This window comes from Lithobates pipiens, unplaced genomic scaffold, assembly GCF_037356315.1.
Source record: "Lithobates pipiens isolate NorthernLeopardFrog02 unplaced genomic scaffold, aLitPip1_a1.2 Scaffold_16, whole genome shotgun sequence".
In the NCBI taxonomy this organism is placed as follows: domain Eukaryota; kingdom Metazoa; phylum Chordata; class Amphibia; order Anura; family Ranidae; genus Lithobates; species Lithobates pipiens.
The window spans coordinates 283,150,735-283,211,682 of NW_027507748.1; the positions used below are offsets into that span (position 1 = coordinate 283,150,735).

At 44.6% G+C, this 60,948-nt stretch overlaps 1 long non-coding RNA gene across 1 annotated transcript; it reads right to left on the reverse strand.

The window, feature by feature from the left end:
- Positions 1–3,322: 3,322 nt before the first annotated feature.
- Positions 3,323–54,520, reverse strand: LOC143984343 (uncharacterized). Its single transcript, XR_013274799.1, has 3 exons — positions 54,293–54,520; positions 50,923–51,031; positions 3,323–3,562 (listed from the first exon to the last, which is right to left on the reverse strand). It is a non-coding gene; the product is annotated as an uncharacterized LOC143984343 (long non-coding RNA).
- Between the last annotated feature and the right edge of the window lie 6,428 nt (positions 54,521–60,948).

A 60,948-nucleotide genomic window follows, 5' to 3' on the forward strand; every position in this document is an offset into this window, starting at 1 on the left:
TTTGCTCAGCCACATGCATCTGGCTGTTATTTTTTCATTTTGTAGCAAAGTTCAGCATCAGCTGCAGTCGAATTTAAGCGATTGTAAAGGAAAGAAAAAAATATATAAAACGAACAAACATCTCTATACTTACTTGCTCTGTGCAATGGAATTGCACAGAGCACCCCCAAACCTCCTCTTTTTGGATTCCCCATGTGAGCTGCTGGCTCCTCCCTGTCTAGTGCCCCCACTGGAAGCTGCTTCCCATGGTTGCACTCATGCATGCTGACTCCTGACCCCCTCTGCTGCTTCCATTGACACAGACAACAGGACTCGCCCCCGCTCCCTTGTCACTGGCTTTGATTGACAGCACTGTGAGCCAATTGCTCCTGGTGCCTTAGCAAAACCAGCGAGACTCGGAAGTGAGGGGAGGGAAGAGCTGCAGACATGCACTGCACTGGATCGAATGAGGTCTCGGGTAAATATAAGGAAGGGTGAGGGGCAACATTTGATGCCTAAGCATTTTTTACCTGAATGCAAGGAATGCATTCAGGTAAAAAAAAGTTTAGGCTTTAGAACCACTTTAATCTTTTTTCTTCACTTTTGCCTTTGGGTCCTTTAGCACCAAAAGCACCAAAAGCAGAAAGGCTAACGAGTGCCTCCCCCTTTAACTACTTCAGCAGCATAGGTTGCAGGTTTTCTTTTGCACCTAAACAGCAACTAAGAGCAAAAATTGAATGTAACTTTAATGAAACTTAGTTTGACTTTTTTTCAGGATTTTATTCCATTATTTGAACCTGGTGATTTTGTCCTAGGGTGACAACACTCACTCACAGTACTGTATATATGGACAAAAGGCTTTGTTAACTTAGGTCAGGAAGTATATTAGGATTACAAAACATAGTTCACACGTAGTTCACAGAGATCCATAGCTTTGTTTAAAATTCCAGTGCAATATTGCCAGTTCACTAAAGGAATTTGGAAGCTCATTGGATTTTTAGAAGGATCAACAAAGGGCAGCACAGTGGTGTAGTGGTTAGCACTCTTGCCTAGCAGTAAAAAGGGTTACTGGTTCAAATCCCAACCACGACACTACCTGCCTGGAGTTTGTATGTTCTCCCTGTGCCCTGTGTGGGTTTCCTCCAGGTACTCCAGTTTCCTCCCACACTCAAAAGATATGCAGGTAGGTTAATTGGCTTCTGTCCAATAAAGTGTTTCTGGGTCTGACCTAAAAAACAAAACAAATAGAGAACATTTAAGCAAATACATTTATGAAAGTTTGCAATAATCACACGTCTTCACAAGTCTTTGAGATGCTGAATATGATACTGACGATTATTCAGCTAGTCCATCTCTGTAAGAAAGAAAAGATTGGAGATGCAGGTGGTGGGACAACTCAGTATGAAACTTAAAAAAAAGAATTTGCCTTAAAGCGTAAATTCTGTTTCAATGTTTTTTTTTTTTTAATGAAAAAACGTATCACCACAGAGTAGTACTGTGGATACTGCTACGGTACTTAGTGCCACGTCCCAAAATTGAATATACAGAAAAGAGAAACCAAAATGAGGGCTCGGACTGTATAGGCACAAAACACTATATTCTACTAAAACTTCATTTATTATACATAGAAAAATATTAAAAACATTGAAGCACAGCCATGTCTCAAAATCAGGCAATATAACATCAGTATGCAAGGCCTATATATAGATACACCATACACTATTAGTAACAAATACAGTGGTAATCACACCAAATGTATCCAATAAGGTAATTCATCAAATCATTGAATTGAAATAAACACTTGCAACTGAGTATTACAACTGTTGGAGCTCTACATGTTAAGCGACTTGCACTTCTTCAGGAGCTTCAGAGACATGGACTTGCAAGTGATGAGGATTATATATAAAAAACATATTGATGCATGCAAATTAAACGACTGTGACCACCATGATGCACTAATACCAAACTGAGCGGAGATATTTGTATCGGAATGGTATCAAAAGAATTTGAACTCCTTAGCATGGAAATGCAGGAAACCCCCGCACATAAGTGCGACGGGGAAACAATGGTGCCAAGCCAGACGCTGACGCCCACATTGGACAAGGGTAAACCAGTAATCAGGTAGTATCCTTAAGGTGCTTGTGTAATAAGGCTAAGCAGCCGCTCCGACTAGCTTGGCAAGAGGCAGAAAGATTTTGAGACAAGGCTGTGCTTCAATGTTTTTAACATTTGAATTATTCACAAACATTATCAGTCCAATAGCAATATCTGACAGGGAGACTACAAATACCTAATCAACATACTATGGCATATTATTTGCATAGAAACCAATTTGGGTCAATGGAGTTTGGGATTTGCCCTCCACACATGGAAAAGAAGGTTCCCTCCTCCAAGGGGAGGGGGCCCTCTATTTTCCATTACTGGAAATGTGCATGCAGAACATTTCAAGCACACAATTCAGAAAGCAAAGGGGAAGACCCCGCGCTCTGCCGCATTTCTCACTCAAAGGCATACTAGTCAGGTAAATTCTGGAGATCATTGGTCAAGTATGTGATCTATGGACCCCAGACCTTTTCAAATACATTCATCTTGTTATTTAGAATTTCTGAGAGCCTTTCATTGATCATAAGCAAGGAAAGCTTGTGCTTAAAGTGGAGTTCCATCCAAAATTGGAACTTCCACTTATTCGTCTCCTCCTCCCTCCAGTGCCATGTTTGTTACCTTTCAGTGGGGAACAGGGACCTGTTTTTGACAGGTCCCATTCCCCACTTCCGGAGATGGCGCTGCGGTGCCATTTCTCAGAATTTTGGCCCACCCCCTCCTTCCTTGGCCGTCAGGCCAATTAGAAAGCACTGCGTACTTTGCTCAGAGCAGTAGGGAACCGGCTGTGAAGCCAAAATACTTCATTGCCGGGTTCCCTTACCAAGAATGGCGGCGGCTGCACCCGACATGGGGTAATGACATCGCAGGCTCCCTGAATAAGTGTCCACATGTTAAAAGCCAACAAGTGCAGTATTGGTAGCTGCTGACTTTTAATTCTTCATGGGGGGGCGGACCTCAACTTTAGGCTGGCCAAATGGAATGGCAGCTGACTTCCAGTTTCTAGCTATGGTGATTCTAGCAGATACAAATATAAAACTGAGGAGTCTTCTCTGGTTTTTCGAGGCTTCATCCACCTTGCAACCCAACAGGACATGTTTGAGAGATTTGGTTTGATTGATTTGAGTGAGGGTAAAAATAAAATTTTAAACTCTGTGTCAGAAACCATGAAATCAGACCGAAACAGAAGTACAGTTAAATCAAAATTGTTTAATAATAAAAGTAAAAAGAACAAATGTAGTCAAAACATAGCCAAAGATCAGTAACCGGAACAGATAGTCAGCCAAGCAAGAAGTCAGGGATCAATGTAGTGGAACAGCAAGCAGGATCTGGAGCCAGAAGGGATGTCAGCAAAGCAAGTCTTTAAATAGGAACGCAGGAGAATGTCTCTGTGATGTTGACAAAGGCGAAGGCAGAGATCCTCTGGACTGGACGGCTTAAGCAGGCAGGACTGATGAGCAGGAAATCATCAACAGCTGAGTAACTGTGGAGAGAAAGGAGCTGGCAATTAGCCGACAGCTGAGTGAACAGCTCTGAGAAGGAAGGGCTGAGTCCAGCCCTGACACTCTGATCCAAAATCGTCTCACCTTGGGACATTGCCACCATGTATGGTATGCCATTCCTTCCTGACCACAGCCTCGAACACACTTTGGAGAAGCTCTCGAGACATAGGTAGCCAATTTGGTTGGCACCATGTACCATCTCAAGAGAACCTTAAAGTTTGCTTCAATAATAGAAGTATTGATGAGTGATTTCGATGCCAACCGAGCAATCTAGTGCCACTCCTCAATTTCAAGACTTTTGTGGATGTCTTGCTCCCATTTGAACATGTAAACCTGTTTGGCTGAGGTATGCATTACAATAGTATAATGTTCAGTGAACCTTCTCATATTTATGACATAGATATTCCATGGGCGACATAGTTGCAAGATCACAATTGCGAGATAATGTGTATAAATAGTGCTTTAACTGAGTGCATCTAAAGTGTTCTGAAGCTGGTAGTTGATACTTATCCATTAGGACCTGCTTGGTCAACATGCTCTTATGGTCGCAAAGATCTGCTATGTGCATGAGGCATTTATAAGTGCACTATTTGAATGTGTGGGGGGTAGGGCCCGGAGGAAATCTCTGTTTCTCAGCAGAGAAGCCAATGGGCAATGAGGAGACTTCAATTTATGAGATTTAGAAAGTCTATCGCAAATGCTGAATGACAGAGAGAGAGAGGGGCACAAAATTAGAGGCCGATCTCGAACTGGTAACCATATGGTATGGGAAATTGGCCTAGATGGACAGGAGTGTGATTCTACTTGTATCCACGGTAAGTGGGGTTGGTGTGAATGGAACCTGATGATCTGGGCTAACTGCGCAGCATAGAAATATTTGAAAAAATGTGTACCAAAAAAATGTAAGAGTAAGAAGGGTTGCTGGTTCGTATCCCAACCACGACACTACCTGCCGGGAGTTTGCATGTTCTCCCTGTGCCTGCGTGGATTTCCTCTGGGTACTCCGGTTTCCTTTCACACTCCAAAGACATGCTGGTAGGTTAATTGGACTCTGTCTAAATTATCCTGAGTATGTATGAATGTGTATTAGTGACCTTAGATTGTAAGCTCCTTGAGGGTATAGACTGATGTGAATGTGCAATGCATATGTAAAGCGCTGTGTAAATTGACAGCGCTATATAAGTACCTGAAATAAATAAATAAATAAATTAATAGAGTGAACAGGTCACTAAACTGTATGAAATGGTAAGATAAAGAACAAGGTGCTATACATGTTCATAAAAAAATGGCACAAAGAAAACACTGCATCAAACTTAAATGTGCACATTAATGAAAATATAAGCAAGCATAAAGTCCATAAGTGAATAAATCCCAACAAAAAAACGGAAAACTCTGAGATAAAATTTCTAGATCTTCCACCACAAGTGCTCAGTATGAAGATGGCCACTCACCAGAGCTGTTTGACCCCTTTTTACAGGAAGGCCAAAAAACACATTGGGAACACCAGATTGGTTCCACTAATGGCATAAATCCAGCCCCCCCCCCCCCCCCCATGCAGTTTCACTCTCCACACGCTTTGAGACATATAATAAAAAGCAGCAAGACTCAAATCAGTTTGCTGAATCAGATCAGACAGCGATTGCGATTGGTTGCCAGAGGTTACAGTGTATCATTACCACTCACTGACTGGTTGATAGAGGTTACAGCACATAATTTCTGCTTGTTGATTGGTTGCTAGAGATTACTGCACATCAATACTGCTCATTGGTTGCTATAGGTTACTGCACATCATTACTGCTTACTGATTGGTTGCTAGAGATTACAGCACATCATCTCCTCACTGCCAGCACACCATGGACTGGGGAGATGAGGGGGCCCATTAACCACTTCAGCCCCGGACCAATAAACACCTTAAGGACCAGAGGTCTTTTTCCAATTTCGCACTGCGCTGCTTTAACTGGTAATTGCGCGGTCATGCAATATTGCACCCAAACAAAATTTGCGTCCTTTTCTTCCCACAAATAGAGCTTTCTTTTGATGGTATTTGATTGCCTCTGCGATTTTTTTTTTTGCGATATAAATGGAAAAAGAGCAAAAATTTTGAAAAAAAAAGATATTTTCTTCTTTTTGTTATAAGAAAAATGGAATAAACTAAATTTTAGTTATACATTGAGGGCAAAATGTATTCAGCCACATGTCTTTAGTAAAAAAAATGTCAATAAGCGTATATTTTTTGGTTTGCGCAAAAGTTATAGCGTCTACAAACTAGAGTACATTTTCTGGAATTTACACAGCTTTTAATTTATGACTGCCTATCTCATTTCTTGAGGTGCTAAAATGGCAGGGCAGTACAAACCCCCCCCCAAATGACCCCATTTTGGAAAGTAGACACCCCAAGGAAATTGCTGATGGGTATGTTGAGCCCATTGAATATTTATTTTTTGTCCTAAGGGATTGAATAATGACAAAAAAAATAAAAAATTTTACAAAAAGTTGTCACTAAATGATATATTGCTCACACATGCCATGGTTATATGTGGAATTGCACCCCAAAATATATTCCGCTACTTCTCCCGAGTATGGGAATACCACATGTGTGGGACTTTTTGGGAGTCTAGTCGCGCACGGCACCCCGAAAACCAATCACCACCTTCAGGATTTCTAAGGGTGCAAATTTTTGATTTAACTCCTCACTACCTATCACAGTTTCGAAGGCCATAAAATGCCAAAATAGCACAAAACCCCCCAAAATGACCCCATTTTGGAAAGAAGACACCCCAAGCTATTTACTGAGAGGCATGTTGAGTCCATGGAATATTTTATATTTTGCCACAAGTTGCGGGAATATTACAAACTTTTTTTTTTTTGCACAAAGTTGTCACTAAATGATATATTGCTCACACATGCTATGGGCATATGTGAAATGACACCCCAAAATACATTCTGCTGCGTCTCCTGAGTACGGGGATACCACATGTGTGGGACTTTTTGGGAGTCTAGCCGCGTACGGGACCCCAAAATCCTAGCACCGCCTTCAGGATTTCTAAGGGCATACATTTTTTATTTTACTCCTCCCTACCTATCACTACCTATCACAGTTTTGAAGGCCATAAAATGCCAAGATGGCACAAAACCCCCCCAAATGACCCCATTTTGGAAAGTAGACACCCCAAGCTATTTGCTGAGGGCCATGTTGAGACCATTGAATATTTTTTTTTTGTCCCAAGGGATTGAATAATGACAAAAAATTAAAAAAAAAAAATTTTTTACAAAAAGTTGTCACTAAATGATATATTGCTCACACATGCCATGGTTATATGTGGAATTGCACCCCAAAATATATTCCGCTACTTCTCCCGAGTATGGGGATACCACATGTGTGGGACTTTTTGGGAGTCTAGTCGCGCACGGCACCCCGAAAACCAATCACCACCTTCAGGATTTCTAAAGGGTGCAAATTTTTGATTTAACTCCTCACTACCTATCACAGTTTCGAAGGCCATAAAATGCCAAAATAGCACAAAACCCCCCAAAATGACCCCATTTTGGAAAGTAGACACCCCAAGCTATTTACTGAGAGGCATGTTGAGTCCATGGAATATTTTATATTTTGCCAAAAGTTGCGGGAATATTACAAACTTTTTTTTTTTTGCACAAAGTTGTCACTAAATGATATATTGCTCACACATGCTATGGGCAGAAGTCAAATTACACCCCAAAATAAATTCTGCTGCTTCTCCCGAGTACGGGGATACCACATGTGGGGGACTTTTTGGGAGCCTAGCCACGTACGGGACCCCGAAAACCAAGCACTGCCTTCCGGATTTAAATATAAAATGCTACCAAAAAAACTGTTAGCGATCGCAGGGATCAGGCCTGACTCTGCGATCGCTGCAGTTATGTGTTTAGTGTTTTGTAAGTGACAGTGATCGATCGATACTGCACTTGGGTGGGCTGGGCAGAGGGGCAAAACGCAGGTGCTAGCAGGTATCTGGGCTGATCCCGCTAACAATGCGTTTTTTTGGAACCCTGAACTGCTGGGGACGCTAGTATAGATCTGATCAGATCAGATATTGATCTGTTCAGATTCTATACCACTACGGGAGGTGTATGCTTTGCGCGTGGGTGTTAGCGGTACTGGCACTAACCTAGCGCTGCCTGGGGCGACACAGACCCTGACCCTAAGGGTCCTTTCACACGGGGCGGATCAGTTCTGATCCGCCCCGTGGATATCCGTTTGCTCAGCGGGGATCACTCCGCCGATCTCCGCTGAGCAGGGAGATGACAGCTCCGTCTCTGCACACTGCGCAGGGACGGATCTGTCACAGCGCCGCTCTCCCCTATGGGAGATCGGATGACAACGGACCGCAGTGCCCGTCGTCATCCGATCCGATCCGCAGACGGATGGAAAAATAGCTTTTTCCTCCGTTACACTTTTTCGGATCGGAGCGGGTCGGATGTCAGCGGACATGTCACCGCTGACATCCGACGCTCCATAGACCTCTATGGAGCACCCGTTCAGGTCCGCCTGAAAAACTGACAGGCGGGCCTGAACGGGACATCAGTGTGAAAGAGGCCTAAAACCTAATTGATATCACCCGCCGGGTGATCAGGGGGTTAAACCTTTATTGGGTAATAAATGGTGGGTGCCCTGATGCTATAAAAAGCAAACTAACCAGAGTCACCCGTAACACTTATACGGTGATCAGTGGTGAAAGGGTTAACTAGGGGCAATCAGGGGGTTCAAATTTTTATTAGGTAGTATATGGGGGTCCCTGGCGCTATATAAAAACCTGACGGGGAACCTAAATAACTAACTGGCTAACCAGCGTCACCAGTGACACTTATACTGTGATCGCTGGTGAAAGGGTTAACTAGGGGCAATCAGGGGGTTAGAACCATTATTGGGTAGTATATCGGGGTACCTAGCGCTATAAAAACCTGGCGGTGAACCTAAAAAAATAACTAGCTACCTAGCGAAAGTAGCGACACTGATGCAGCGATCAGAAAAATTATCGCTTAGTGACACTGGCAAAAGGGGGTGAAAGGGTTAACTAGGGGCAATCAGGATGTTAAAACCATTATTGGGTAGTATATCGGGGTACCTAGCGATATAAAAACCTGGCGGTGAACCTAAAAAAATAACTAGCTACCTAGCGACAGTAGCGACACTGATACAGCGATCAGAAAAATGATCGCTTAGTGACAGTGGCAAAAGGGGGTGAAAGGGTTAAAGGGGGGTTGTGTGCCTATGTGTACCTATGTGTCAGTGTAGTGTTTTGGTGCACTTACTTTGTGTCTTCTCCTCGTAGTCCGGTCAAAAAGACCGCCCCGAGGAGAATGACATCACTTCCTCCTTCCTGTGTAAACAATACACAGTGGGAGGAAGTTCGTCATTGGCCAGGAGCGATCGAGAGGGGGTGGCCAGAAACCAACGGCCATCCCCTCATCACGGATCGCTCCCGGAGGGAAACGGACCGCCGTATCCAGCGGGAGGGGGTCCGATCGGACCCCCCACCCGCTGGAAGGCAGGCACGTACATGTACGTGCTTGTGCCTGCCTGTGCCATTGTGATGACGTTCAATGGCAATACGGCGGTCCTTAAGTGGTTAATAGACATTAAAGTCCTAGGGATCCTAGGACTCCTGGGCTCAGTGGCAGTGCAGGCTTTCAAGCATGCCCCTTCACCTCCACAGTGGGCAGCATTCAGTATAGGTGATGGTGGATATGACCTCAGGGGGACATGATATACATATGAATACCGCCGGTCTGCCTCTATTTACATATGAATGCCATCCCAATTTAAATATCAATGTCGGTATTTACATATAAACACAGAGTCTGCAAGTGAATCATTTTACACAACAATAGGACAGAGCTGGGCAGCATTAGTAACAGAACTTCACACTGAGATATCAGGACACAGCATGGGACTAAAACCTCAAGGAACAAGGGAATTTAAACTGGGATAGTTACCAAGTATGAGGCCGCTGCTTTGGGCCCCAATACAATGTCAGGGCCCAGGGCAGCTGCACCTTTTGCCCTGCCTTAAAAACGGCCCTGCATAAATCCACTCCAATGGAGCTAGAATGTAAAAAACAACTCCAGAAGAGACATGGATGAAAGTCTCATAGTGAAGTCATATTTAATATACGGTAGTAAAAACAGCAGCAATGATAGCAGTTGCACTCACAAGTAATAGTGCCTGGCCTGGCACTAGGTGTAAACAGCGTGTGTGAGTCAGCTGATCCCTGGAGGTAGCGTGCGTTCCATGTCTCGCTCCGAAGGTGCACAGCCTGGTGTGGTGTATCAAATATGGAACTGGAAATGATGGATCTTCCGCTCCCACATATGTTTTGCCGTGAAGGGCTCTTCAGGAAGTGATGTCATGCCCCTTTCTGCTTGCTTTTATGTGAATAGAAAGGCTGCTATTGGTGAGGCTTGTGCAAAATGGAGGAGAAGACAAAAACATAATACAGAATCTGCCTCCAGGCAGCGCCGACACGCACATGCTGCCCACACTGCACATAAATAGCCAACCTTACAAAGGAATCATTAAATGGACTAATACATAAAAATATTTGTAGTCAACAATCACCTAAACAGTGATATATGAACTATTTTGGTTCATGGATGCAATTTAGAGCTGAGTAAGATCAGCATAGGAATATTTGAACAGATCAGGGGCTTCCAGACTATCCTTCAGTTTCGAGGTGTATAATGTACATCTGTTCACCCTAGTCCTCATGTCTTCCTAAATGAACAGGAAAAGCTTTCTTTGGAATGCTATTAAATCAGATTGGACCAGAGCGATTGGTATAGTGAGAAAGAGAGTGCCAAACCACGACGGGGGATGGAGTTGCCAACTAGCCAAATTTGCTGTTAAACGTTTATATAGTGCAGGATAATTCTGGGAGTATAAAGTATGAAAAGAGGGGGTCAAGTGAATGCCCAAGCAAGGGAGAGCCTCAGGTTCCCAAATAAATTTATACCAAAGTTTAAAGAGGAGTTCCCCTTAAAAAAAAAAAAAAATTAAAAGTCAGCAGCTATAAATACTGCAGCTGCTGACTTTTAACAATCGGACACTTACCTGTCCCAGGGTCCAGCGATGAGGAGGAATGAAGCTCAGCTCGTTCCTCCCTCCGCACGGCGCCGGCATTCTAACTGTGGGCACCCGGCTCTGGCTTCACAGCCTGGCACACACTGTGCATGCGCGAGCCGCACCGCGCGCCGTGATTGGCCGCACAGTCATCTTGGACCTGTCACATTTCCCAGATGACTGACAGGAGGGAGGGGGCAGAGCTGAGCCCTTCCTGCGCTGAGGGGAAGTGATGTCACCAGCCCAGGCACTGAAGGAGGCAGACTACGAGGGACCCCCTAGCAACAGGCATTTAGTGGTGAGTTTAAAAAAAAATTCCAAATGTTTTTTTTTTATTTTTAGGAATTTTAATTAAATTTTTATTTTTTTCTGTGGAACACCACTTTATGGGTTTCTACCATGCTGTCCTGTAAGGAGATAGTTAATGTCTGTGACTTTTGGTGGTTTATTGTAAGGCCAAAAATCTTGTGTTGCTTAAGTTAGGGAGGGTGGTGATAGACGTTGAAGCAACCATTAAAAATCTTCTGCAAATAGCGTGCGTTTATGTTCCCTATCTCCGCACTATATCCCCTTTACGACTAGACAAGTCGTTCTAAAGCCAACACAAACAGTAAAGGATATAGCGAGTCCCTCCTTAAAAGCGTAACTTCACACAAAAGGGGAAGTTCCGCTCTTCCACCTCCTCCTCTTCTCCCCATATATGGATTATTTTTTTCTTGGGAGCAGGTACCTAGTTTTGATAGTAACCCTGTTCCCAAGTCCGCTCGGATCACCTAGACCAGTGGTTCTCAACCTCAGTCCTCAAGTACCCTCAACAGGCCATGTTTTGGGAAATTCTCTTAGATAAAATAGCTGTTCAAATTACCAAGCCGTTGACTCTTATTTAAAGCACCTGTGCAAGAAAAAAGAAACCCTGTAAACATGACCTGTTGGGGGTACTTGAGGACTGAGGTTGAGAACCACTGACTTAGGCGATCAATGCGGAAGTTCACCCCTGCCCAAAACCTTCTGGGACATGTCACAGGTCCCAGGAGGCTGCAGGGCCATTCACAAAGCACAGAGTGGCTCGGGCAATTGCAGTCTGTGAAGCTGCAAAAATCACAGCTGGCTTACCACAGTTAACATGCTGGTGCTGGGGACCAAAAGTTTGGTGAGGAACCTGCCCAAATGAGGATGACGCTGGATCCCTGGACAGGTGCCTGTTTATTAAAAGTCAGCAGCTACAGTTTTTGTTGCATTGTCATAGCCCACTGCAGTGATGCCACACACTCTTATTAGTTAGAATATTGCATCATAAATGTGTTCCAGTTCTATTATTGGCTCTGTGATGAGCAGTGTTGGTCATCTTACTTTAAAAAAGTAATTAGTTAAGTTACAAATTACTTCTCCCAAAAAGAAATTTCGTTAGTAACTCGGTTACTACATTGGAAAAGTATTTAGTTACTCAGCAAAGTAACTGTGACAGGGGTGGCAGCAGTGGTACTTGAGGGGGTGGCAGCAGTGGTGGTGTACTTGGGGGGGTGGCAGGCAGCGGTGGTACTTGGGAGATGGCTGCGGTGGTGGTGCCATCCTCTCCCACCACCACCTCTGCCTCTTACTGATCCCATCCCCCACCACCACTGATCTCACCCATACCGTATCCCCCCCATCACCTCTGTTGCAGAAGTGATGGTGGGTGGGATCAGTAAGAAGCAGAGGTGGTGAAGGACTTGGGATGGATCGATTACACTGCAATTCGAATCGTCAGACAGTCACTTAATTGAATACCCCCAGGGATGCCTTTCCTCATGGGGAGAGAGAGAGAGACCCTCCCCTTCACTCGATTAGTGTCAGCTGGTCAGCTGACTTAATTTTTCAGTGTCCGCCCCGCCTCCCCACATTCTCTCTCTCTGGATAGGTGGGGTTGTCCATACAGTCTCTCTGAGTCTCAGCCTCTTCTCAGCTCAGCGGGCAAAAGCCCCCTCCCCGTGGTGGAACGAATGGCCAGGCAACGCGGCCACTGCGGGCCTCCTGGGCGGTAGATGTAATTGCGGTAATGCCGCCCAAGTAATGGGAACTGAGTTATCATAAGGGGAAGAGTAATCAGTTAGATTACTGATGAGTATCAGTGTGTAAATTGTAAGCATTTCTCTCTCTTTTTCTCTCCTTTTCTCTCTCTCTCTTTTTTTTTTTTTTTTACAGAACCTCTTTGTTAATAAAAAGATCTCTGTATTTTGAGTAATTACAGTATAAGTATATGGTCTCCTTCACACACGCGTAAAGGCTCATACAGCATGAATATTGTAAAATAGGGCAGCGCTACCCAAAAATTATAACTGAAAAATCCTAATGAAAATACAAATAGATCATACAATAAGTTAACATAAAAATACCATCAAACCTATAGTGCTAAATAAAAAAGTGTGGCAGGCAAACCAAATTAACAGTGCAAAACGCACTGTACAGTATGTGCCATGAATGAATTAAATAAGTTTGAAAAAAGTCCAAATTGATCCCATCTCAATTGAAGTGAACCATCCATTAACTTCTCTCCAAAATTCCCAAAACTCTCCACCCAGTGACAAAATATTATTGCTCAGCTCAAGATATTGAGTCCAATGATTAAATTATGACAAGACAGCGCGCTCCAACTAAGGCATGAATGATGGTAGGATCTTCACAATCACTCTTCCAAAGATAATCCCTAGCTCATGACAATGGGTATTAAATAGAATGGAACTAATAGTGCTCATGGATGGACTTTATTGAAGACAAATAAATAAATGTATATGCTCCACTTATATCAACTAACGCCCATGAACTGATAACTCACGGCAAGATGTCCTAGCTCCGGCCTAGTAAGATTGATGACATCATCAGCAATAAGCTCCATCCCCTATACGCATTACGTCTGGCTATTGGGGCTTCTTCAGTAGGTCAAATAGAGCAAATTATCATGCTTCTTATTGATCATGTTTGAAAGGGAGAGGCAGAGGTTCTTCCTGTTCAGCTAGTAGTGGTCGAGCAGGTTCTTTATCAACAGGGTAAGGCAGATTTCAGGCTGCTCTTTTTAGAGGCAGCCTATGTCTGCCTTTGACACTGGCAGTGGGCAGACACTGAAGAGGTCACAGAGTGGATAACCAAGCCTTTGTTCATCTGCCTCCTAGACACAGAACCGTATTTTCCCAAGCAGCTGCAAACTCTACTTTTCTTCCACAGCTAATTCTGTCATTGCTCTGCAAAACTGGGTTAAATTAAAAAAAAAAAGTAAAAAAAAAAATATCTGAGACTATCATGATGAGTCACTTGAGGCTGGGAGTCCTCAAGAATTCTTGTTATTGGATGTTAAAGAAGAGAGCACCAGGAGAGAGAGGACATCAGGCAAGGAGCAGCAATTGATATTTATGTTCTTGCAAATGAAATTACAAAGCGGCCATCAGTGATGAGGAGGGTGAGGATGATATGGTGGCAGACTGTACCTGGGTGCCAAAGATTGTAGAGTAGGAAAGTGAGGGAGAGGCACAACAACAATACAGCAGGATTTCATACAGGGGCAGTTAAAGGGAAATGGAGGGAGCAGCTATACTATTCAACTAGGTGGCACTGTCCCAAAAATGCAGGACACTGCTATCCCCTAGCCACTTTACATAGATCAGTAGTCTGGACCTTTTATTTTTATCACATCTGCTGCCAACAGAACCGTAGGGGTTTGTAGCCTCAGCCTGCAGTGATTCAAGCGTGGTAAATGTACTAATAATTTGGGTACCGCACATATAAGGAGACTCATGATTCTTTACTACTAAGCTTGGTAAGAGCATAAATGATACCAGTCACTCGTAAAAAGCCCACACTTCTCATTCCTTTCACTCCACCCTTTTAACTTCTCCCCCCACTTCACAAGAATCTCCATCTGCATCTACTGCAACATCTGCAGCTTGAAGTGATAAATAAAGGAAGTCTCAGAGGGGGTTTAAGAGGCTTACCTCATGGAATATGAAGCAGTAAATTGGGTCACCATGGGGCCATGCAGGGTAGGCCTAAGCATCGGCTTGAACCTTGTCATAAATCTCCTAACCCCACCCGTTGACTCCAGAAGCATCCCTGACCAGACAGGGATCTCTTTCCTAGCTGCTTGAGTGGAAGAAAAAAAATGGTCACCCAATCACCCCCATACTCAGTGTCTCAATGTCAGCTAGGAAAATTGCTGACTTTACAGTTGCTTCCATTGTAGCTGGGGGAGTCTGCCCCTTAATGTGACTTTGGGTACCTACTACTGTTATGCAGCACAGGCTACAATCATCATTTTGTAAACCCAGAAGGCCATAACAGCCTTCCACCAACATGTAGCAGGTAATGTCTCCACATTCCTGGACTGTGTGGTCAGCAGCATGGTTCCACATAACTATAGACGTGTGGTTCAGCAAACGTGAGCACTCAGTATAATTTCAGGTGGCTGGATGGGGTACACCACAGGAGCTGGTGGTGTGTGTCTCTATGCCTTGAGTCTTGGTGATGGCAATAGCTCTTTCACATCTACCCTCTCCTCCAAAATGGTTTTATCCGGTAACTCATCTGAATCAGTTTCCTCCAAGCGATCGAGAGCCTGCGCAATGGTCCATGCAAAATACCGCCATGCTTTATTGCAACGAGTATGTCTGGGGCACAGAAGCCACACTGTGCCAGAGATTGTGTCAGCTCTTGGCTGAAAGTGTCAGAGAATCACCAGACTTCAACGTCGGCACTTCCCCGTGCGCCTGCGGGGATGAGCTGCACAACGACGCATGCATATGCGTCGTACGACACAATGTCGTACACGCATGTGCAAGCCTATGCACACGGCTATGGGCCTTACCTGATTGGCCTGACAGTCCTATAAAAGGCATCAATGTGCTCTGTGTCTTTGCTGGTTTGTCTCCTCAGCTCACCTGTGTTCCTGTTTCCTGTTTCCTGTTCCTGTTGACCACTTCCTGTTGTGACCCGGCTTGTTTGAAGACCACTCTGCTTCTCTCCTGATCTGACCCCTGGCTTGTTTAAACTGACTTTCTGCACTTAGCCTTGCTGGCTCACGGACTGATACCTGTGCTTGACCCACGGCCTGCCTCTGGAATATCCTTTATCTCACGGACTGATACCTGTGCTTGACCCTCGGCCTGCTTCTGGAATATCCTTTATCTCACGGACTGATACCTGTGCTTGACCCTCGGCCTGCCTCTGGAATATCCTCTGTCTCACGTACTGTACCTGTGTTTGACCCTCGGCCTTCACTCCAGGTGTTGGAACCCCTGGCAGGCGTTTACCTCTACCAGTTCCGAGATCTTCTGCACGGGCATCTCTTCCTTCAGTAGACCTGCTGCATTCCAGTCACCTGCTGGTAACCCGTGCCTCTCTGTGCCCTGTACCCACTGTTCCATCCTCAGGGGTACTGTGCACCCAGCTGCAGGGGAAGCCGCTCTCAGCACTTCGGCTTTGGTGAGTACCTGACAGAAAGGTGGCTTATCCCTTTAAAATCTTGTACCAGGCAAGTTCATGTGTGGCAACAGCACAAACCAGCTGTCAACCTGTTTGGTAGGGAAAGCCTTGCCTTCTACACATCTTCAACCCGGTAGTTTGGTGGCTTCTAGTTGGGTACCCCAACCCCCAGAATGTCCTGCAGCAGGCCAGAAGAGCATGTGGACAATTTAGGCCTGCAATGTGTTCACCTGGCCAAAATGCAGCCTGCCAACCATTTAATATGTACAACGTTCACGGACTGGAACCCAAAGATGGGCATGGTGCAGCAGTTGCACCAGCAGTAGCAGGTCCTCAATGAGTGTTTGTTGCGATTGTGGGATGAGGACAGGTTTTGGGAATCTGGGGTTCTTTTAATGATATGAGCAGCTCCTAATTTAGGACACATGTATCATCTTGTTACCATATGAAGAGGTGATCAGAATGGTGAGTTTTGACAAAGTGGGAAGAAACGATGCAATCCTTCTGACATTCTTGCTGGAGCCTACCCTGCATGGTGCAATAGACCAGACACTGGAGGTACCGCAGTAGGAGCAAAAGCAGGACTTTCTGGTGTCCCATGGCCCGCAGGATCCTTTCACAACTGATTCCATCTAAAGCATCAGCAGCGGACAGTAGAGAAGTATAAGGAGGAAAATAGGGGTGCGGGCAGGAAGCAGGATGTGGGGCAGGCTTCCAGAGGTACATTCCACCCCTGTCAAACCCCAGTAGTTGTACAGTACGGTGAAATACACTATTGTCCACCCAAGAGGGACCTCATGGATTTTTAGGTGTCCAGACTGGCCCATGGGGCAGAGCTAGCTCAGAACACAATAAAGCAGTTGGCTTCCCTGGGCCAATGTTCTGTCAGAGAGGGCATACAGCCTAATGGACAATTTTGTGCCAGAGGGACATGTCTGTCCGTTGACTGGCTCACTTTTAAAGAAATGCACCAGCCCGGATCAGCAATAAATACAAAACCCCTGCAGCTGATGCTAATAAATATATATTTTTCTTGGAATCTTGCCCGGAAACATTTTACCAGTACCATCTCCTGACATGCTGCTGGCCTGCTACCATAAACAGCTCTTTCCACCAGTGCTGGCCTGCCATCATTATTATGTCCTGGAATCTTGCCCAAAAACATTATACTATACACCAGTACCATCTCCTGACATTGCTGCTGGCATTTTTGTTGCCTCTACTACCCCATTTTGGAGCTCTGCAAATTGTGCCACACATACACATACACATAGCTGCTAAGAGCCTGTATCGTCCATTCCTACTCTCTACACAGCCTGCCACTCCGGTGAGCTCTGGAGGGGAAGAGCAGAGAGCCAGTGACTGACAGTTTCCAGCTCCTTGCTCACTGAAGACCGAGAATTGAGTGATATGCGGTCTTTGATCGCTCAGTCCTAGGGGACAAATGCAGTATCAGGCCAATACTACATCTACCTAGGTGAGTATGATTGTTTATTATGCTACATTTCCAAAATTCTCTTTTAAACTGCAGCTAAATAAAATTACTTATATTTTTTGCATGGAGTCAGTACTATATTTTGCTTGCTTTTTTTTTTCTTCTTTGAAAAAGAATAAACCCTAATGTTGTTGTTTTTTTCTTTAAAAGCTGTTTGGTATCTCTTGTGTATGGAGTCCAATATTTAGCTGTCCTTTTCTGTGTAATAAATACACTTAAAAGTTGATTTTTGGATTAAATATTGTCCCTCTTGTTCAAAATGTGGCCTACTAAAAGTACTTAATATTTATCTATTGTCACAATGTAAAATCATATATTTACACATTGTATTTCAATTGTTTCTAGCCCACTCCTATGAATCAAATTGATCTTAAGGTTTGAAAACGTAAGGCCCGTACACACAAATACAAAAATCGGATAGAACAATGCATAGGACGAGTTTTCGGATCATTAGTACAGTGCTTTCGACAGCCAATTTCGCTTTTTCATCAGACAAAAGCTGTATGTGCAGACTGTGAACTCAATGTCTGATTTTCGTTTCATTAGTACGGTTTTCGTATGAAAAAAAATTGTAAGAGTAAGATTACGCATGCTCAGAACCGAAAAAATACATACAAAACTTCTCAACACTTCTCGTCACTTCTGACGGTGTATACTGTCGTACAAAAAATTTCTGTCTTGTGAGTAACCTCTTCATTTTCGACATTAGATTAGCATGCCATAAAAAAAATGGACGTTCGGTAGTCCAAAAATCTGATCGTGTGTACGAGGCTCAACTGTGAGGATCCCCATAAATTTACTTCCTGGATTTCTGTGACAGATATTCACTATGCCCTGTGAATAGGTATGACTATGTCAGACATTTCACAGAGCCTGAATTCTGAGCTATAGAGGTGCTGAGAGGAGGGGTTTTAGTGGAGTCAGTACAGGAGTCACTTCTTGCAGGCATCAAGGTACCATAGTATATGTAGTCCCTAGAAATTAAAAGTAAACAGCAGAGTTGAAGCTGCAAAAATAACTATTGTTTGTATTGCTCTTGCAATGTTGATGTCAGGAATCAGCAGCTAAGGAGTCCAGACATGTAGCTACACAAGGGAACTGAGAGTCCAATCAAAGTTTATATCTTTAAGGTGATATTTATTTACAGTAAACACACAGCACACCATGAACACAGCAAACAACAAACATGAACAACCTTAAAGACAAACAAGAACCAACCCCACTGACAAAATCACTAACCAACAGAACTAAAGACTAAGTACAGCTATATACAAGGTACAGATAGAGGTACAGAGTATGCATGGATACAAGGTAGGGGGGATCACGACTGGGTACTGAGCAGAGGGAGGCAGGAGCAATGAAGGAAGGAAGGGGGATGCAGACTGGATCAGACTAAGCAGGAATAACAGGCAGCAAGGAAGGGATCGAAAACGTGACGCGCCGGGGAAAGGGAGAAGCAGCCTTGAGTAGCCCCCCGGCAGCTAAGCACTAATGTGCCTGATTACCACTGCCTGCTGACTCCTGGGAAACACCTGCTGGTGGAAACTGGAGCTGCAGCAAACAGCCCAGAGCAGGACAGTGCCACCGGCAGGTGAACTCAACCCTAACAGTACTCCCCGTTAAGAAGCAGCCTCTGGATGCTCCATAATGCTCCACCACTGGGGTCTGCATGCCAACTGGGCACTCCGCTGCCAATGTCTCAAAGGTTGGTGCAGACCCCGCCTCCGGATTCCCAAAACTGGCTAGATGGAATTTCCGAATCCTCAGACCCATCAGCAGGTGGGAGTTTAACCCAGTCAGCATAGTCCAGCAGGGAGGCAGCCCCGGAATCAGCCTAGTCCAGTGGGACGGCGGCCCTGAAATCAGCATAGTGCAGCGGGGCGGCGGCCCCGTAATCAGCATAGTGCAGCGGGGCGGCGGCCCCAGAATCAGCATAGTGATGCTGGGTAGAGGGCACCAGATCAACAGGCTGGGCAGCAGGCATGGAATCAACAGGCTGGGCAGTGGGCATCGAATCAACAGCATGGGCAGTGGGCACTGAATCAACAGCATGGGCAGTGGGCAGGTCACCTGCGGCAAGCATCACCATCAGCAGGCGGCAGCATGGAGGAGGAATGGACACCATCAGCAGGCAGCAGCATGGAGGTGGCATGGACACCATCAGCAGGCAGCAGCATGGAGGAGGCATGGACACCATCAGCAGGCGGCAGCATGGAGGAGGCATGGACACCATCAGCAGGCGGCAGCATGGAGGAGGCATGGACACCATCAGCAGGTGGCAGCATGGAGGAGGCATGGACACCATCATCGGAGGGCAGCATGGAGGAGGCATGGACATCATCAGCAGGTAGCAGCATGGAAGAGGCATGGACACTATCAGAAGGTGGCAACATGGAGGAGGCATGGACACCATCAGTAGGCAGCAGCATGGAGGAGGCATGGACACCAACAGCAGACGGCAGCATGGAGGAGGCATGCATACCATCAGCAGGTGGCAACATGAAGGAGGACTGGTTCACATCGGGAGCTGTCATCAGCATGGATTAGGACTAGATCACATCGGCAGCAGTCATCAGCAGGGAGGAGGACTGGATCGCATCGGCAGCAGTCATCAGCATGGAGGAGGACTGGATAGCATTGGCGGCAGTCATCAGCATGGAGGAGGACTGGATAGCATTGGCAGGAGTCCTCAGCATGGAAGAGAACTGGATCACATTGGCAGCAGTCATCAGCATGGAGGAGGACTAGAATTGCATTGTCAGCAGTCACCAGCATGGAGGAGGACTAGAATTGCATTGTCAGCAGTCACCAGCATGGAGGAGGACTGTGCACCATCAGAAGGCAACATAGATGGGGCAGAGTTGTAAGATCAGGAGAAAATGTTTGTTTCTTTTTGGGCTTGGATACTGGAGTCCTGCACGTAGTTGCCTTTTGCTGACAAGAGTGTACTGCTGATGGGTGGGTAGTAATAGTACTGGGGGAAATAAAAGGAAGAGTAGCAGAAGTACAGGAAGAGGTCTGAGATGTTGCTATGGACAACAGTACTGCGGGGGGAGCTTTCAATGGATTGCATACGGAGGAAGTCTGGTTACTGGTGGCAGGGTACTGATCTACAAGAGATAAGGAACACTCAGTAGCAGCAGAGGTTGCTAAGGGTAACAGAGCAACAGATTCTTGATCTTTAGCAGCAGATCTAACTGTATGTGACACATCTAGCACTGGGGATATCTCTGACCAAGCTTGTAGCAGAGGGTGAATTAAGTCAATTTATTGCTCCTTTGCTCACATTGCTCAATTAAACAGTGCACAGAAGCAATACAATTCAACACCACCTGTTGTGAATAGGCTGCACAATGTTTCAGCAACCATCCCAAAAATCCAGCCTGGTACATAGTAAATGGGGCCACCAGTTTGAGACACCTGCTCTACTGAGAGTCACACGGCAAATAACCTTCACTCTAAGCATCTTGACAAAGGAAAAGCAAAAATCCAAAGCAACTGGCTCGCAGTTCCCAAGTGTAGCCGCTCTGGTCCTTGGTGGGTGTCACGATTATGTCAGTAATCAGCGGCTAAGGAGACCAGACATGTAGCTACAAAAGGGAGCTGAGACCAAACAATCAAAATATAGATCTTTAAGGTGATATTTCTACAGATAGGAGTACAGGGAATGCAGGGATACAGGGTATGACTGGGTACTGAGTAGAGGGAGGCTGGAGCAAGACAGGGGGTGATTGAAAGAGTGAAGCTCCACTTTAAGTATTCTATATGAGATCAGTACAATGTTTTTCTTTTTTTTCTATGAAATAATACACTCTAATGTTGACTTTGTGGTTAAAAGTTGTCTGTCGTCTCTCCTGATCAAAATGCAGCCTAGTACACGTGCTTAATTACAATGCTTTAAGTCACTACTAAATTTTGTTTTTGTTTTTCTGTGAAATAAATATACTCTAATGTTGATTAAACATATTGTGGCAATGCTGTGTGGCTGCAAGGGAGCAGCCAGAAGTGTATGTGTGCACAATAGTTGTTCTGCCTGGAGGAACAGACAAGAGCGTTCATCAGTATTCAGCGCAGCTGCACTGCAAGAGAAAGCCAGGAGGCTTGTATAAAGTGTTTATTTGCTATGGATTTCTGAAAAAATCCTGACAAAAATCCTTTGAGAGTAACTCTTTGTGTGATGTTTGGAACTTTCTTTTAAGTAAAAGTGGGTAAGAAAGCCTAATGCTGCGTACACACGATCGGAATCCCAGCCAGAAAAAGACAGATGAGAGCTTTTCATCGGAAAATGCGACTGTGTGTATTGTAGCAGAGCATCCCAGAGAGAGCCAGGAAAAGTCCTGTTCAGGGTTTATACCTCTCCCAGGCTCCTCTCGTACACATTCAGGAATCTGTGATCCATGATCCAATTCAGGTCTTCTTCCTCTTCCCCAGGCTAATTTAAGCTCACCTGAGCAGACAGCCTTTGCTCTCTGCCTGGGACATATACACAAAGTTGGTCTGTGAAGAGAGTAAGGTTGGTAAAAGCTGTTAAGCAGTTTTTGTAGAGACTGACAAGCGTTAGGCTTGTTCAGCCTGGTAGTGAGGGCCTGCAGATTGTATAATTAGAGCCGTGACACGGCTAGGATTTGTGTTTTGCTACTTTGTCCTTTATTTTGTTTTCTGGAGCACTGCACAGCACCTGTATATGGACTTGTATATACCACAAATAAACACAGCACTGTTTGTCACTTCATCTCTGGATTTGGTATCTGTGCCTGAGAAACTGCTCATCCCAGGGAGCTTTATACCTGCTACCAGTCCCCCAGGTCACAGTATGCTCCATCGGAATTTAGCTGTCCGAATTTTCGCCAGCCAAAAATTGATAGCATGTTCTCAATTTTCCCAAGGGAAAAACTTCATATCGGAAATTCTGATTGTGTGTATGCAATTCCGACACACCAAAAATCACGCATGCTCAGATTCAACTATGAGACAGAAGCTATTGGCTACTGCCTATTGAACTTCCTTTTTCTAGTCCCGCCGTACGTGTTGTACGTCACCGCGTTATAAACTATCGGAATTTGGTGTGACCGTGTGTAGTGTCAGAATTCCGTCTGGGAAACCCTCAGAGCTTTTTCTGACGAGAATTCCGATTCTGTGTACGCAGCATTAGAATGAAACTTTGGCAAGTGGACTGTGCCATTGGAAGTACAACTCTTGAGCTAATTTCAACAGTATAAAATAAATGCATTGATTTTATCAGTGACCTCTGCAGTTGTTTTCTAGTCCTCTGTGATCCATCTTCATAGTCACAAATAACCCCCATTGCACTTAAGGCCCTCTCTGAAATGTCATGTTAAAGTGGACAATCCATCATCTTAAGTGCATATTGTGCCACCTACAGCCAGTGGTACATCTTTTACATCCATTTTTTTTCCTTTGCTCCAGCAAAAACCTGACATAGGAAGTGTGTTACTCAAGAGACCATACAGTGGGTGTGGGTGAGTGTTTTAAGCTTCTAGGCTTCACTATGGGAAAGGGCCGGCCTTCCCCTCTTGTTCCTGTAGAAAGGCTCACAGGAAAAGGTCAATGAGGACTAAAGGTGGATTGAAATGAGTCTCCCACAAATATGGCAACACCACAATATCCAGTTCGATATTGCAGCATCCTTTCCAGCTACCAAAATTTTTAAGCAGTTTGCATTGCATTCCCTTTCTGTGTTTGCTTGGCTTGGGCAAAGACGGCTTTACGTGGACAAAAATAAAAACATTTATTAAAAAAACACTTGTAAATATGTAAATAAAATATGCATAAAAAAAGATTGCTGGGGACATGTTACTATGGGATCATCAAGGCCAGGAAATGGAGGAAGGGCATTGTTTTAACCAGGTCTTCCCTATGTAGGATTCAAGGGCATCATTCTCCTTGCTTACCACTAGGGATGAGCCGAACACCCCCTGGTTCGGTTCGCATCAGAACTTTTGAACGGACCCCACGTTCGTTACGAACGTTAGAACCCCATTGAAGTCTATGGGACTCGAACGTTCGAAATGGAAAGTGCTAATTTTAACGGCTAATATGGAAGATACTGTCCTAAAAAAGGTTTGGGGACCTGGCTCCTGCCCCAGGGGACATGGGTCAATGCCTAAAATGTTTTTAAAAATGGCCGTTTTGGCGGGAGCACTGATTTTACTGACGATTAAAGTGAAAAAAAAAAGTGAAATATTCCTTTAAATATGGTGCTTGGGGGGTGTCTGTAGTATGCCTGTGAAGTGCCACGTGTTTCTCGTGTTTAGAACAGTCCCTGCACAAAATGACATTAAACGGAAATAACACCATTTAAAACTGCTTGCGGTTTTAATGTTATATCTGGTTCCTGCAATATGGTTGAAAATCATTCAGAAAAATGGCATGGGTAGCCCTCCCTGCCCATTACCAGCCTATTTGGGTCTTGTACGCATATTAAGGGGAACCCTGTACCCATATTAAAAAAAGGAAATACGTGTGGCCCCCAGGCCCTATATACTCAGAACAGCAGTATACAGGCGGTGCAAACAAGACAGGGACTGTGTAGGTTTGTTGTGTTAAGTTGAATCTGTTTGTAATTTTCAACTGGTACATTTTTAAAGTGTAGCTCCAGTCAAAAAAACTATTTTTAAGCTTTTTGGAAAACATAGGGAAGGGTTATCACCCCTGTATAATTTGTTTTGTCGTCCATCTTTTTTCATCTCACTTGCTGCTGTCTCCTTGCGTTTGCAAGTAGGAGATGTTTGTAAGTTGGATGTTTGAAAGTAGGGGCCTGCCCTATATGCTCTGCAGAAATGGCGGAACAAGGTGTTGGTTTTGCCACAACATTGTAAGCCCTCAAAGTGACTCTTGGTGGGCGCTGGAGCGCCCTGCTGTGAACGATTATATCAAGAATTGTAATTACATGCCATTGTTGAACAGTGGTAGAAAAATTGACCTTTGGTGGTTGTGGTGCTGGTGCCACAACACTATAAGTCCTCACCGTTACTCTGGGTGGGCACAGGAAGGGGCCCTCCTGTGAAATATTATATCAAGAATTGTAATTACATGTCCCTGTTAAACAGGGGCAGAAAAATTTGGCCTTAGGCACTGCTGCTGGTGCCACCACACTGCAACCTCTTCCATATACTCTAGTTTTTTTGCTGGAATTAGCCCTGCTGCAAAGCATTGCATCAAAAATTGTACTTAAACGCCCCTGTTAAACAGGGGCAGAAAAATTGGGCCTTAGGCACTGGTGCTGGTGCCACCACACTGCAACCTCTGCCATATACTCTAGTTTTATTGCAGGAATTAGCCCTGCTGCAAAGCATTGCATCAAAAATTTTAATTAAACGCCCCTGTTAAACAGGGGCAGAAAAATTGGGCTGCTGGCATCACCCAGAACCAAAAATGTTCTTCCAACATATCAGCGGAGGAGGAAGAGGATAGACAATCAACATAACAGGACAGTCACTCAGCATCAGCATAGGCAGTCTTGAAGGGATGTGGTATTTCAAAAAAAATTATTCGGTTACATCAGCTTCAGGTGCTTGGTAGCTGTGGGTGATCCAAGACTGATTCATCTTGATGAAGGTCAGTCGATCAACTGATTCGGTGGACAGGCGCACCCTGTGATCGGTAACAAAGCCACCAGCAGCACTGAGGGTGCGTTCCGAAAGAACGCTGGATGCAGGACAGGCCAGTAGCTCAATTGCATACTGTGCAAGCTCTGGCCAGTGATCCATCCTCAAGACCCAGTAAGCCAGAGGATTTTCGGTGGGAAAGGTGTCCAAGTCTGACCTTGCCCCTAGGTATTCCTGCACCATGTAAATCAGACGCTGGCGATGGGTGCTGGAACCAATCATACCTTGGGGCTGCGGACTAAAAAATTGTCTGAAAGCATCAGTCAGACGGCCACCTTCTCCACCGCTCCTTCTGACCGATGCCTCAGCAACACGTTGTCCAGGACCAGGAGTTTGTAACCTCCCAGTCTCTGGGAACGTGTTGCACAGACCTTTCTGCAAGGCCTCCCGGAGATGTCTCATCCTCTGCTCCCTCTGCGATGGCAAGATAAGGTCGGCAACCTTACCCTTGTACCGTGGATCAAGGAGAGTGGCCAGCCAGTAATGGTCCCTCTCCTTGATCCGAAGAATACGAGGATCCTTCCGCAGGCTTTGCAGGATCAGGGAGGCCATGCAGCGTAGGTTAGCTGAGGCATTCGGTCCGGAGTCCTCTGGGTCACTAAGGACAACATGATCCGCAGCTACCTCCTCCCAGCCACGTACAAGTCCACGTGTTTCTTGGGACTGTAAATCATCCCTATAAGACTGCTGCTGCTGCTGCTGATGCTGATGCTGAGTGCCAGCCTCCACCTCCATGCTGACACAATCATCCTCCTCCTCCTCTTCCTCCTCCTCATCCTCTTCCTGTGTGATGGGTGGCACAGCAGGAACACTGTCTGGATAAAGGGGGCCTTGAGAGGCAAGGAAGTCCTCCTCTTCCTGCCTCTGTTCTGCCTCAAGTGCCCTGTCCATTATTCCACGCAGCGTATGCTCCAAGAGGTGGACAAGAGGTACAGTGTCACTGATGCATGCACTGTCACTGCTCACCATCCTTGTGGCCTCCTCAAACGGTGACAGGACAGTGCATGCATCCCTGATCATGCCCCATTGGCATGGTGAGAAAAAACCAAGCTCCCCTGACCCTGTCCTGGTGCCGTAGTCGCACAGGTACTCATTGATGGCCCTCTGCTGCGTGTGCAGCCGCTGCAGCATGGCCAATGTTGAGTTCCATCTGGTGGGCATGTCACATATAAGGCGGTTCTTGGGCAGGTTCAACTCCTTTTGGAGCTCAGCCAGCCGAGCACAGGCATTAAATGATCGGCGGAAATGCACACAGACTTTCCTGGCCTGCTTCAGGACATCCTGTAAGCCGGGGTACCTGCCCAAGAACCGCTGCACCACCAGGTTAAGGACGTGAGCTACACAGGACACATGGGTCAGTTGTCCCTGTCGGAGGGCGGAGAGGAGGTTGGTGCCATTGTCGCAAACCACCATTCCTGGCTTAAGCTGGCGTGGCGTCAACCACCTCTCGGCCTGCCCCTGCAGAGCTGACAAAACATCCGCCCCAGTGTGGCTCCTGTCCCCCAAACAAACCAGCGCAAGCACGGCATGGCATAGTTTTGCCTGCGTACTTGCGTAGCCCCTGGAACGCCTACAGAGCACCGCTGGTTCTGAGGACAGAGCACTGGAAGAGGCCATGGAGGAAGAAGAAGAGGAGGGGGTGGAGGAGAGAGGTGTGTCACAACCAATAGTAGCATTTTGGAGGCGTGGTGGCGGAACAACCTCCAACACTACTGCACCTTGTCCTGCATCCTTCCCAGCAGCCAGAAGAGTGACCCAATGGGCCGTGAAAGACAGGTAACGTCCCTGTCCATGCCTGCTGGACCATGAGTCAGCGGTAATATGCACCTTACCGCTGACCGCCCTGTCCAGCGAGGCAAGGACATTGCCTTCCACATGCCGGTAGAGAGCCGGAATCGCCTTCCGTGAGAAAAAGTAGCGTTTGGGGACCTGCCACTGAGGAACCGCACATTGTACAAACTCACGGAAGGGGGCCGAGTCTACCAACTGAAAAGGCAGCAGTTGAAGTGCTAGCAATTTAGCCAAGCTAGCATTCAACCGCTGGGCATGTGGATGGCTGGGAGTAAACTTCTTCCGCCGGTCCAGCAGCTGGGGCAGGGACATTTGCCTGCTATAATCGGACGTGGGTGTACCACTAGCAGAGTTCCCGGAAGCACCTGTCCAGCGAGGCAAGGACATTGCCTTCCACATGCCGGTAGAGAGCCGGAATCGCCTTCCGTGAGAAAAAGTGGCGTTTGGGGACCTGCCACTGAGGAACCGTACATTGTACAAACAGTACAACAGGCAGCAGTTAAAGTGCTAGCAATTTAGCCAAACTAGCAATCAACCGCTGGGCATGTGGATGGCTGGGAGTGAACTTCTTTCGCCGGTCCAGCAACAGGGGCAGGGACATTTGCCTGCTATAATCGGACATGGGTGTACTGCTAGCAGAGTGCCCGGAAGCACTTGGCTGTGACACACCTAATTCTACACCTTCATTCCTCTCAGAGCAGGTTTCAGAGAGGACTGAAGGTCTAGTGGGGTTGGAGATGCCAGCTGATGAGGAGCAAGGAGAGGTCCGCTTTGTTCTTTGGTGTGGGTCTTTGAGGTACGCTTGCTAACGAGCTGCATGGCAGGTCAACATATGTCTGGTCAAGCATGTGGTGCCCAAGCGGCTGATGTTTTGGCCACGTGAGATACGCTTGAGACATATGTTGCAAATAGCAGCGGTGCGATCTGATGCACTCGTCTCAAAAAAGGCCCACACCAAAGAACTTTTAGAATAACGCGCAGAGGCAGCGCCCTGCACAGGCGGAGCTCTGCGGTGTGATTCAGTCGGTGTGCTGCCCCTAAGCTGGCCCCCGGAGGGCATCCTGCCTCGTTGGACATGTGCCTCCTCCTCCCTCCTTCCAGGCACCCACGTGGAGTCAGTGCCCTCATCATCCCCTCCCTCTTCATCGCTGTAGCAAACCTGGCAGTATGCTGCAGCTTGTGGAACATGACTGCCAGATTGCTGTCCTTCTTGAGCATCCCCTCTCTCTGCGCTCACGCTACTGCCTTCCTCTAGCTGAGTGTCATCATCAGAGCCCACCAAACACTGGGCATCCTCCTGGAGCATGTACCCAACACTGTGCTCAAAGAGTTCAGGAGACTCCTCAGGAGGACGTGGTGGGTCTAGGGAAGGAGTCACTGATGATGACATTGAGAGGAGGGAAGACGATGCGTTGGCAGCTGCTTTGCTACTACCCTGAGACTGGGTGAGAGAGGATGAGGAGGATGAAGAGGGCTTGGTCATCCACTCTACCAAGTCGTTGGCATGTTGCGGTTCAACATGTCCAGCTGCCGAAAAGAAGGACAAGCATGTCCCATGGCCACGTGCTGATGACAATGCACCGCGTCCACGACCAGCACTGTTGTCTCTAGACACAGAGCCTGCTTGCCCTGTCTGCCTCTCCTTGCCTCTCCTTGCTGGCCTTCCAGACATGGTAATGGCCTGAAGGGAGTTGGGTAAAACAGCAGTTGGGTAGTTTATATTGTGCTGGAGGCACACAACACCCACTAACTCCTGCAGATGCCTTTTTTATAGAACACCAGAGATAAAGGGGTATATACAGATGTATACTGTGCTGTGCTGGAGGCACACACAACTTCCAATAACTCCTGCAGATGGCAATTGGGCTCAAATAGAGAACAGCTATGTAGGTGGATTATAGCGGTATGTACTGGGTACAGAGCACGCAGACAGCACGCACTATCTCCTAACACTACTGACTGCAAGCTCTATTATTAAAGATAGATCACTAGCTATATAGGTGAGGTGAATATTGCGGTGTATACTGCGGTCAGGGCACACAGACAATAACCAGAAAACAGCAGAGATAAAGGGGTATATACAGATGTATACTGTGCTGTGCTGGAGGCACACACAACTTCCAATAACTCCTGCAGATGGCAATTGGGCTCAAATAGAGAACAGCTATGTAGGTGGATATAGCGGTATGTACTGGGTAAAGAGCACGCAGACAGCACGCACTATCTCCTAACACTACTGACTGCAAGCTCTATTATTAAAGATAGATCACTAGCTATATAGGTGAGGTGAATATAGTGGTGTATACTGCGGTCAGGGCACAGACAATAACCACTACACAACAGCAAGATAGGAAATCAGCCAAAAGCGATCGGTGTGTACTGTGTTGAAGGTACACAGAACACCCACTGCTTCAGATGCCAACATACTACACGAGGCCGCCTCAATGGCGGCCTTATATAGTGTGGGGCGTGCACTACACAGCCTGAGCTATGATTGGCCACAGGCATCCTGCCTGTGGCCAATCATGGCTCTCCTCGCTGCTGGCGCTGCGATTGGCCAAGCATGCGGGGTCACAGTGCATGCTTGGCCAATCATGAGCCAGCAATGCACTGCGCCATCGCAGTGCATTGTGGGCCGTGAGCGCCACACGAATTTTGACGCGAACGGACCAAGTGTTCGGATTTCACCGAACGGACGAACAGCCAATGTTCGAGTCGAACGTACGTTCGACTCGAACACGAAGCTCATCCCTACTTACCACTACAGGGATCAGATTCAGAACACAACACAATCACACACAAACATAACACAATTTTAAGTTCTGGATTTTTAAAATATTTATATGCCATACTTGCGTGACTTGAATAGGGATGGCCTTAAAAGGAAAAAAAATAGGAAATAATGAAAATAATAAAAAGTGATGGTGCATGAAAATATGCTAATGTGTCACCATCCAGGCCAGAAACATTGAACTAAATATGTAACTGTTTGCAGTGAATGTTTTTGTGAGTGTTTTTATTTATAAGATCACACAATGTGCTCCAGGTAGAACATAAGTGGGATTGTGTCTCTAATCCATGCCTCATTGTAGCTCACCATTTTCAAAAAGGGCAAAATTGGTGCAGGTGTCTTAGATGATGAGCCACTGGGTGAAAAACCCCCAGATCCCCAGAGCCTCTCCTTGTGCCATAATCACATAGAAAGAAGGAGGAGGTGGAGGAAGAGTAGAGGGAGGAGCAATATGAGTAAGAGAAGGAGGAAGGGAAGGAATAGAGGGAAGAGGATTGCTCTCATTTTTTGCTATTGGCTGCAAACACAGACTTCAGCTATTGCCCCAGTGTCCTGACTATAATTAAATATATAAAACAATACAACTGGCTGTTGGGTGCCTGGGAGGAGAGAGATTATGCTATAAAAGCTGAAGAATTGTAGGCGCACCTGGACTCTGCTGTGTGTAGCCCAACCACTGCATCAATATAAAAAAAATACAGAAAAACTAAAAAATATAAACATATATGAAACTAAAAATAATGTAATTATATTTTTTTGTTGTGGCAGTTCCAGTGTAGCTTATTTTCATCTCCAGGTGACTATACAATATTGTCTCCCAAATACTACACTCTATTTTCTATTTCGATTTACATTTTGTCCCATCTCTCCCTCATATACCAGCTTAACCAAGTTGCTTACATACTGCCCAGCCACTGTAAAATATTTGTGGTTATTGTTTAGAAAATAATACACTCTAATGTTTATTTCAAGATAAAACCTGACTCATCTCTCACTCTTATATTGTGGCCTAATCAAACTGCTTACATACTGTCCAGCCACTTAGCAATGTTTGTGGCTATTGCCCCAGAAATAACACACTGTAAATATATTTTAAGATAAAACTTGCCTAGCCTCCCTCATTTACAGTGTTGCCTAATCAAGCTGCTTACATACACTTAGCCTTGAAAATGACCAGATTTTAGTATCAAGATTCACTCCCATAGACTTAAATTGGATTTTACAATTATGCGGACATCAAGCTTAGAAGGGCCAATAGATGACTTATGGGTAAACTGACTCCTCCACTATAAAAAAGATGGGGGGGGGGGGGGACACAGCAGCATATCATTAGTAAATTGTAAGCTGTAGGGAAAGCTGACAAACTGTATAAGGAGTGATTGGAACCAGTTAGGGAACAGTACTTTAATTCCGAGTGATAGCTCATTGAGCAATCCACCACTTTATTGTCTTTTTTGTTATTAATTGGGCCTTTTTTGTCTTTCATTTTATTTTGTAATGGATTTGAGGTCAGCGGTCATTTTTAGCTGCTCTTACGTCTTCTGGACGGAGGAGGCGCCGGACATGGCGTAGATATCTGTGAATATTGCACCTATCTATGCCCGAAAGTGGGAGCAAATACCTGGATTAGACAAGTATCTGCTCCCCCCTCCCCCTGAAAGGTGCCAAATGTGACACCGGAGGGGGGAGGATTCTGAAAAGCGGAAGTTCCATTTTTGGGTGAACTCCGCTTTAAAAAAGTGAGTTTTTATTCCAGGAGGATTGGTACTTTGGAGATTTTGTTTATTTTGGGGTGTAGGGTGGTATATTGATTTTTATGTTATGTTAATAGAGCCTTTTCTTTAGTCTAAACTGTTTTTTTTTTTTTGCTGCAAGCCATACACCAGTTAGGCCTATTATTCCTAAATAAATCTGTCCTACTGCTGGCCAGTTTTACACTGCTATATCTTGTAGTGCCTTAGCCTGTGCACTTTGTCTTTAGTAAATTTAGGCCTAGTCTTACTATTTAAAATAGTTCTGCTGCTGGCCAATTTTGTACTGCTGTGTAATCTGAGGTCTCTTAACTTTTGACGTAAAATACCTGCCTTTATTCCTTTTCTCTATTACATACACTATATTACCAAAAGTATTGGTACACCTGCCTTTACACTCACATGAACTTTAAAGGCATCCCAGTCAGTCCATAGGGTTCAGTATTGAGTTGGGCCACCCTTTGCAGCTATACCAGCTTCAACTCTTCTGGGAAGGTTGTCCACAAGGCTCGCAGTCTCTGCTCTAATTCATCCCTATTGGGTTGAGGTCAGAATTCTGTGCAGGCCAGTCAAGTTCCTCCACCCCAAATTTGCTCATCCATGTCTTCCATGGACTTTTCTTTGTGCACTGTTCCAAATCATTTGGTGGAGGGGGGATTATGGTGTGGGGTAGTTCATGTGCATGTAAAGGCAGGTGTCACAATACTTTTGGTAATATAGTGTATCAGCCAGTTAACCCTCATTAAAAATATCCTGCTATTAGCCAATTTTATACTGCCGTATTATATGCAGTCTCTTAATTCAAAAGCTAAATATGAGATGCTAGTTTACCATTGTCGCTGAGACTGACTGTGAAATTCATACTGTTCCATAACACATCATAGAGTTTTAAGGGACCACTCACGCATGTTATTTAAAGGATTTGTGTATTTTCATTGTTGACTTCGAAGCCACATGGAAAGACCCTCTCTTTGTTGTATGGTCATTATTTTTTATTATTTTGCATTGGTACATATCCCCCACGGCAGTGGCAAGCTTTGTATGCATTTTTTACAGTAGTTTGCCTATTATTTACAAAATGGCCTCTAAGTTTAGGTTTGCCATATTTGGGGGAATATTCGCTGAAACCTTTGCAAATCTAACCTGGGCAGATTCACCCATTACTACCCACAAACATTTCTCAGCAAGCAATGTCTACACTCCCAGCAGTTTCCACGTCCTTTCCACAGACATTGCTCAATGAGCCCTGACATGCAGTCTGGTTCAGTGAAGCCATCTCGCTTCCACTTCCTTCTATTTGTCCTGAAACATTAACTGTTAGCACACATGAAAAAAAAAACAGAACTGTCAGAGTTATTATCTCTGCAAAAAAAAAAAAAAGCACAAAAGGAATAAAGCACAGGAAACGTTTCTTAGTGTTTTTCAGTGAGAGAGGAGGCGATGGTGGTTTGTATGTGAGTGTCTGTATTGCAAAATTGTATGCATTTGTGTGCCATTAACTCAGAGCTGTGAGATCAGAGCGAGGAACCAGAGATGTGGGGGACAACAAAGATCAACACTCCTGGAAGTAAGAAGGCTTTAAAAAAGAAATAATTACACGCTTCTTTACAGAGGAGTCAACTCCTCTAAATGGCTGTTACTAGGGGGTCCCTCGTAGTCTGCCTCCTTCAGTACCTGGGCTCATGAAATCACTTCCCCTCGGCGCAGGAAGGACTCAGCTCTACCCCCACCCTCTTGTCAATCATCTGGGACACGTGACAGGTCCCAGATGATTGCGCATGTGCAGTGGGTGCCTGGCTGTGAAGCCACAGCTGGGCACCCACAGTTACAATGCCGGAGCCGCCGAACGGAGGGGGAGATGAGCGGGGCTTCGATCCCCCGCATTGCTGGAACCCGGGACAGGTAAGTGTCCAATTATTAAAAGTCAGCAGCTGCAGTATTTGTAGCTGCTGACTTTTATTTTTTTTTAAATGGCAACACCACTTTAAGGACATTTGCTGTGTTTACTAAATGTGAACATTTGGCTAACACATAAAAAAAGTCAAAGTTTTTTTTTATATACCATAAGTGTAATCTATAGTATTAACTAGTGCTATAGTTACATATAAGAGATGCAACAAGTCAAGCTTTTAACCACTTCCGGACCGCCCACTGCACATATACTGCGGTAGGGAGGCCCAGCTGCATGAAACAACGTTGCTCATGCTCCCTGATCTGGGGAGCTTGCACGTGCCACTGGCGGCCTTTTCCCGCTGTGATTGGACACAGCGGGAACCAATCAGCGAGTCCGCAATGCCCGCCAGCCACTCCCAATCGTTCAGGGGAATGACAGAACGGCAGTCTGTCTATGTAAACAAGGCAGACAGTCGTTCTGTCACAGAGGGAGAGAGATCTGTGATTTTTAGTAATCAGTAACACCGATCTCTCTCTTTGTCTAGTGTCAGCATCCCCCACACAGTTAGAAAGCACACATAGGGAACACATTTAACCCTTTGATTGGCCCTGATGTTAGCCAGTGTCATTTATACAGTGACAGCGCATTTTTTTTATCACTGATCACTGTATTGGTGTCCCTGGTCCCCAAAAAGTGTCACTTAGTGTCCAATTTCTCCGCCACAATGTCGCAGCCCCACTAAAAAAATCACAAAATCTATCCCATATTTTGTATACACGATAACTTTTGCGCAAACCAATCAATATACTCTAATTGGGATTTTTGGGATATGTAGCAGAATACAAATTGACCTAAATTGATGAATAAATTGGATATTTTACATATTTTTATTGGATGTGTTTTATAGCAGAAAGTATAAAAACCGCAGAGGTGATCAAATACCACCAAAAGAAAGCTCTGTTTGTGGAAAAAAAAAGGACATCAATTTTGGGTCCAAGTTGCACAGCTCCACAATTGTCAGTTAAAGTAACGCAGTGCCGTATCGCTAAAAAATGGCCTGGTCATTAAGGGGGTAAATCCTTCCATGGCTGAAGTGGTTAAAGTGATACTAAAGTCTCAGGAATTTTTTTTGTTAAAAATAACAAAGATGTTACACTTACTCACTTTGTGTAGTGGTTTTGCCCAGAGCAGCCCAGATCCTCCTCTTCTTGGGTCCCTCTTTGGCACTCCTGGCCCCTCCCTCCTGTTGCGTGCCCCGCAGAAAGCATTTAGGTATGGGAGCAACTGAGCCGCCACTCCCTTTGTTCATTCAGACACTGAGCTGTGTCCTGTCCCCGCCCATTCTCTCCTTATTGGTTCACTGACTTTGATGGACAGCAGCGGGAGCCAATGGTGCTTCATTGCTGTCTTGAGGAGGGAGAGTTATGGACAGCCGAGTCTCTCATGCAACATTGCTGGATTGCGATGGGGCTCAGGTAAGTATTAGACCCCTTTCACACTGGGGCACTTTGCAAGTGCTATAACGCTAACAATAGCGACTGCAAAGCGCCCTGAAAGAGCTGCTGCTGTCTCTCAAATATGAAAGCCCCGAGGGCTTTCACACTGGAGCAGTGCGCTAGCAGAATGGTAAAAAAATTTGAGGGGCTAGTGGGCGCGTGTGCACGTGCTGCTTACAGCATGACTGTGCCCGCGGGTCCTGCGAATTTGATGTCTGCTGGTGTCCCATGATCGTGTCATGGAGCTATGGAAACAAGGCATTTCCCCATCATTCTGCCTAATTACATGATGAGTATCTTCTGATCCCTGTCATCGGGAGCAGTGATCTCTGTCATGTCAATGATAGCCCAACCCCCCCACAGTTAGAATCACTCCCTAGGACACACTTAACCCCTTGATTTCTCCCATTTTTTTTTGATATTTTGGGGATATTTATTATAGCAAAAAGTAAAAAATATTGCGTTTTTTTTTCAAAATTGTCTCACTTTTTTGTTTATAGACCAAAAAATAAAAACCGCAGAGGTGATAAAATACCACCAAAAGAAAGCTCTATTTGTGGGTAAAAAAAGGACATCAATTTGGTGTAACATTGCACGGCCGTGCAATTGTCAGTTAAAGCAATGCAATGCCGAATCGCAAAAAGTGCTCTGGTCAGGAAGGGGGTAAAATCTTTCGGGGCTGAAGCAGTTAAGGACCGTATGAAGCAATGTATTATATCTTTAAAAAGGGTAGGCATTTTTTATTTCTAAAAAGATGAAAATTACAAAACTAGATTATTTATTTATGGCAAGATTCTGTTTGTATCATGTTAAGTGACTTTTTGGAAAAGCACTTTATAAAAGTTAGACCTACCTGTTTCCCCAAAAATAAGACCTAGCGTGATTGTCGGTGATGGCTGCAATATAAGCCCTACCCCCCAAATAAGCCCTAGTTAAAGTCAGTGTAGGTCTTATTTTCAGGGTAGGGCTTATTTTCAGGGAAACAGGGTAGGGCTTATTTGGGGGGTAGGGCTTATATTGCAAGCCATCACTGACAATCACGCTGGGTCTTATTTTCGGGGAAACAGGGTAAGACATGGAACAGTACAATGCAAATTATATTATAATAATGGGAAGAAATTTGGGTGAAGGGGGAGCTGGGAGAGGGGAGTTTGGAAGGGGGGGGGGGATTCATGCTTGAAGGGAAAGGTAGAAGAGTTGTGCTAGGAGGGAGGATTTGGGGAGACAGATGATTTCAGCAGGAAGGGGGATGTGTACTGGAAGGGGGGGATAATTTGTTTGGGGAGAATTTTGGCTTGCAAAGGGAATTTATGCCAAGGGGGCAAGTGTGAAGATTAGTGCTTGAATGTGGAGGGGAGGGAGATTTTTTGACACATAATGCTCATTTTGAAGGGGGGCACCGTTTGGCATCTTTGTCCTGGGCACTAGATGACCTTGTCCCGACACTGCCCTTGTTTCCTAGTTTCACAGTGTTGTGCAAAGATTTATCCACCGACAAATAAAACCACAGCATTCCAGCATTCACTGGAATCCGACACACCCAGATGTCCGTAATTTTGGAAGAGGAGCTTTGCAATGCTGTGAAGAGTTGACTTTGGTGTACACCAGACAGCAATGTTTTTTTAAAGAGCGCTCTTGTTTAAAATTTTATTGCTAGTGGTACTATTCAAGTATGCTATCTTAATCTTAATCTTAACTCAGGCAAGATGATGGCAGCGGGAACCTCTTGTCAATCTGGGAGCAGATGTCATATCATGTCCTCCCGAATCATGGGGCCGCACAGCGGCATAATCTGTCTCCGGCTGCGTCCACCGGACACAGCCAATGACTGATCACTGTACTGGCCCGCTGCCGGTACTACGTGACCACTGTAACCAGTTACAGTAGGTCACATGACAGTTGTACACAATGGGTGGCTTTCAAGCCTTCCTTCTTTTAAAAAAAACTGAATGAATCGATTTTATTCAGTAAAATGCTTGCATATAGCAATGTAATGCACTGCTATATACAAACATAATGTGTAAATCAAAAAATACTGATCACTTCCCCAGAGTATTATAATGGTAACATGATATTGCTCTGGTCAAAGTGTGTTAAAAAAAATTGTAATAAAAAAAAAATATATCTATATATCTATATATTGTTGATATATATATATATATATATATATATATATATATATATATATATATATATATATATATATATATATATATATATATATATATTTATGGCCGAAGCCCTATGGCCTATACGTATCTGAACAATACTAGTTTATCATAAGATACCCTATATGAAATGGACCTGAAAGTGTGCCCTGGTCTAATGGACTGTATACCAAAATAAGGGGGCATACCCAATGATTAGAAATGAATGAGTTTGAAGAGAAATGTTTTGAGAAATGCCCTAAAAAGGGGATGGGAGGGTGGGTATTGCGCACAGGAAACCGACAAAGACCACAGGCGAGTGGGCTGGTTAAATACCCCCCGGGCTCCTCCCATAAATTCAGGCCACCATACTGGCCTTCTTACTTATGGCCGAAGCCCTATGGCCGATACGTATCTGAAAAATACTAGTTTATCATAAGATACCCTATATGAAATGGACCTGAAAGTGTGCCCTGGTCTAATGGACGGTATACCAAAATAAGGGGGCAAAAACACTTAGGTAGGGGTAAGAGAGTTTTATTGTTTTCAGCTTTATCTTTATAGAGCCAGTTGGGTGAATGCCCCAGACATTTCTACCTGTGGGTTAGGGATGTATTGAGCGAAGCAGGCCGATTTCCACCTGCCCAATCTTTTGATGACGTGGTCCGGGACCCGTGCCGGGATGCGGATGAAGCTGCTCCGATGCGGAAGGAATGGCCGGAGTACTCACCGGGATTGAGGAGCAAATTGCGGAGGAGAATCCTTACATGCTTAATGAACTGGCGGTTCGTTAATGGTTTGACCGGGAAGGGCAACAGAGGACTAGAGTCCGGGAGCTCGGGTAGTAGAGAGAGTAACTGCGAAAGTACAGCGACCGGGCACCAGGCGTTGTTGGTTTTGTAGAGGTGGATATTTACGCTGGTGCCTGCCTGCTGAGTCTTGGTTACCGAGAGGTGGAGAATGAAGTGGTCCTGGTGACGGATCAGATGACGTCTCCGAAGGACTGGACTGTGTGTGCTGTTATGGGTGAACTCGCTGGGCCGTAGAAAGCCATAGTAGGCTAGATAAATGGCCGCCTGTATGACCAGACTGGGGAGAACACCGAAGGGGTAGCTGATAAGCATGGTGGACATGTCCCTGAAAATGGAACTGGTGATGGGGAGCCGTTTGACCTTGTCTAGTGGTTGCTGTTTCTGAATGCCGCGCAGGACGGCTCGGATAGCGTGAGACGAGAAGATGGATGGTTTGGAAGGATCCTGTAATGAGAGGTAGTGCTGTATGCCAGCTAAGTATAACCGGATGGTGTTGAAGGACAAGGCCAGTTGACTATGGCAGTACGAGGTGAAGGCTAGTATATGCCTGGCATCTGTTGGGGTGCCTACTGAGGAGGCAACCAGAAATGTATTGAACGCTTTCCAGGCTACCTGGTAGGCTTTCAAAGTGTTGTCTGCGAGTGATCGGTTGATGAGCCGAGTGGCTCCATGTAGATGCGGCTCTAGTCCAGGGTCAACTGAGACCAATGTGGGATAGGAGCTGACACCGTATCTGCTCCGGGAACCTGCCGGAAGAAGGACAGGAGATTAAAACGAGACAGTGCGTCAGCTGCAAGGTTGTACTTTCCTGGGATAAACGTGCAGTATACATTAAACTGATGTCGCAGAGACAGCTGCACCAGCCTGCGAAGGAAGGACATCACGGAGAGAGACTTAGACCTGCCTTTGTTGATAATTTCGGCTGTGGCCTGGTTATCATTGGTAAAACCTACGGTTTGTCCTGTCCAGGTATGACGCCAGAGCTGGGCGGCTGCTACAATGGGGTAGAGCTCGAAAAGGGATGAAGACTGACTAAACCCAGGGATCAAGAGTATTTGAGAAGGCCAGGGTCCGGCGAACAAATGGTGGCCAAAAATAGCCGAAAATCCTGTGGAGGCTGCGGCATCTGTTACTACCTGTGGCGAGAGAGGTGAGATGGATGGGATGAACAGGGAGATACCGTTCCAGGTGGACAGGAACTCGTCCCACATTGATAAGTCTGCTATGGCTGCGATGTCCAGGCTAAGGACTTGATCCGGGTCTTGTGCCTGAGAAAGGCAGACCAACAGGCGTGAGATAAAGGAGCGACCTTGTGGAATTATTCGCATGGCAAAGTTGAGCATGCCTAATAGCACCTGTAGCTGCCTCTTTGTACATCCCCTGGTGCAGGTGAATTCATGGAGGACTGCCCTGATGCGGGTCAGTTTGTCGAGGGGCAGGCTGGCCTGCATGGTGCTGGTGTCGAGATTGACTCCGAGGAAGGTGATAAATTGTGCGGGCCCGTCAACCTTATGTTCGGCGATGGGGACGTTGAGATTCCCAAAGACGGTCCTTAACTTACCAAGGTCCCTTGGAGGTATGCCTGGCTGTTCAATCAATAGAAAGTCATCCAGGTAATAGATAACTTGCTGACAACAGGCCTTGTGCCGAAGGAGCCAAGCAAGAGACTGTGCGAACGTGTCGAACAGCCAGGGGCTGCTCTTGGAGCCAAATGTTAATTTAGTGGCAAAATAATATTGGTCTCTCCATTTAATGCCGTGCCAGCACCAGAGGGATGGGTGAATAGGCAACAGCTTAAAGGCATCGGATATGTCGGCTTTGGACAGCCACGCACCTGTGCCTACTTCAAGGATGGCCTGAATCGCCATGTCCACAGAGGCGTATTTTAACGAAAATTCTTCTGAAGGAATCAGGGAATTTAGGCTGGGAATGTGGGAAGAATGAGGCGCAGACAGGTCATACACCAAACGATTTTTATTTGAAAACTTGCCCTTGACAAGCCCAATAGGGCTAACTCTCCACATATTGAGGGGGGGCTGTGTGAAGGGGCCTATGACGAAGCCTCGTTCCACCTCGGTTTGCAGCAACTGGTCAATGGCCTGCTCGTCAGAAGCTGCTGAGCGGAGGTTTCCGCACTCGTAGGTTGTGTGGGGCAGGGAGATGAGGCCGGTGTGGAAGCCTGTTGTGAAGCCAGCGATGAGGAAGGTGGCTAGTGAAGGAGTGGGGTGCATGGAGAGGTAGAAGCCCAAGCATAGGACGTCTATGCGGCTCAGTCATGAGCCCTTGTGAGCTTTAACCTCACACAGGTTTCTGGGGTGCGCTCTGTGACATATGACACAGACGTGCAATAGGCGGCACTGGCTAAAATTACATGAGCCATAGTTGTAATTATTGCAAATGGCCGCACCCCCCATGGTTCGGACCGAACGTCCAAACTTGTCCACTTGAGCCTTTGGTGTAGGGCCTGATGAGCCTTGGCCTGTGCCGGAGGTGGAGGGGAACTCTACTGGGCGGCTAGCCGTGACGTTGGCGCACCAGGAGGCCGTATGGGTGGAGGACTGGCAGATGGCACACAGAGGTGAACGAAGGCCGGCAAAATGCCGGCAGAACAATTCGGTGTCCATAAGGCTCCAGTCCGTGGGTGATTGGAACTGTGCCAGTTTAGCGGCTACTTTGGCGGAGAAGGAACGATGGTAATCGTAGAAGGCGAAGCCTCCGTATTTGTAACCTAGGTCCACCACTGTGTGGAGGTACAAGTCCAGCTCTTCCCTTCTGGTGGGGGATGCTGAACAAATGACGTCTCTAAGCATCCCAAAGGCTAGGGCAAACTCTGGGATGGAGAGTTTGCGGTTCAGCCTAGGATTCTTAGCTTTGAGGACTACGGAGACGTCTCCCCATGTGTAGGCCTTGTTTTCTGCAAGGTCGTGGACTGAGATAAGCAGGGAGGCAAGGTTGATATCCTTGCCGTCCAAGATGTCCTTCCTTATGCCGGCCGGCACCAGATGTGCTGGGTGGACAACAGGACATGTCCCTGCGTTACCTGTCGGCAGTGGTAGCGGGACCGAAACTGGAACAGGGGTGGTTGTGGCTGGGTGAGCCTCTAGAAGTGCCACTCTGGTCTGGACGTCCGTGACCGTGTTGTTTAAGGACGACACCATTGAGTGCAGTTGAGAAATAGCCGCTGAGATTGACTGGAGAGAAGCCTGAGGTGGGGTACTGGTCCCGGCTGTAGCTGGCGGGGTAGAGAGGAGCCTGAAAAGCTCTGCCTTCCTAGCGGTAGCGGGGAAGGGAATGCCCTTGCGTCTCAGCTCTGCTGTCAGCCTGGGGATAGTCCAACCCCTGTAGGACTGTATGCTGTCACTCACTGAAGGCGGGCGAGGAGACAAGGGGGCGGTAAGGTCTTCGCTGCCGACTAGGGACATGGCTCCAGGTGAATCGTGCCCTAGGAGTGATGTCCTATCTCTCTGGGGACGAAGGATGGACGACCGGAACCTATAGAGGGTGACATAAGTCAAGACTTTCTCTATTTTACCAAGCGAATCCACCTGTTGCTGAGTGCCAAGGCGGGAGCGAACGCGTATACATATATATATATATTGTCACGAGCCTTCACATATATATATATGTATGCCAGCATGGTTGCTGTTGCATTTTTACGCCTTCCCCTCTCTCTCTCCTTTTTTCTTTTCTTTTTTTTTTTTTTTACCTGGGAAGATAACGTCCAAGCTGGTGCAGGGTGGACCTACTGAACTTGACTGACCTGGAGAGAGAAATAACAGATGACAAACTGGTGAGGAGCCTAACAAGTAAACTGAAGAGTGACGCAAGCGGTTGGCTAATACGAGCGAGGTGCACCGGTGAGTAGACAGTTTAGTCATAATTCCTTTCATTATCACCACCATTCGTTCATCATTTTCCTTCTTTTTTTCTGTTTTTTTTTTGCTGTCCCAATCCGACGTATCATTTGCGTAAAGGATAAAGTGTGGGATGACCTGTGTCCAATGCGGGAGCGTAAATAAGTGCTGAATTTGTGACCGTACAATAAGGCAACCTGTGGAGAAAGTGAAATGTGGCCGTTCCCTCTGGGGCACACCGAACCGAATCGATGCATCACGGATGCTACTGGATTCGAGTCGGAGCGCTGTAAGTGACAGTGAAATGAAGTATGATTGCCATGACAGAGGCATGAAATGGTTGTGTCGCAAGTGCGACTGACAACAAAGCGGACTCTGGAGCATGTACTGAAATGTGGAAAATAACCTGGGGCGAACCGGAACGAATCGGTGCATGTGAAGGTGCGACTGGATTCGAACCGGAGCGCGGAGCGTGACAGTGAAATGAAATGAACAACTTCTGTCATGACAGAGGCCTGGATCGGCCGGCCGCGAACTGAGACTGGAACCGAACCGGTCTCTGGAGCATGCACTGAAATGAGGCTGAAAAAATACCTGGGGCCGTCCAGACGAATCGATGCACAGGGATGCAACCGGATTCGAACTGAACGCACTACGTGACAATGAAATGTTTCCCATGATAGAGCTACGAATCGGAGAGGACGCAGCCTGCGACCGTCAACGAGCGGGCTCTAGAGCATGTACTGAAATGAGGCCAACGCAACAGGAACGCAACTGGGACACGTCGATCGAACCTGTGCGTTGAGAATGCGACTGGTTTCGATTCGGAACGTAATAGGTGACAGTGAAATGATTCCCATGACAGAGACCCGGATCGATTAGCAACGAGTGGGCTCTGGAGCATGTACCGAAATGAGGCCGAGCAACTAGGGGCACACCGGAACGAATCGGCGCATTTAGCGGATGCGACTGGATTCGAATCGGAGCGCAGTGTGTGACAGAAATGAGTGAAATGATGAAATGACCTACGTGAGCCAGCTGTGGCAGAGGTACGAATCGTTGTGCCGTGTGATGCGACTGGCAACGATTTGTCTGTGGAACACGGTGATGAGGCAGACAACATAACAAGTTACGAAAACAGTGCAGTTTTTTCTTCAAGCAATTTCTACTGAAATGAGGCCCGTGAAATGAAGGGTGCTGCGAAAATGGTGCGTTTTGAGTGATAACAACCCGGTTTCGTAACGAATGACTCGAGATTTTCAGGTTTTAACGATACTCAAAAATAGAAATGTTTCTAGTAAAGGAAGGTCAATTGAGACCCTTACCTGCGGCAGTCGAGCCAGAGACGTTGTACAAAACACGAACGGGAACGAAAACCACGAGACTTCTAGTAGAGAGAAGTTATCCCAATGGCAACAAAACTCGAGCAGTCGGCCTAGTGACGTAGTATTGCGCACAGGAAACCGACAAAGACCACAGGCGAGTGGGCTGGTTAAATACCCCCCGGGCTCCTCCCATAAATTCAGGCCACCATACTGGCCTTCTTACATATATATATATATATATATATATATATATATATATATATATGTATATGTATGTATATATATATATATATATATATATATATATATATATTTTTTTTTTTTTTTTTTTTTTTTTTTTTTTTTTTTTTACTTGCTGTGCCTCTTACTAAATACCTTTGGCTGTCTACTTTCCAAAAAAGGGTTCATTTGGGGGATATCTGTACTGTCTTGACATTTTTAGGCCTCAAGAAATGAGATAGGACGTCAGTACATCAGGATTGATCAATTTTCAGATATATACCATAGTTTGTGGACTCTATAAACTTTCCTATAGACTAAATAATATAAACTGGTTTGGGTTATTTTCACCAAAGAAATGTTGCAGAATACATTTTGGCCTAAATTCATGGAAAAAGATTATTTATTTGCAAAATTGTATAAACAAAGAAAAACTTGTTTTTTGGGGGTTTTTTTTTCTAAATTGTCAGTCTTTTTTAATTTATTTAGCAAAAAAAAAAAACTCAGTGGTGATTAAATACCACCAAAAGAAAGCTCTATTTGTGTGAGCAAAATGATAAAAATTCCATTTGGGTACAGTGTTGCATGACCGCTTAATTGTCACTCAAAGTGTCACAACGCTGAAAGCTAAAAATTGGCCTGGGCAGAAAGGGGGTAAAAGTGCCTTGTAATGAAGTGGCTGATTGCTTTTAATAGGGCTGCCTCCTATAGCTAATCGCAGGAAACCCCAGCGGTGGTTCTCACATATAAACTAAGCCAGGCCCATTCGCAGTTGTGAATGTGGCCTTACAAAATTAAAGGAAAAATATATGAAAAAAATAATAAATTATGAGAAAATAGAAATAAAAATTCAAAATAAAAAGCAAATAAAAATGAAAAGGAAACAAAGAAATTTTTTTTTTTTTTCAGTTTTGCCTACCTCTTGCCTTTTTTTATAAAAATAACATTCTTCTACTGTTATCAGTGTAATGTGGTCTGGTCTGCAGAATATTGTGACCTTCCAGGGAAACAGATAAAATGAATTGCATGTATTGTGTGTCTTCTTCAGAAAGAATGGGGTTAAGAGATCCCTGATGAGTCAGGAAAGTGTCAGTGGTTTTGTGTAACTGCAACTGTAGGTCATGGTAAAATAGCAGCCTCGTCCTAGACATGCTGGAGGAAATTGATACCTCTATCTGGGTGGCAGATGAGAGTAACTAAATAGGGGCATACAAATACACACCCTGAAATAAATACCTAGCTACTTGATTTCTACTACTTTGTTGCTGTTTGAAATACTCTTTGCTCAGCTACTGTTCAGACAGTCTCATTTTGTAGATACAAATAATGTGCGTGCACCAAATGATTTATGCAATCATGTCAAGTATAATCCATAAATAAATAGGAGTTAAATAGAAAGCTGTTAGGAGTTTGCTGCATAACCACTTCAGACCCGGAAGATTTGGTTGCTCAATGACCAAGCTATTTTTGTGCGATACGGCACTGCGTTGCTTTAACTGAAAATTGCGATGCCGTGCGATGTTGTACCCAAACAAAATTGATGTCCTTTTTTCCCATAGATAGAGCTTTCTTTTGGTGATATTTCATCATCTCTGTGGTTTTTATTTTTTGCGCTATAAACAAAAAAAGAGCGATAATTTTGAAAAAAAACACACTATTTTGTACTTTTTGCTATAATAATTATCCCCAATTTTTTTTTTAAAAAGCGTTTTTTTTCTCAGTTTAGGCCGATATGTATTCTTCTACATATTTTTGGTAATAAGTATATATAGATTGATTTGAGTAAAAGTTGTAGCGTCTACAAAATAGGCGAAAGATTTTTTTTTTTTTTGGGACTTCAACATTATGGCAGATGGATCGAACACTTTTGACACATTTTGGCATTTACACAGAGATCAGTGCTATAAATATGCACTGATTACTGTGTAAATGTCATCGGCAAGGAAGGGGTTAACACTAGGGGCGATCATGGGGTTAATTGTGTTACCTAGGGAGCGGAGCGATTCTAACTGTGAGGGAATGGGCTACCATTGACATGACAGTGATCCCTGCTCCCGATGACAGGGAGCAGTAGATACTCGTCATGTAACTAGGCAGAATGATGGGGAAATGATTGTGGGGTATGGGACTGCCTGGGGGAGGAGAGAGATCATTGTTCATACTTAGTATGAACAACAGATCGCTCTCCTCGCCTCTGACAGCACAGAGATCTGTCTGTTTACATTGACAGATCACCGTTCTGTCTCTGTGTGGAGCGATCACAGGTGCCCAGCAGTCATCGTGACCGCTGGGCACATGCATAGGCTCAGTTCGCCTAGGGGAGCCAACCTGCTGCAGTATAACTGCAGTGGCTGGTCGGGAAGGGGTTAACATTTTGTTCTAAATCTTGTATAAGAATTGCTGAGTGAAGAAGGATCAGATATTTTCTTCATCACCCAACTGAACTTAGTCATCACATCCGCTCCTGAAACTGAAATCTATTGTTGAAAAGAACATTTGCCTTTCACAGTTCTTAATAACATACAGTATCTCACAAAAGTGAGTACACCCCTCACATTTTATTACATTTTTTCATGTGAAAACACTGAAAAAATTACACTTCGCTAAAATGTAAAATAGTGAGTGTACAGCTTGTATAACAGTTTAAATTTGCTGTCCCCTCAAAATAACTCAACACACAGCCATTAATGTCTAAACCGCTTCGCTTGCAACAAAAGTGAGTACACCCCTAAGTGAAAATGTCCAAATTGGGCCCAATTTCCCTCCCTGGTGCCATGTGACTCGTTAGTGTTACAAAGTCTCAGGTGTGAATGGGGAGCAGGTGTGTTAAATTGGGTGTTTTTGCTCTCACTCTGTCATACTGGTCACTGGAAGTTCAACATGCTTCCTCATGGCAAAGAACTCTATGAGGATATGAAAAAAAGATTTGCTGCTCTACATAAAGATGGCCTAGGCCAGTGATGGCAAACCTTGGCACCCCAGATGTTTCTAAACTACATTTCCCATGATGCTCAACTTCACTGCAGAATGCATTAGCATCATGGGAAATGTAGTTCCAAAACATCTGGGGTGCCAAGGTTCACCATCACTGGCCTAGGCTATAAGAAGATTGCCAAGACCCTGAAACTGAGCTGCAGCATGGTGGCCAAGACCATACAGCGGTTTAACAAGACAGGTTCCATTCAGAACAGGCCTCACCATGGTCGACCAAAGAAGTAGAGTGCACATGCTCAGCATCATATCCAGAGGTTGTCTTTGGGAAATAGATGTATGAATGCTGCCAGCATTGCTGCAGAGGTTGAAGGGGTGGGGTGTCAGCCTGTCAGTGCTCAGATCATTCGCTGCACACTGCATCAAATTGATCATCGTCCCAAAAGGAAGCCTCTTCTAAAGATGATGCACAAGAAAGCACGCAAACACTTTTCTGAAGACAAGCAGACTAAGGACATGGAATACTGGAACCATGTCCTGTGGTATGATGAGACAAAGATAAACTTATTTGGTTCAGATGGTGTCAAGTGTGTGGCGGTAACCAGGTGTGGAGCACAAAGACAAATGTGTCATACCTACTGTCAAGCATGGCGGTGGGAGTGTCATGGTCTGGGGCGGCATGAGTGCTGCTGGCACTGGGGAGTTACAGTTCATTGAGGGAACCAAGAATGCCAACATGCACTATGACATACTGAAGCAGAGCATGATCCTCTCCCTTCAGAGAGTGGGCCGCAGGGCAGTATTCCAACATGATATCAACTCTAAACACACCTCCAAAATGACCACTGCCCTGCTAAAGAATCTAAGTGTAAAGGTGATGGACTATACAAGCATGTCTCCAGACCTAAACCCTATTGAACATCTGTGGGACATCCTCAAATTTAAGGTGCGCAAGGTCTCTAACATCCACCAGCTCTGTGATGTCATCATGTAGGAGTGGAAGAGGACTCCAGTGGCAACCTGTGAAGCTCTGGTGAACTCCATGCCCAAGAGGGTTAAGGCAGTGGTGGAAAATAATGGTGGCCACAAAATATTGACACTTTGGATCCCAATTTAGACATTTTCACTTAGGGGTGTACTCACTTTTGTTGCCAGCGGTTTAAACATTAATGGCTCTGTGATGAGTTACAGCAAATTTACACTGGTATACAAGCTGTACACTCACTACTTTACATTGTAGCAAAGTGTCATTTCTTCAGTGTTGTCACATGAAAACATAAAATAAAATAGGGGTATACTCACTTTTGATGTAAGTATGCATACGCCATAACTGTGGAAGTGACCATGCAGGTTTAGGAGATATCCAGTGTAGCTACAGGTAAGCCTAATTATAGACTTGCCTGTAGTATTAGGTGCTTGTAAAGGGTTTACAGTCTCCATGTTCACAATAAGCTGATCAGTGCAATGGCAGATACACCAGCTCTAGTGGTATATACAATTTTCTCCCTCTTGCTGCAAGAAGGCATTACATGCGTAATGCATTAGAACTTTCTGTCCATTTAGCAGGTCCAGGTACAGTGTTCAGGGTGTTCAGAAGTGTATTTGTCTCAATTGGGAACATTGGGAACACTAAGTGTAATTTATGTCTGCTGCTTCATTCCTCAGGTATCAGCATGAATCACTTCTGCTATGTTTTTCTGACACCTACAGAAAAATGGTGATGGAGAGGGACCTCCACCTGATTGACAGCCTCAGCTTTGTTCTTGTGTGCTGTGTGGAAGGGGGTATTTAACATCAGCTCTCTGCCCCCTTTTTTCAGACAAGCTTTATAATTCTGTATTTTAAACGTATGTAGAAAAAAGATGGCTGCAGATAGACAGGTACAACGTATATAGGAGGATTTGTTTAATCTCTGTGTATCACCTGAGGCCAGTCACTTCACTGGGTATGTGTAAGAGGTTACAGCCACTTTAATGCACTCTCTCTGAGTGAAGGTCCCCATCCCCTTATACTTACCTGAGCCTGATTTTGATCCAGCGACATGTACAAGAGCAGTAGCTCTCTCTGCTTTCTCCCTCTTTATAGGCTCACACTGCTGTCAATCACAGCCAGTGAGAAGAGGGGGGGGGGGTGGCAGGGCCGAGCCAGCTCTGTGTATCTATGGACACACAGAGCCAGCTTGGGAACGAGCCCTTACGAGTGCCCCCATAGCAAGTGGCTTGCTGTGGTGGGCATTTAGCAGGAGTGGCAGTGGGGGACTCAAGAAAAGGGAGGATCAGGGCTAACAGTGCAAAACCATTGCACAGAGCAAGTAAGTTTACAATGTTTTTAAGGGTTTACTTTAAATTGACTCCATGCTGCCATCACATAACTAGTTGGAGCCCTTCCTACTCTAACCGGCAAATCCAGCATCAGGCAGCCTAACAAACTGTATGTGTGCCAACCTACTCCACTATGCGTGACAGAAAATGGAGCTATCAAATTGGGTAAGAGATTAACTTCAACTTCAAATGTTCCTTTTACAGTCTATTTGAAGAGGACTTCAAGTCTAAGCCTAAAGTTGTTATGTGGTTATCGATTTTGTAGGGGATAGTTAAAACCTCTGCGAGGATTGTATTGCTGTCGTTGACCCTGTTATAGAGATTTTACTCCACTTTCTATTCCTTTGTCATGCTGTGACATGACAAGAAAGGAATGGGAGACATAAACTGGAATCATACCATAACAGAGTTTTTAATTCTGTCAATTCTGTTTCATTTAATTTTATAGAAAATAAGTGTTTTGCACAGCGGGTGTCCCCACCAGAAAGATTTTCTATCACTTCCTATCCTAACAGGTAAAGAGGCAACATCTCTCACAGAACACGGTATAGTGATAAGTATTCTCTACCTTCCTCATTTTGCAAAAAAAAAAAAGTATTGGGCTTTAATGGAATTCTTACATCTAAGCCCTTGTACACACGGTCTGAGATTCCGTCGGAATGTGTCGGATCGGAGCGGTTTGTCAGATATTTTCCGACTGTGTGTGGTATGCGTCGGACTGTTTCCATCGGAATATCCCTCGGACCAAATTTTCCAACTTGCTGGAAATATTTTCCGACAAACTGGTCCGATCGGACATACTCCGATCATGTGTAGAGAATTCCGATCGGACAAAGTGCCACGCATGCTCAGATCAAATTCCTACATCAAAGCTATTGGCTACTAGCCTGAACGTAGTCCCATCGTAACGAAATTACGCCATCACGTTCTGAAAGATCGGATTTTCCGACAACTTTGTCCGACTGTGTGTATGCAACAGTTTGGGACAAGATCCGTCGGAAAAAATTTGACGGACAAAATCCGACGGATTTAGTTGTCGGAATCTACGACCGTGTGTACAAGGGCTTAGAATATGTTGGATGAAATTAATAAGACTGATGTACTGCCATTTCTTGTGTTTTCTTAGCAGCTTGACCTTTTTTTTTAGGTTCTGTGTATAGAGCCTACAAAGGTAAATGAATGGTAGAGTTTAGTCAGAAAAGAAAACACAAAAATTGTGTGAGTATACTATAGTATTTTCTGTAAACTTTGTTGTGATGGGAATCTTCCACATATATTTGCATTAATATGCTATGAATCCTTTTTTTTTTAAATATGTTTATGAAATCCCATTTTAGTTAATATGTTGGAAATAGGTTACTTATTAGGTTCTCTTTCCTGGCTAACCGAGTGCTGGGGAATTCTGTACTGTGTTCTTGAATTGCTCTCTAAATGTGCACCGACTTTACTGGTAATCAATTGAATGTGCTTCCTGCTATTTCTCTTTATATTTTATTGTTGAGGTAAATCAGTAAACTGCAAAGTTAAATTATCTTTTTAACATTAACATGTGGCATGAGAGAGATTTGAGTGATATAAATGTATAGCATTCTAACTGTAATCCTGGACTTGTTATTTCGGCCCCAAATAAAATTAATGTCCAAATCTTGCCACCTTCACCTCCATAAAATTTCCATAAATATTCTCTTTCTTAACCAATTGAACCAACAAGCTACTAACTTGTTATTTCTCGCCACAACTATTGCAACTTCATCCTCATTGGCCTGCCTCTACACAGACTATCCCCTCTTCAGTCTATCATGAATGCTGCTGCCAGACTCATTTACCTTGCCAACCATTCAGTACCAGCCACCACCCTCTGCCAACCTCCTTTAGCTTCCGCTCGCCTAACCAATACAATTCAAAATATTAACAACAACATACAAAGCCATCCAGAACTCAGCCCAGAGCTACATCACCAGCCTCATTTCAAAATACTACCCTAACCATCCTCTACGCTCCTCCTGAAGCCTGTTGTCCTCTAACTCCCTCATTACCACCTTTCAAGATGGCCTTCAAGACTTTTCTAGAGCCTTTCCCATCCTCTGGAATTTACTACCCAAATCTATCCAGCTATCCCCCACCCTGTGTGTCTTTAGGTAATCCTTGAAAACGTATCTCGCCCTAACACTGAACTTTTCTTTCTTCATCATTGGGTGCAGGCTTAAGGCCCTTGTTGTGTATTGCTGACTACCTGGATGGTTTTGTTTTTGGAGTCTACTAATCTGTCTGCCTACTGCCATCAGGGTGCCCTAACCCTCTTTTCCTGCATTTTTTGATGTTGTGAGCAATAAACTCACCTTATTCATTTTAAATGTGACTGGCGCCCATCTTTTATGCATCCATACACACCCGCCATGCCTAAAAACCAGCATCCTCAGGAGAAATGTTGCCAGGGGTCAGATGGCGCTGCAAAAATAATAATAGAGAGCACTAAGAGTCACAGTGGAGGGCCCATGAGAATATGTACTCTGTGCGACTCCCATGTTCTGAAGAGTGAAGCAATAGCTGAAATACAGTCATGACTTAGATAACAAGCCACAACCTATAAAAGTAATGTTCATCAGATTAAAGTAAAAGCCCAGTCAAACACGTTTTTGAATAAATGTAAAAGAGTTAGAACCCTGTCAGATATGTATTGCTGTCTGTGTGCCTGTTGGAGAGATGTTCCTGTTTTGGACAGTTACATAACAGGAAGTGAGGGAAACGCATGGCTGCCAGAATGAGAAAAGCCATCAGTGCAGTACCTACAGTAGTGGGACAAAATAGATACAATTCTCTATTTACAATGAGTTATATGTGTAATAATAAAAAAAGCAAAGGAGAGAAGTTACACGGGACTTTCACAGCGACTAATAGTAAACAAAGTGCTTTGGTTAGTTACATCCTCTCGACAAGTGACTGCATAGAGGGTACTTACAATAATATAAGAGCTCAGTTATTCCAGAGCCAATCAAATATCTATCTTTATTGAAAGAAACAGGTGGAGAGCCTTAACAAACGTTCTACGGTCATGAAAAATGAACTGGGAAATTGGAACACTACCTACTGTGAGACAGTGGGCCCAGAGTAGATCAAAGCTGGTTAGATAGAACATGGTAGACTATTGCCTGTCACTAATAATGACTGTATTGTAACATGGAGACACTCATCATATACAGAACTGTGAATTCTAAAGAGGTTTGCTCAATCCACATATACTCTCCCAACTATCACCGCTTGTTGTCCCTAAAGTTAAAGTATAACTAAGTGCATTTTTTTTTTGGGATAGTGTGGAGAGGGAATAGAACACCTGACAGTTTTTTTTATTTTTTTTTAGCATTCTGTGTCTCGATTAGGTTGATTCAATATTTGTCCTGTTTATCATTATCTTTAAAAGACCTCAGAACAGTAATAGAGGGTAGATCTTCCAATGGGGACACTAATTTGGTGAACCAGATGACAAGCAAGGATTCCCTTAATTTAGATGGATTTCCTCTCACTTCCTGTTTTGGCTATGGGACAGGAAATTAAGGAAAATCTCTCCAATTGAACAAAGATAGCAAAAATGAAAAAAAAAAAAATCTTTAGTTCTACTTTAAAGCTATAGAAAACAATATCATAGAACTTTATTCTTTTTTGCAGGCTGCATAAACATTCTTGGGAACTTTCCAAAGTCTGTGAGCCTAACACTAGGGCTGGACGGGGGTCCATAGTAATACAGACCTGTAAACAAACAGTGCTGGCTTGACTATAAAGTGCTGTGAAAAAGTAATTGCCCTCTAAATCTAATAACCCCCTTGGTGGCAACAACTGTAGTCAAACATTTGGAACAACTGGTAATGAGTCTTTCACATCAATGTGGAAGAAGTTTGGCCCATTCTTCTTTGCAGAATTGTTTTGAGCATGTTTTTTCCAGCATGAATGGCCTTTTTTAAGGTCATGCCACAGCATCTTAATTGGATTTAAGTCTGAACTGTGTCTAGGCCACTCCAAAAACCTAATTTTGTTTTTTTTGAGCCATTCAGAGGTGGACATGCTGGTGTGCTTCGGATCATTGTCCTGCTGGATAACCCAAATGTGCTTGAGGTCAGGAACTGTTGCGTGGACATTCTCCTTTAGGATTTTTTTTGTAGAGCACAGTATTCATGGTTTCATCATCCATATACAAATTACACACACACATTATCTTTTAGAAACTTTTCCAAGGCAGGATTTACATAAAGTGCACAGCCCGAGATACTTACTCTTAAATATAATTAACAACCTTACTAGAAGGATATCACATAAGTGTGATTTTTTTTTTAATGCAACATAGAAAAGTGATAAAGCCCAAGGACAATGTTTGCCTTTCTTTTTCTTTTTTTTTACTTTTATTATAATTCATTGCAAGGCAGTTGAAAAGATCAATTTACATAAATTGTTAGATATTCACATAGGTTTTCACAGAGCTTTTTTTTCACAGGTGCAGGTACCCCCCCCCCCCCCCCCTTCCACGTCACTCCTTGTCTTTGCCCCTACCTGCCTCTGAGCACTATTCCTTTCTTCCACTCCCAGTAACATCCTTTTTAGAGAATAAAAAAGTATCATTTTGTGGTGCTAAGTACTTTGTATGTAATTTGTTAATGATAACAGGAGAGGCAGTAAAATAGATCCTCTGCAGCCAGGAACAATAGACCCCCCCCCCCAACAACCAAAACTCTCAACAACAATAGATCCACCCCAGAGACAATAGTCCCCTCCTAGCAACAACTGCCCCCCCCAACCGCCAGCATCAATAGACCCTCCAGTACACCCCAGCACTCCTTGCCATTACATACATCAGTGATGGAGGTACCAGAACTGCATCCCCCTGCATTCCTGCTGAAAATAAAAAACCTGGGTTTTTATGGGCAAAAGTGCTAATGTTTAGGCTGACATCAGCATTTGAATTCAGGTACTAACTGTAAATGACACAAAGTTTGTTGGGACCTGGGGGTAAATAGCAAGAGGGGTATATGCATTATTATGCAATGTTATCACATCTTTTTCCACACTTCCTTCTTTATTGAAGTAAATATACTATATACCAGTGGCGTCGCTAGGAGGGGTGGCTTTTGAGGCTACAGCCCCGAATCTGGGGCCCATAGCCCTGAATCTCTGTAGGGGTTCCCAAAGGGAGGGGAGGCTCTCTGGGGACCCTGATTTAAGGGAGAGGCTCTCTGGGAACCCTGATGCAAGGGGGAGGCTCTCTGGGGGATCCTATTGTAAGGGGGGTTCTCTGGGGACCCTGATGTAAGGGGGGGCTTTCTGGGGATATATACACACACACGTATATTATATACATCTGTATGCCTGCCCAGGCATATGACTTTCTTTAATACATTGCTATGGGCTCTAGCCCCAGATCTTTTGTAGACCTAGCAATGCCCCTGCTGTATACCCTCAGCATTTTTTACTCTAAAGCCCCATACACACTATCAGATTTTCGGCTGTTTTTTTCCTTCAGATTTACCAAAACCATATAATATGAGGTCAAACCTTAGGAGTTTCAACTTGCATGCAATCAGTCAGGCCCTTGCACTACATGGTTTTGGTAAATCTGAAGAAAAAAATCAGCAGAATCTGATAGTGTGCATGGGGCTTAACACATTGAGCACCATAGCATAAATATTCCCCAGTAAACTGTTAAAATTCTTACCCCATTCTTACCTCTATGGGATTGTGTGCTTCTATTGATGCACACAGTGTAGGGAGACACAGCACTAGTTCCTGTACGCAAGGATAGCTCCATAGGATGCTGCAAGAGCCACCCTAAAATAGAGAACTTGGGGCAGCAATCATGACACCAGCTTAAATTAGAACTTAGGCAATCATTAATAGAAAGTTGCAAGTGATTGCATCAACCACAGACAGTCCTTTAGAAAAAAAAACTGAGGGTTCAAATATCATCTTACGGTGGCCCGTTGCAGCTCTATCAGCAAGCAGGAGATCACTAATACATGGCTTACAGCTTACAGGAAATCCTGATGACATTATGGGAATTCCCCTGTACACTATGTGTTAATTACTCAAAACCACTCCACATGGCACACTGTGCTGTATGTTCAGTGCTGTCTGTTGCTTTACTCTTTGTGGTGTGTGTTACACATTGTACACCATTCCACTCTCTGTTGAATGATCCATACTGCACACAGCTCCACTGTGTACTTTTTGCTCACTTTACACACAAATTAAAATAATTTTAAAAAAGCTAATATTTTCCTAAATTTTTTTTCTCAAATTCTGTTTCAGGCTGTAGGCAGCACTTGGTGAGAACTTAGTTGATCAATATTCCAGTTACACACAAAAAAAATAACTTGCTTTATCAATGTTGCCTCTTACTGTAACGGTTCATGCACACAGTGCTTTTACAGACATATTATATGCCTAGCGTAATTTCCCCATACTTTCAGCGTAAGCTTTCCATACAAGGGACTGTACGCACGTAGTCAGAAAATACGTTAGATGTGCATGCATCTGTAAATGCAGATTCAAAAAAGTGTTGGCGTTTACAAGAGTGGTTTTGCATAAAGCCATTCACTTGTATAGCAGGCTGTATGTGGGATGTGTGGCTCCCCAGGAGTGGAAAGTGATGGGAAATTACTTTAAGCATGCCAAGCCATGAACCACTAGCAAGAGCGGTGGGATTTCTGTGCCCAGTGATATACTCAAAGAAAACGATTTTACTGGACACAGAACATCTTCATAGTCATAACTTCAGGGACGTCCCAAACCAATAAAATTAGGAAAGGGCACACAGCAACCTACTACTAACCACCAACCCCAAAACGGTAAGAACCTCACACAACCAGCTGTGAGATGGGGCAACCTAAAGAAGTGCAAACATCCACTTGATAAAACTTTGTAAATGAACCGAAGCACAGGTGGTAGCTTTACAAACCTGAGCTACTGAAGCCTGGTGATGAGTAACCTAGCAAGTCTTAACACTCCTGGTAGAATGGGCATTCACCTGTAAAGATGGAATCTCAGCTCTTAACCACTTGACCTCCTGAAGATTTATCCCCCTTCATGACCAGAAAATGTTGTGCTATACGGCACTGCATTACTTTAACTGACAATTGCACAGTCAATAATCTCTGTACATAAATTAAATTGATAAGCAAGCATGGAGGAGGTCATGAACCTGACGCTTTGATATCTACGATTGGATCCATGCCTCCATGTTTGTAATTGGGTATCCGTTGAACTACTGTTGAGTAGCGGGTGTTGCAATGTTTTTATTGTGTGGGTTTTTACATTTATTTGTAATAAAGATTTACCGTATATACTCGAGTATAAGCCGAGATTTTCAGCCTCTTTTTTGAGGCTGAAAGTGCCCCCTCGGCTTATACTCGAGTCGCCGCTGTCTGACTGCTCGATCAGCGTATCGAGCAGACAGACGGCGGACATTAATTTTCAAAAGCCGCGCCTCCTTCTCCGCCTCCGCCTGTGATAGGCGGAACACTGAATTTCCCAGCAGTCAGTGTTCCGCCTATCACGGACATCCGCTCATTCTCATACTACGGACGAGTATGAGAGGATGTCTGTGATAGGCGGAACACAGGCTGCTGGGAAATTGAGTGTTCCGCCTATCACAGGCGGAGGCGGAATTTTGAATTGTAGAATGGCCGCCGAGAAGAGCGGCGATCCATCGGCACGGGACGGAGGAGGCACGGCACGGCACGGGACGGAGGAGACACGGGACGGAGGAGGCACGGCACGGGGGAGGCACGGCACGGGACGGAGGAGGCTCGGGACGACGGCGGCTCGGGACGGAGGCTTGGGACACAGGTAGGCTGGACACACACACAAGGCTGCACGGACACACACACACACACACACACACACACACACACACACACACACACACACACACACACACACACAGGGATGGATGGATGGATGGATGGATACACACACACACACACACACACACAGGGATGGATGGATGGATGGATGGATACACACACACACACACACACACACACAGGGATGGATGGATGGATGGATGGATACACACACACACACACACACACACACACAGGGATGGATGGATGGATGGATACACACACAGGGATGGATGGATGGATGGACACACACACAGGGATGGATGGACGGACACACACACAGGGATGGACGGACACACAGGGATGGACAGCCATGTCTCACCCTCGGCTTATACACGAGTCAATAAGTTTTCCAGTTTTTTGGGGGTAAATTGGGGGCCTCGGCTTATACTCGGGTCGGCCTATACTCGAGTATATACGGTATATTTTTTTATATATGTACTGCCTCATGTTGTGCACACAAAATCCATTATTTTTTGAGGTCTAATTTCCATTCTCATTCCTTTTTTTTCTTCCCAGAAATAGAGATTTGTTTTTGTGGTATTTGATCACCACTGGGCCTTTTAAAATTTAGGCTATACTGTAAACAAAAAAAATGACAATTTTGAAAATGAAAACAATATTTTATACTTTCTGTTATAAAACATATCCAATAAAAAAAAATAAAAAAATAAAAATCAAATTTCTTCATCAGTTTAGGCCAATATGCATTCTGCTACATATTTTTGGTAAATGAAAATCCCAATGAGCGTATACTGATTCGTTTGCACAAAAGTTACAGCAAACAAAATAAAAAACTGCGCTCAGTGCTTTCAATTAAATGAAGTGATGATACCACTCAGTCATCACTACAGTTGCACTTTATAACATAAAATACCAAACCACTAGTTAAACATCTACAAACATTGTGTTGTCACATCTATGAATGATGGACACTACTGTGAGCACCGTGGATTGGATACAGTAACGTGGTTTCAAGATTTAATTTGTGGACTTGATTTATTACTGGAATTCACAATTTAATTTAATTCATGGAATTTTCATGAACACAATGTATGTTTTTTTTTAAGCTTTATTCACACAGTGCAACTAATTGTGGTCAGTAAATCCAGCATCTGTGTACATCCAGCCTCTTACCAGAAAGATAGACCCCAATTTGTAGGAAGTCTACCATAGTATGAAGACGTAAAACAATGGGTCATCAAATCTAAGAACATCAAACATCACTCCACATTGGGATTTGGGATTAGACTGTATTGTTCATCTCTTGTTTCTATATGGTGGCTCAATCAAGAAGAGAATTTTCGGATAGTGAATTACAGTTTCAAATGTATTGAATAAAGATTACAAAACTACTTACAAAGTGCTTTTCTTGTGATCATACAATGCATTAGAAAACACTGTTTTCTGGGTGGATTGTAGAAATAGGCAGTTCCCTGGCTGTGGAAATCTCTCTTTGGGCAGTGGCATCAGCCACCCGCTTACATCCATGCGCCACCAAGATGGTGGTCTCCACCATAATGTGGTGCCTCTGCTTTGATGTTCTCTTGCCATCTTTATGGGTACCAGCTGCACCTTGATTTGCCAGTAGCTCATAGTAGGGTCTGCTAAAGGCAGGTAGGAGCTTGGGGGATAGGAGGCTGAGCTATTGTTGCCTGGCTTCAGTATAGCTTTAAATTAATCTTGAAAATGTATTTACGTTGGAGCCCTGAATAATTAAAAACAAAATTCTTTGTAATGAGGTCATATATATCATACCTCCAAATGAGGACTAGCCTCCTTTTTCATATTTACAGTGCAACATACAATTTATAACTACCCTTTGGCATACAACACTTTGAATGAAACAACTGCCATTTTTAAAATTATTATTATTAAATACTTGTTTTCACCTTACTTTTTGTATGTTAGCCCTGTTGATTCCTATGGTAGCCACTTTCTGACAGCATGCACTCCAGAAATGGTTGTGTAGCATTTCTTAGGGTGAGTTTCCTTTCACCAACAACAGAGGGCATTTACTTATAGTAGAAGCCAGTGTGACAATACATGAGCACAGCCGTTGCTTAATTGTGTATTTCAGCAAGCTACAGAATCTCACAAGAGTGAGTACACCCCTCACATTTTTGTAAATATTTTATTATACCTTTTCATGTCACAACACTGTAGAACAGACTTTCTCAACCTTTTCAACACAGAGGAACCCTTGAAAAAACCTTTCGATCTTGGGGAACTCCTGTTAAAAATGGCTATATCTACAACTCATGATACATTGGTGTAATGATCAGTTTAAGAGTGCTCCTTACATCTATGGTCTTGGGGAAGAATGTCCCCCCCCCTCCACAGATAGCTAAAAAGATCATTGGTGTCACTGGGAACTTATCTAAGAGGGAAAAATTGGTCATTGCTGAAGGAACCCCTAGCAACCATTGGAGGAACCCTTGAGTTCCACGGAACCCTGGTTGAGATACCCTGCCGTAGAAACTAAACTTTGCTACAAAGTAAAGTAGTGAGTGCACAGTTTGTATAAGGCCCCTTTCAAACTGTCTGTTTTTACTACTCCACTTGCTCAGCGGGGATCGCTCCATTGATCTCCACTGAGCCGGAGGATAGGCAAGTCCGTCTCTGCATTCTGTGCAGGGATGGACCTGTCAGAGTCCGCTCTCCCCTATGGGGTGATTGGATGATTGCGTATCGCCTGTCCTTTTTACATCCGATCTGCCAGACGGATGGAACATCCATCCATCCAATAGGACATCCATCCGACTGGATTTTGGGGAAAGGATCGGATCAGGGTGGATCAGATGTCTGCGGACATGTCACCACTGACATCCAACGCTCCATAGAGCTGCATCATGGCAGCATGCAATGGGAACTAACTTGCCATATGAGAGGGTGCAAGAAAAAAATTGTAACAGACAGTAGCGTAAGCACAACAAATGTTCCAAATGTTACTGTTGTGAGCTGAGCCGGGTTCATCTAATACAGCGTAATAAATGAGGTTGTGGGGGAGCAGTGGCGTAACTAGAACCTTCAGGGCCCCGATGCAAGAAACCATGAAGGGCCCCCCTGAACCCCAGCCAGGGCCCTTCCCTCCGAGTCCGGTGGTGGAACTCCAGGGCGTGGTCACAGGTATGATCTTTGTGAGCCCTGTAGTTCCACCACTGGTATCAGTAGTTTTTATTTATTTATTTATTTACATTTTTAGGTGCCCCATTGGGGGACTGTCCCTAGGCAGGATTGGGTCCCCGTCCCCAGAAGAGATGAGGTCCTTTTCTCCAGGGCAGATGAAGTTACTGCTCCCAGGTGAGAAGGGGTCCCTGTCGCCAGGGGAGGTGGGGGTCCCTGTCCCCACGTGAGAAGGGGTCCCTGTCCCCAGGGAGATATGGAGGGGGTATGTAATAATGTGTGCTAGCTGACTATGCTGATGCCGGCCATATGTAGAGGGGGCTGCATGGGCCCCCTGCATCACAGGGCCCAGTTGCGGTCGCGACTGCTGCACCCCCTATAGTTACGCCCCTTTGGGGGAGCCACAACCCATTGTATGCTGCTATGATGTGCCAGGAAATCCATAATTTTTACACCTATCACAAGTAAAAAAAAAAGGTGACTATTATCTAGGAGGATATTTTCTATTCCTTCTTACTACAGCTCCAGCAAATGTGGGAAACAAGGGGAAATCTTCCCAAATGAGACAGATATAAAAAAAAGAAAATGAACCTGATAGGGATTTTAACCCTTGACTCTATCCAAAAAGAAGAAAAAAGTTTTGGATATACAGTACATACAGTTTAATGTTACACTAGTATTATATGGCTATTAAAAATAGTTTTGAATGATTCATGTTTAGTAACTGAAATGCTTGTCTTTCAAAGGTGAACACACCTTACTTTTTAAGAAATTTCTCTAAGAAATAAAATCAGATTAAAACTCCATAAGTACAGAACATCATTTAGTAATTTTCCTATGGTCCTGCTGCTTTTTAAAGTGATGAATTAATGAATGAATGAAATACTTGTATAGCGCACAATGCGAACTGAATCGCCTCTAGGTAAAGTCTTGTTTAAAAAATAAATAAAAAATAACAAACATAATATACTTAGCTGCTTTGTGCAGTGGTTTTGCACAGAGCAGCCCAGATCCTCCTCTTTTTGGATCCCTCTTCTGCTCTCCTGGCCCCTCCCTCTTGTCGAGTGCCCCCACAGCAAGCAGCTTGCTATGCTACTGCATGTCATAGCTATGACTAAGCAACCATGATGTTGTGAAACATATCAACTGTTTGTCCTGCTTCTGTTGTCACATGAACGTTGACTATTCATTACAATAAAGGCTTTTATCGGAGTGCGGCTCTCCAAAATACATTTCTTCATCAGCACTCCTCTGCTTAAGTCAGTGTCCAAACTTACTTATTTTTCGCAAAGGTCACTGTCACTGGAGTGATGAACTATTTATTTATTTTTTTGCAGGGTTTTAGCAAAGTGA